We start from the raw sequence: 71163 nt of genomic DNA, 5'->3' as shown, positions 1-71163 counted from the left end.
GAATGGATGGACGAAAGGCAGAGAGCAGGCCACAGCATGGCCCCCAACCTCGACCTCATGTCCACTTCCTCAACCTTCCTCCCACGGTAAGCACCCCGGTCTCCCACTGCTCTCTCCTCTGTCTCCATGGCCTTGGACTTCCCTTCGGTGCTCTCCACAAGCCTTTCCCTTTCTTCCCCAGGGTTTCCGTGCCACTGCGGACACTGGTGCGACCTTGCTCAGCACACATGCCTGTGTAGTCCACAAGCTCAGGAAACCAATGCCCTCGGAGGCAACACTCAAGCAACGGGATGGAGGAGCCAGTGGATAAACACACGCTCTCAGGTGGATGGTCGTGAGATGAAGCCCATGTTCTCCCCGGCCGGCCTCGGTGAGACCCAGCCCCATTTCCCTGAAGCAGTGTCCTCCATAATGACCATTCTCCTGGATTTTCCTCCTTCCCTCACTTTCATCGGGGCCTCCCAGATATACTACCTATCATGAGACCCCTCCAAGAGCTCTCAGGATCCCCGGCCCTCTGCTGTTTTCTCGGCTCCTGTCCACAGAATAGGTAGCCTATTTCGACCTCCCTGAGGGAAATCCTGCACGCCACAGTCTCCAGAGGGCAGATTAACAATACAGCTGGCCTGGCTAGAGCACCCTGCTCCGTGCATGGACTAGGCTGTGCTCTCTGAGGCAGGTGTTACTATTCCCATTTTATAGACACACATATCAAGGTTCAGAATATGACACAAGTCACAAAAGACACAAGTAATTGGCAGAGCTGCAAATTGGCCCCAGGGCCAGCTGGGGTCCCACCTCAGTGTTTCACAGGATGGTAGGCCTGGCCCCCAAACAGCAGAGTGACCCCCAGGACCAGCCTGGAGACACACATAGCCCTGAGATTAGTTCCCCATCACCCCTGAGAGAGGGACAATAGAACAAGGCTAGAAGGTGGGAGAGAGCATGGGGTTGGGAATAGTGAGACCAGACTGGACTAGAGCACGGGAGCAGGCTGAGGGGCCGGGAAAGGGTGCAGTAAGGTCTGGAGGGCCGGCATGTTGGAATAAGGAAGGTGGATTCCTCCCTGAGGGAAATCTGGAGACTGGGAAGGCCCTGAAACAAGGGAGTGGCAGGGTCAAGTTTCTGTTTTAGAGAGACTCCTTAGGCTGGACCCACTGTCCAGGAAGGAGATGATGAAGGCCTGAAGCAGGACAAGTGACATAAACAGTGCAGGGCGAGGAGGGGCTAAACGCAAAAGATGTGGAAGGCAAGGAAAAAGGTCGAGTTGAAGACAGCCTCCAGGGCTGGATCCAGAGCTGCTGCATGCCCTGCAGCTTCTCCTCAGGACCTGTCTGGAGTGGGGGTGTGGGTCCACGGTGGGGGCGTGCCCCAGCACCACTTCTGCACCAGCCACAGCACTGCCAGCCTGGGCAGTAACTCTGGGCAGCCTCTCCATCCCCCCAAGTCTGGGGCTGGGCTCCTCTCCTGCTTGGGGCGTGGTCGGGAGCCTCTGGGAAAGGGTGAGGCTTCCTCAAGCCCCATCCCGGGAGTCTCTGCTGGGCAATCTCTGCCTTCTGAAACGCGTGAAATATTTACAGGCAGCCAAGCACGGGAAGGGAGGGGGAACTAGGACATGAATTATTGACAGCTCACTTTCATCCTGGCCCGGGCTGCTGGGCCGAGCAGAGACCCAGGGGACCCCCAAGGCAATCTATGGGCATTAAGCAGAGCTCTTGAGGAAGCCAGGGGTAGAGGCCCCTGACTGTCAAGGGAACCAGAGGTGGCCTGAGCAGTGTAGCTCCTATTCTGGCCCCTTGGGGTGTGCAGTGTCAGGGATGGGGTAGTGAGCAGGTGCTTGGTACGGAGCCCAGCGGCCCAGACCCTCAAGTCCGGCCAAGCCACCCCCTCCCTTGCTGGCTGCCTGTCAACACCAGGGATGTGGCCTACAAGGGCTGCACCAAGTCTTCTGCAAGCTGCCTGTCACTACAGAGGTCCACTGCCCCCTCTGAAATGACTGTCGATGTTGTTCCCAGTCTTGCGGGGCACCAAAGCCAGCCCCTGGGGCAGCCCTGAAGGGCAGGCCTCCTTTGCTCACACAGCATCTCTGCACAAACCTCTACAGAACATGCCCTAGGAAAAGGCCTCCGGGTGACTGCTCCCTTCTCCAGCTCCCAGCCTCCAAGGAAAGAGCTGGATCCTGCTGTCAAGGAGCAAGGACTCAGCAAACATGGGTCTGAGTCACAGCACCGCTAGCCAGCCGTGGATCCAAGCCTCGGTTTTGCTATCTGAGAAATGGCTATGAAGACGGAACCTCCCGGCCTACCACCTGGGGCTGGCAGGTGTATCCAGGAGAGCGCGTGAGGATGAACTCTGCAGACAGAGGTGTTGTTCTGACTAAGCCCAGTTCTCCTCGACTGCAGTCAGTGCCTCAACCTTCTCAGGCAGTGAAAACCTGACAGCCAGGGTGGCAGACCCCTCAGCCATGTGATCTGGCCCCAGACCAGAAGCTTTTCATATTTTTACATTTGTCCTTCCAGGACGTGAGGTGTTGGAAGAGCCAGCCTCCTGCCGGGCTCCCTCATTGCCTGCCTGCCTGCACATGACAGCCCAGTCCTCAGATGAGGGAAGAAACCAAGATGGGGATGGGGGTGGCACAGCTCTGGAACCCACAGTGGGACAGGCAGCATCTGGGTCGCTGTCCTCTTTCATCACCGAGCTGGGAGGCTCACCCAGCTCCTGTGGGCCTCTGGTTTTCTGCTGGTAGGCTCTGGAGGCCCTGAGCAGTGTGCACAGGGAAAGGTCCCCACCCGCCCCCGACGTGCCTCCCAGAAGCCCACCCCCTCCAGCCCTGTGGTCCAACCGCCCGCTGCAGGAGCGAGCCAGACCCACAGGCAGATGGTGTTTCTGCTTCTCACTTGCTTGCCACCTCCCTCTTCACAGCTCAGGGCACTCTGCGAACTTTCAAAGTTAGCAGCAGCAGTATCTTCCAGAGGAGAAGAGAGGAAGAGGGAGGGAAGAGGTCAGTAGAGGGCTGGGTGTGTGGAAGGAGCGGCGCTGCTGACAAACCCTGCAAATCATTTGTATACAATGTTCCATTTGGGGGGCTTCCCTGGTGGCGCAGTGGTCGAAAGTCCACCTGCCGATGCAGGGGACACGGGTTCGTGCCCCAGTCCGGGAAGATCCCACATGCCACGGAGCGGCTGGACCCGTGAGCCATGGTCGCTGAGCCTGCACGTCCGGAGCCTGTGCTCTGCAACGGGAGAGGCCACAACAGTGAGAGGCCCGCGTGCCGGAAAAAAAAAAAAAAAAAAAAGGTTCCATTTGACCGGACACAGTAGTTCTCAAAGGAGACCCTACTGGCCTTTGGAGTGAGACCATCCTTGGGTGTGTAGGATCATCCTTCACTGCAGGACACTTGGTCTCCCTGGCCCAGTTCCCTTATGCAGCACCTGCCCCCACAGTTCAGTTACACCCAACCACGAAGCACATTTCCAATGGTCTCTAAGGGCGCAGTGCTGCCCCATTAAGAAGCACCGGTGGAGCCTCCCCAGAGCAGAGACCCAGCCTCTCCCTTCTCTTTCTGCTTGACTCCCTCTGCCCACGGCCCCTAGTACCTATCTCAGCTTGCAAGGTGCACACAGAACACACTCCTACCTGCCCACTCAGTGTCCCCTCCAGGTGACTGTTGGACAGGCTATCTCTGCCTGCCAGACTGACCGACTGCCCAGCTAACTGGATGACCAACTGAACTGACTAACTGCCTGCTTACCTAACCAATAGAAAATGCAAGCCCTTCCAGAACAAGTATTCCCTGAAACCGGGCACAGATCTGCATCAGCCACGCCCTCTAGGGTCACAGACCCTCCACCACCTCTCACAGAGGAGCCTCGCTTGCCTTGATTCCCTTTCTTTGGGAATCTCTGCCACCACCCTTGAGGAACAGAGGCCATTGGCCCTGGCCCTAAGACCCCAGACCTCCTCCAGGTAAGCCCACTCCCCAAGAACCCATCTCCTCCCCTGACTCAGCAACCGGAAGCTCCTGGATTCTGCCAGTCTTTAGACGGACCTCAGGGATGTGTCAGAATGAGTCACGGCTCCCCAGCGCCTTCCCTGCAGGTGCCAACACACAGGAGCAGCACTTCCCCACGCCTCACCTGAGCAAGATCAGATGCCCCCAGCCCGATTCACACCTAGCTGACTTGGCCTGTATGAAATGCAAAAGCCCTCTCCTACCCACCCTTCCTCCCACCTGGACTCTTCCAAATCCTGGCCTTCATCCACACAGGGTAACATCCATCCATCCATCCATCCATCCATCCATCCATCCATCCATCTAGCTCTTCACCATCTATCCATCTACCCATCTGCCTGTCCAGCCCACACTCCAACCATCCGTGTAATATTTCATTCACTCAACATTCAGTATTTATTCAGTATGTAATAATGAGGCCACACCCAGCCAGTGTCAGTTGCGCTCACTCAACTAGCCCCTTATTAAAAAGCTTTAAGGTCGGTTTTCTCAAACTGTATGCCTAGAAGCCTACTTCTTCCACTCATTCCACATGCATTTATTAAGCACCTGTTATGTGCCAGACATTGTACTAGCTGCTGTGGATACAACAATAAAGGATATGGTGCCTGCTTGCCCAGGGCTTGTTTGTCGCTGAGGGCAAACCACTGAAACAAAAAGTGGTCCGTCCTGACGCGGTGATGAGCAGAGCGTGCCAAGGGCGAATGGCGTGACATCAACGCTAGCACTGCTTCAGGGCTCGCCAAGCCTGGCACCGCTCTGAGCCCAGGACATATGTGAGCTCATCTGATCAGAGGGGGGACACCCGTTCCAGGGGCGCGGGGGAATTCCAGACCAAGGGAAGAGCCTGTGCAAAGGCAAGGTCAGAGAGACTGCAGCAGAGGAGACAAATGAAGGAGTGGCAATAGAGGAGGCTGAGAAGGAGGCGGTGTTATAGTCATTCTTCCCCAGACATGCGCTGTGTTGGGACCCAGGGATTCAGCAACTGCAAGACAGAGAGAGCCCCAGCCTCACCAAGCTTATAGTCTAGTCTGAGAGGAGTGAGGGGACCAGTACGCATCAGAATCTAAGGACGACATTTTGAAAAATCCTCTGGATGATTCTGAAATGTACCCTTTACCCAGGCTGAGGATTATTGTATTAAATGGTCTCAAAATTCACTTCTAACGTTAACATTCTGTAAAAGGATAGGGACATCTCTGGTGGCGCAGTGGTTAAGAACCTTCCTGCCAGTTCAGGGGAAACGGGTTTGATCCCTGGTCCGGGAAGATCCCACATGCCGTGGAGCAACTAAGCCCGTGCACCACAACGATTGAGCCTGTGCTCTAGAGCCCACGAGCCACAACTACTGAGCCCGCGTGCCACAACTACTGAAGCTCATGCGCCTAGAGCCCGTGCCCTGCGACAAGAGAAGCCACCGCAATGAGGAGTCTGTGCACCGCAACAAAGAGTAGCCCCCACTCGCCGCAACTAGAGAAAGCCCACATGCAGCAACGAAGACCCAACGCAGCCAAAAATAAATAAATTTATAAAAAAAAGCAAACCAAAACAGAAACATTTTATAAAAGGATAGATTAGAGAAAGGAAAGAAATCATCCCGCCTTAGGTGAATCTGAGGTGCTAACGTTGGTCTTGGAGCCTGGTCAGGGTCATCAAACATTGCTGGGGGCCTCCAATCATGATGGGTGACATGGGTGTGGTGATGCATCACCCAGATCTCCCCTGCAGGATGGAAGTACTCATTCCCACAGCTGCTGACAGCTCAGAGCTGAGTCCTGCTCCAGCACTGCCCTCTGAGGAAGGGCTCCACCTCCCCTAAGCTTATACCCCAGGGCAGCCCACATCCAATGACTGATGGAAGGACATAAAGGCTTTGGCTCCCCGGCCTCAAATAGGAGTCTCTTGGAAGGGTCCAGAGCTCCCCATGGGATCAGCTGAGACCTCTGTGCAAGTGATCACAGTTCAGCCTTCCCCTTTGCCCAATGCTTCTTAAGTGTTGATACTAAGTGCCCTTCCCAGTAATCCTTCTGCATGCAAATCTCTGTCTCAGAGTCTATTTCCTTGGAAAACTGACCTGTGACAGTGGGTCATACTGAGCTGGACCCTAGGAGGGCGCTGCCTTAACAAGCCTACCCATTCATCCACCCTCCCATCTAAACTCCTCTCCTGACTTGAGAGTCCCACCAAGGAGACCTGCTCACCATTCCTTACACATCATTTATTCTTTCTGTATCTCTATATGCCAGGAGCCACTACCAAATCTCTCCTACCTTAAAATGATTATAAATGTGATGGCCCTGGCCTGGAGCTTCATCACCACCACCCACTACCCTTTTCTCTGTACTCCCTTAAAAAACAAAAACAAAAACAAAACCTGTTTACTCCTCCAGGAAGCCTTCCTAAACTTACCGAGTTTGATGAATTTAGAATCCTAGAGCACTTGAACGTTCAGCTGTTGTTAGTTTGGAAACTTTTGTGTGTTTATAGATGGACTTTTAAAACCATGTTTTGGGGTCCTTTGAAGTCTATATTTGTGCATTCTCTGCCCTCAGGAATGTGTGTCCTGCTTCTCCAATAAAGGAGGGGGCAGAGATCCCCCAAGATCAATGAGGTCCTTCATCTATGTCTCCCTCCACCTCTGCTTGGCAACCACTTGGCTGCCCACAGAAGTGACCAGTGTCTGATGACAGCCCAATAACTCAACAGGAACTAGTAGTAGGAGCACAACCTACTTGTAGCCCTTTATTCCCATCAAAGACTGCGTGAACAGTCTCTCCAGAACCTCTGGGGGGGGGCAGGCAGGATGGCTGTCGTTATCTCCATTGATAAATGAAGATCCTAAGGCCAGAGGGGTGAAGTGATTTGCCCAAGGGCACCAGTCAGCGAGCAGCAGTGTTCTAGGCCAGAACCCAGGCCTCCCTCCTGCCAGCCCAGGGCTCCTCCTGTCACACTCTGTAGGGAGGCGGCAGCCCAGTGCTGGTGAGACTGGCAGTGTGTGGGAGCTTGGGAATCTGGTCTGCGGCACAGCAGTGTGCTCCTGGTAGGCGAGGTGGCCCACACCCACCCGGGGGCTGGGAGATGCTGGCAGACGCTTGCTGGGGCATCCCAACTGCCACCCTTTTCCCAAATGGCCGTGTGCAAAGAGCCTTTTCAGGAGACACAGTCACCAGGGAGGCCTGGGGAGCCACAGCCATAGGAGGAAACTGCAGAGTCCTCCAAGGACATGGCCAGAGGCTGAGACCATCTGCAGAAAACAGGGATGTATCAAGCACACAGGACTCCACTGCGCCACTCTGCCTAGGCTCCCAGCCCTCCTGACCTCGTCCAGACCCTGGGGAGTACACTGAGGGGCACCGAGGGCTCACAGGGGTCACAGCATCATTGGAAGTGAGACCCCTGAACCTTACTGAGCTATAAAGAGGGGCGAGAGAATGCTCCATCAGGACTGTTCTCTGGCAGGAGGCCTAGGAATGGGTGGGCATCAGCACTGGCTTGTGAGGAGCCCTCAGAGCAGCCTCTGAGAGCTCACGTCCCCCCAGCCTGCTGCAGTGAGGACCACCGACGGCTCTGTGGCCAAGCCTGAGCTTGACAAAGGGAGCCTCGCCTCATCCTAGAGGGGCAGACCCTGAGGCTAATAATAATAATATTATTATATTGTTATAATATAATGTTAGGGCAGAGCCCGTGCCAGGCTCTGCCCTAACATTTTACATAGAGTAGTAACACACACGCGCGCGCGCGCGCGCATGCACGCTTTGGGACGGGGTTCGGAGGGCGGTGACCATGCCAGAGTACCAGGCAGCAGCGGAAGCCCCTGGCTGGAGGCCTCTGGCCAGGGCTGGACCGGCGGGCTGCTGCGCAGTGGGGAACCTGGAGAGGAAAACCCCAGACCGCCTTCTGCAGAGCCCGCAGTGCGGCGCGCAGCAGCCACGGCGCAGCCCCCGGCTCCGTCAACGCCCGCAGCTGCCCAGCCTACGGAACCTGGCCTCCCTTTAGTACAAGAATGAGAACCAGACCTTCTCCAGCCGCCCAGCCTTCCAGACTGGGCCTGCAGCAGGCAGACATCTGCGCCAGGTTGCGGGGGCGGCCGCCCACCGGTTCTGCCCGGCGTCTGCGCTGCATCCTTACCCAGCAGCGCCCTCTGCTGGTCGGGCCGGCTCTGTGCGGCTGGGAAGGCGACTCCAGGCCGGGACAGCCCGGCAGAAGCCAGCACCTTCTCCCTCCCAGGGCTGTCCCAGGAGAGCACAGAGGCTGGGGCAGCCACTTCAGCCTGGCCTGCCAGTCGGGGAAAGCGCTGGCCTCGATTTATCTCTGAAGGGCGGCTGAGAAGAAGAGCCAAAGGAGAGACTAAGATGCACAGGCTTCGGAGCAGAGAAGCCCCAGTTCTGCTTATCCAAACCTGATGGAAACCACTTGGACCATCGTTTTACTGATCTCTGCAATGGGCATGACCACTCCTTGGCCCCAGGGTTACTGGAAGGGCTGCATGTGGTGAGGATACGGTTCAGGCTAACAGGAAGTGGCCATCGTTACGTGTTCCCCACCCCCAGCCCAGCAGAAGCAAAGAGGTGTCCCACCCTGCTGGAATAGTGACACAGGGCTTTGGCACTGCTGCCCTGTGTAGCTCCCTTCCACTAACCATAAGGGTGCCCAAAAGCTATGCGCTCTGGGGAAGGGCATCTCCAGGCAGAGGTCAACCAACTCTCCATGTGAACTTGGGCAAATTAAGTCCCTTCTCTGGGCTTCACCATTATATGGGGGGACTGGACAAGATTTGTGGTTCCCAGATACTAGACTATCACATCCGTAACACCTAGCGAGCTCTCTAATAATGCAGATTCCTAGGCCTCCACTTCCTGGGGTTCTGATTTATGAGATCACTGTGGAGTCTGGGAATTTGTATTTAAACACCCTCCTCAGTTTACTTGGATGTCCAACAGGATTTAAGAACCACTACTTTGGGCTTCCCTGGTGGCGCAGTGGTTGAGAGCCCGCCTGCCGATGCGGGGAACGCGGGTTCGTGCCCTGGTCCGGGAGCATCCCACATGCCACGGAGCAACTGGGCCCGTGAGCCATGGCCGCTGAGCCTGCGCGTCCGGAGCCTGTGCTCCGCAGCGGGAGAGGCCACAGCAGTGAGAGGCCCGTGTACCACAAAATAAATAAATAAATAAAATAACCACTACTTTAGGTGTTCATCTGGTCTTCTCCAGCTCCAAGATTCAGTAACCTTAGACAAGTTGAAGAAAAGGCCTGGATTGATCTCTGAGCCTTGGTCTCCAGCCTGGAGCGGCCCACCTTCCTCTCAGAAGACAGCTCCAAGGGGTTTCTCCCTGTCTCTGTTTCTCCTTGGAAGAATGTTGGGAATTGGCTCCTGGGTAGCAGATACTTCTGGTTGCCTCCCTAAAAATCATGCCTCTTGATTCCTTGGTAAGAGAGCCCCAGTTTTGTTAAACGGTCCTTTAATCAGACAATGATAGTAATCTTGATTCTTCTCAGCCAGTTCTGATAATCTCATTTTCTTGGCAGGTATTTATTCAAGAAGCATCATATGAACCAGTTTTGGCCAAGGAAACATGAAGGGAGGTTTGTGGAGGTAGGGAGGGGTTGGGAAAGGTTACTTGAAAAGAGATACAAGAACAGACTCTCCCTCTTCTTTCCTGGATATAGTCACGACTGGAAGTGATATCCAGAACTTCAGCAGTCATCTCTCAACTGTGAGGGGATAGTTTGAGGGAAAAACCCCTCAGCCTGGAATTCTGTCTTCCATCTGACTCATTCTCCAACCTGACTCTTCCTTGCCCTTCAATCCCCCTCTCGAACATCACTCCCTCAAGAAAAGAACCTGCACACTAGCCCGGTGGGTCCCCTATTCTCCTTGCTCACGCTTCTCAAGGCTCCTAAGCTTTGCCTTTGAAACACACATCACAGTTTGAAACTATACACGTGTAAGATTATTTGGCCAAACCTGTCCCTCTGACTAGACTATAAACTGCATAAGGTCAAGAACCCTGTTTTTCTGGCTCATCATTTAACCCCAGCACCTCATACAATGCCTGATAAATCAGATGCTCCGTACATTGTTGTCAAATGAATAAATAAACAAACTCTCACCTTCCCAAACAAGGATCATGCTCATTTTCAAACTCCACCCCCAGAGCTTTAGGCAAATAGACTCCCCTTCTGAACAACTCTCTTCCGTGAAATCAGAGAATGCCGATGCTAGATGAGACCCAAAGATTTTTTCAGATAAGCAGACCGAAGCCTCAGGCATTCACTGGATCATCAACAGTCCCTGTACATCTTCTCTCTGCCCGCTGCTGTGCTGGGTGTTGAGGACTCAGAGTTAACTAGGGCAGGGTCCCTGCCCTCCCAGAGCTCCATCTGGTTGATTTTCCCGATGTTTTCCTCCCTTCTGCCTTCCCCTGACCCAGTTCTCCATCTGTCCTGTGAGGCACTAAAGCCAAGGCAAGTGTGACAGCAAGACACATGGGGCCCTACTCCCTCCTGGGGGTGACCTAGGGACTTCTTGAAGCTCTTGTCTGGAAGGACAGAGAGGTGTCCCATCAGTGCTGACCAGAGGCTGAAATGGAAGACTTCTGGCCAGTTCTTCTTGCCCACCGGCCAAAGGAATCAGTTATCATGGAGTTTCCGGGGTACAACGGATAATTCGTAGTTGCCTCAGTTTCCCCAGGGTGACTTTCTCCCTCAGAAGCAGGGATTTCTGGGCAACAGCAGGGGGAGATTCAAGCTTCATCTCAGAAGCAGATAGAGGTCCTACAGAATGCCCCTCAGCTCCCACCTTCGGTGCCTCTTCATTCCTCTCTTAGAGGAGATCAGTCTCACTGACCAGGGGAGCTGTGCCAAACCCATGAGGCTTGAAGTCAGGACTGACAAGGAGACCGGGGCGGGGGGTCAGCTCAGGCTCTGGGTGGGGTAAGGAGAGACGCTCAGGTTGCAAAGTTGTCATGACAGGGTACTGGGAAGGAGCTGAAGATGAGCTGAGAGAGGTCTGCGGGCAGGCATCTCTCAACAATGCACTTTCCAACTGGGCACAATTACCCACGTCGGGCACCACAGTCCAAGCTCCTGAGTCCACCAGTGCCTCTCTTTGCCTTACTCGCTCCCCTCAGATGAGGTGCCTCATGGAACGTGCCCCATCACCCAAGAAGCCCCTGACAGATCGGCAGGCTTGGAGGGCTGGAATCAGACGAACATGACCCTGGGGAGAAAGAATTCCTTTCCCGGAGACCTCAAGGGGTTCATCTTGGAGAGGTGGGCTGGGGTAGCAGCACAATGGGAGAGAAGAGAGTGGGAGAGGACATTCTTTCAAGGAAAGAGCTGCTCTGTAATTCCTTAAAGACATTCTCTCACTGCCTTCCTCCTCCTCCCCCGACTTCCCTCTCCTCCTTCTCTTCTCCCAGCTCCTTCACTCCCACGCCGTTTCCTCCCTCCCTCCCCCTCCCTCCCCCCTCCCCGCTCTCCTCCATCTCTCATTTCCCTTTCCCTTCTCATCTCATTCTCTTTCTCTCTCTCTTCTCCTCCCCCTCTCTCTCACTCTCTCATTCTCTCTCTTCCACATTTCCCTTCCAGCACTGACAGTCTTTATACAATTAAAGTAGGGCAAGAATGTTTTCCAAGGCTTTAAAATATCCCTGTTAAGGAAATTCACTGGGAGGGAGAAACTCTGCTTAATTTCTTGGAAAATACAAAGCATATGGTGAGAACTGCTGTTGTTCCCCCTGTCCTCCAGATCCCCTCTTGAGGAGATCACATCTCGGCTCACCTGTCAGGCAGGTGGGGCCTGGATGGTGATGGCCAGATCCAGATTTGCCACCTCCCATCTGGCTCCTGTCCTGCATTCTGTTTGACAGGTGAGTTTAGGGACCAGACAAAATGCCTTTGAACATCTGCTCACTAGAGAAAGAAAGCAGCAGCTCCTCCCATCTCCCTCAGGTGGTCCTTCTCCCCACACCCCAAGCCAGAAGAGCTTCAGTAAACTCATGGGCCCCAACCACTCCCCAGAACAGTCACTGCAAAGGCTCACTGTGTAGGCAGAGGCCAGCTGAGAGGTGGAGAGATGGGGAGAGGAAACACACCTAGAGATGAGGCAGCCTCTGTATCCTTGAAAGACATGGAAATGACCCAGAAAGGACCAATTTTGTCCATGAGAGTACACAGAGCGGTTATAGTAGTGGTACTTAACTTTTCTGGACCACCTTGGGGATCTGATGAAAGCTAAAGCTACTCCCCAAAAATGTACATGCACAGAACAACAAGATTTTGTATATAAGTTCAGTAAGTCCATTGAACCCAGGTTAATAATCCCTGCATCAGGGCTTCCCTTGTGGCGCAGTGGTTGAGAGTCCGCCTGCCGATGCAGGGGACACGGGTTTGTGCCCCGGTCCGGGAGGATCCCACATGCCGTGGAGCGGCTGGGCCCGTGAGCCATGGCCGCTGAGCCTGCGCGTCCGGAGCCTGTGCTCTGCAACGGGAGAGGCCACAACAGTGAGAGGCCCGCGTACCGCAAAAAAAAAAAAAAAAAAAAAAAATAATAATAATAATCCCTGCATCAGAGGATAGCATCACCCTTAGACCCAGTCAAGAGGGGACCCTACCCTGTGTCTCAAGCTTTAAAGGGCCTCATATCAAGCATAATGTAATTCTCATTCTGTACTGATACTCATATATACTGAGAGATAATTGTTCTTTCCATCTTCCTAGTAGCCATGATTGCCTGCAGCCTTCACGTCTCCTTCCTCCTGGCCCCAACACATATCACGGCCAAGTCCTGGTGTTCCTGAGCTCTCTGCCACTCCTTCCCAATCCTCCAGCCCTTCCATCTCTCTGTCCCACACAAGTCTGCCTGATCCCACTCTCCCTCTCACACCTGGTGGTCTGGCTTCTAGAAAATAGGAGGTAGCATGAACACTGAGCCCACCTAGGGGTCCCAGAACAGCAGCAGCAAGGTAAGGACAGTGGTGAGAGGTGGAGCCACTCCCAGACGCTGCCTTCTCCCTTCTGCTCCGTCTTCCTCTTGGTGGGTTCCTTCCCTCCCCAGTGCCTTTCAGGTTCTCTATGGCTTTCTGTTCTTTGCATTAAAACTGGCATCAGCTAGCATGTGTTGAGCATTTCCTATATGTCAAGTGGCCTGTACGTGCATTATATCTTTCACCCTTTACAGTGAAGCCTATGAAAAGGGTCTTCTTATGTCCACTCAATAGGTGAGGAAGGGCACAGGCTTGGGGAGGTTACACTCTTCCCCACCAGCTTATCAATTGCTGTCAGATTCCTATTCAGAGCTTCTTCCTTCTAGTCCACTCGGCTCCCTGCTACTTATTAACTGACCAAAGACTGATAATGAAATTTCAGGCTACAATTTGCCAGATGGATAAAGCATTCCAGGGTCAGAAAGATCTTGGAGTCCCACTGCAAAGTTGGCCTGCTTCCTCTGCTCTGAAAGAACTTAGCATGGTCAAGGTAGTTCGCACTGAAGCCTCCTGCCCGGACTGTCCAAGAGAAGCAGACCCACGAGAGCCAGTGTTAGGGCCCAGGTAGCACTATCAGATCTCACTAATCAAAATGCAGGGCATCCAGCTCAGTCTGCATTTCAAATAAACAAAGAATCATTTTTTAGTATAAGTATTGCACGGGGCGTATTTAATCTGTACTATACTAAAAAATCATTCACTGTTTATCTCGAATCCAAATTGAACTGAGTACCTTATATTTTACCTGGCAAACCTGGGCCCAGGCCCCTCCGGTGTGGGCTTCAGCCGGGCAAGTGGAGAGGAAGGGCCGCTGCAGTTCCCTGCACCCACCACAGGTGAGCAAAGAAGGCTGGAAAGGCCAGTCCAGCCAGGGCTGCAGGAGGAGGGAACCGGAGGCCCTTTTACTCTGAGCTGCCCTTTTCGCCTTCCAGTTCCTTTGCCCAGGGGAGAACATACAAGTTTCTCAGCTTTAAGCCACTCCTTCCTTTGCCCGGCTTTCTGCTTGCCGCCCCCACACCATGCCCCACCTCAAGGCAGCAGAACCTATGAGAGCGCCCTCCCCCTCCTTCACACACTCCCACACTGGGAAGTTCCCCCAAGCACACACAGCTTCAGAAAGACCCTGACAGCCCCATATGGCTCCAGGGACTTCGGGGACTTGGGGCACAGAGTGGGACGAGACCTCAGAGGTCAGCTCTTCTAGGCCCTTCATTTCCTCATGGGAGGGTGGAGGTCCGGGTGTGTGTGTGTGTCTGTGACTAGTGCAAGGTCACACTAGAGCCATAGAGAGACCACCCAGCTCTTAACTGGTAAGCTCTTTCTGCTATGTTACCCTGACTTTCTCCTAATTTTTGGTAAACTTTTAGCAAACGTTACATTTCAGAGAAAAACAAATTTAAAGTCCAGTAATCCTGACCCAATTCGCTTTCATAACTAATAAATGCAGACGATAAACTGACAAATAAGAAATTGCTTTTTAAAGAAAAGATGTGTTTTATTTAAGGCAGATATTACAACAAAAAAATGTACTTGAAAAGTAACTGCAGTCTTGTAACTTACTTCACTTAATTTATTTTCCAAAATAAACAAGTCTTAAAGTAGAGAACGTTGACTTTGGAGTCAGATCCGGGTCCACAGCCTGGTTCTGCCACTTACCAGCTGTGTGACCTGGGGCAGGGAACTTAACTTCTCTGAGCCTCAGTTTCCCCACTCATAAAATGGGTATAAGAGCAAGATATGCTTGTTGAGATGATTAAAGGAAATAGTGTGGGGAAAGCAGTTAGCCCAGGCCTGGCACACTTCAAACCATAGAAACGAGCCAGTATCCACTGAGACGTCTTCATGCTGTCCCCAATCAGTTCTGAGGGTAATAGGAGCCTCCCACTAATTATTGTCATGAAACCACATGAAACAGAACAGTCACGGCCTGACTATAAGAAACCTCTTTCCTGGACGTCCGGCTGCTCAGTCCGGAGAATGACTGTTATGGACTGAATTGTTTACCCCCAAAATTCATGTTGAAGCCCTAACCTTCATTGTGACTATAGTTGGAGATAGGACTTTTAAGAGTTAATTAAGGTTAAATGAGGTCATAAGAGTGGAGTCCTAATCTGAGGGGATTGGTGGCTTTATAAGAAGAGGAAGAGAGAGGATCCCTTTCTCTCTCCATGTGCTTGCACTGGGGAAAGGCCACTTGAGCACCCAGCAAGAAGGTGGTCATTTGCAGGCCACAGAGAGGACTCTCATCAGAACCTGACTATGCTGGCGCCCTGATCTAAGACTCCTAGCCTCCAGAACTTTGAGAGAATAAACTTCTGTTGTTAAAGGCACCCAGTCTATGGTATTCTGTTAACAGCAGCCTGAGCTAAGACAATGACCAACCCATGCTGACTCCCTGGAGCATGACAGCTCCCAGCCACAGGGACAGAAAACCACACACCACACCCTGGCAGTGGAGCCTCGTGGTGAAGTACACGGGCTCTGACTCAGACTGCCTGGAATTAAATCTCAGCTCTGTCACCACCAGCTATGTGATGCGGGGCCATTTACTTAACCTATTTGTGCCTCGATTTCCTCATGTACAAAACAGGGCTCATAGGTTTACTGTGGGAATTAAATGGATTAATGAATACAGTGATCTCAGAGCAGTTCAATCAACAAATATTTACCGAATGCCTACTCTGTGTCAGGCACTGGGGGTGTAGCAGGCAAAACAAAAATATTCCTGCTCTAATGGAATGGAGGAAATGGCTGATGAGAAGATAAATCCAATAGTGATAAGTGCTAAGGAGATAAAAAGAACAGGAGGAGAGGGATAGGGCGGGGATGGGGGCTGCAATTTTGGAGAGGTAACCAGGGATAGCCTGATACAAGTGGCCATGCAGACATCTGGAGGACAAGCATGCCAAAAGACGGAATAGCAAATGCAAAGGCCTTGAGGTGAATGCATGTCATGTCTAAGGAACGGCAAGTAGGCTGATAAGGAACAGAGTGACAAGAGAGAGAGCCCTGAAGAAGAGAGATAACAGATTCCTTAAGGCTCTACAGCCATTGAAAGGACTTTGACCTGTACACTGTCATGGGAGCCATTGGAAGGTTTTGGGAAAGGAGACATGAGTTATGTTTTTACAGGATCACTTTGGCTGCTGTTTGGAGACTGTACTATGGGGAATGGAAAGCAAATATAAAGAGGCCAGTTAGGAAGCTACTGGAATAATCCAAGTGAGAGATGATAATGGCTTGAACTAAGGTGGAACAGTGGAGGTGGTGAGATGAGGTCAGGTTCTGGATATATTTTATCAGTAGAGCAATATGACTTGCTATAGATTAGATGTAGAAAGTGAGAAAATGAAGAATCAAAGAAAGCACCAAGGTTTTGGTCTGGGCAACTAGAAAATGTAGTTGCCATTTACTGAGCTTGGAAAGATGCCAAGAGAAGCTGGTTTGATGGGAAATATCAGATTCGTTTTGGACATGTTTGTTTTAAAATGCCTATTAGCCATCCAAGTGGAGATACAGGGTAAACAGTTAGATATACAAGCTTGGAGTTCAGGAAAGAAGCTAGGCTGGAGATAGTTTTGGAGCCATCAGCATGTAGAAGATACTTAAAGCATGAGACTGGATGAGATCACCAAGGCAACAAAGGTACATAGAAAGAGATCAAGGGCTGAGCCCTGGGTCACTCCCATATTGAGAGCTCAGGGAGCCTGGGAGCAACCAGCAAAGCAGAGTGAGAAGGAGTAGCTAGCATAGTTACCACAATTCAGTATTTGTAACTGTTATTGTTTATTGTTGTCATTCTTGGTTGTTGTTGGCTGCATCACTGCAGCACCAATCCTCAGGTCAGGGTGATGCTATCTAAGGCTGACAGAGGGTATCTGAAGGATCTGAAAATTAGAAATGCTGCCAGATTAATTTTTCATCAGAACAAAAGAGCAGGACAAAAGAAACACATTCTCAGCTGTGTAGTGATAAAAGCTGGTGCAAGGAAGAGGAAAGATCTTGCCAGGGAAAGATAGAAACAGGAAAACATCCCCCATGAATAAAAGGGAAAAACAGAGGGAAAAGGAGGAAGGCACACCACTCCCACCCCCTGCAGCTGCCCCCTTCCACCCATCAGAACGACAGAATAACAGGAGACAATGAGAAGACAGAAACATTTTTTAACTGCTATCTTTATTTTAAAAGGTCAACTATAATCATATAATTAAGATGCTTTGTTTGATGGAAGGATGAAAATTCATGCTTGATTAGGACAGGAAATACGGCTCTTAGACGTTGTTTCATAACTAGTTGGCCCCTTTGACTTACATCCCAAAGACACTTAGGAAATTGTGAATGTTTGGCCAAGGCAGTAGGGGTTGTTCAGGTTCACAGAGGATGGGAGACGTCCATAAGGACCACGATGCGGTGAATACTGAGACATCTTTGAGGACACTGATGGGGTGGATATGGAGATAGCTGTAATACTGAGAGCCCAGCTAACCCTCCAGGTACAAAACCAACAACTCAGTCTGTACCAGGCAAGATGTGGAACAAATATCCAAACAATTCATGTGCAACCACCTGAAAGATGACAAGATGTGACAAGATTGCTAGTGTATCCTTGAGGAAAAGCAGAAAGTGCAGGACCAAATTCAGCACCCTCATAGTCCAAGGAGGCAGGAGCGAGATGACAGCATGTGTCTTAAGTTATTTGGTTATTGTTCCCAAGCAATCCACATGTCATATGTACATCATATACCTCATTATATAATAAAGAGGGCTGCCTTTTATTAGGCTATCATGGGCACAGAACTAAACCCTTTACATAAATTATCCTATTTAATTCCAACAACAACCCTGTGAGGTAGGGGTGCTATTTTTACTGCCCCCTCCCCTCTAACAAATTATTGGGTTTAGGCTTAGGAGTCAATTGACCATTCCAAGGTCACACAGCTATTAAGCAGATAAGTTGGGCCTTGAACCTGAGGCTGACTGGCTCTAGGGTCCAGGCTCATAATCCCATACCACTGCCTCCCTTCCCAAGGTTGCCAGAAACTCACCTTCCTCTTGCCTCCTAGCCCTCCTCCACCACTTTCTTGCTGGGCACTCCTGGTCCCCACAGTCTTCACTGCCAGCAAGCCCTCAGCTTGCACCTACTTCATGGTCAGACACAATGATAAGCACATGTTAAGTGCTCAATAAATACTTCCTGAATTAAATATCTGGTATCAACTTTGAATTGGGTTCTCCAGCATGCAGAGTGAAGAAACTCAATCCCAAGGGAGGCAGAGAAACAAAGCTTTTGATGAATGTAGACTCAAGCTGAGGTGGGACCCTTTTCCACGTGGCTTTGAGAAACCCTCCACATAGGCCCATAGATTGCTCTTGGGCCATCACTGGCCTCCTGCCATTATCCAGCTTCTCCACCATCATCCGGAGACTGATGACTGATTCATTCACTGAGAGACAATCCCCATTCTGTCACCACTATTGTGTCAACACAGTGTCAAAGAAACTGGTCATATAAGTGGGGGCAGAGGAGGACCACTCAGGCCCTCTAGTGCTGTGTAGACACCTAAATATCACTTGTCTTATGTTTTACCCTTGTTAACGCTTATGCAATATTTTGTAGGCAAGGTGCTCACAGAAATGCTTATTCCTTTGCCTTTTTGTCCATAGAATGGAAGCTCATATCATAACCTAGGCATGCCCTCTAATCACAAAAGATTTTTTTAATGAAAAAGAACAATTCTGGCAATTTCTCATCCAGAGGCTTTATAATCTCAACAGAAGAGATAAAGTGAGAAGGTGGGACTGGATTGTCTGGAAGCACACTTCCTGAGTCACCATCACAGGATTGTCTTTCTAGGTGAGACACAGGAGACTAGAAAGATACCTTAGCTAGTACATCTCTGAATCTGTAGGTCAGGTTCAGTGTCTCCCTCTCTCAACTTTTCCTACCAACCAGAAACCTAGACACATTATTGGACAAAATATTATTAAACAACTTCCATAACCAAGAGACACACTGGAGATGTTGTCTAGCTGGCAAAATATTAGAATTTCAGGGACATTGAAATGATTTATGAAAACAATGTGATAGCATATTTGAAAATTGGGACAGTACCAGAAAACCCAGGATATATATTGTCATACCATCAAAATACAGGCTGTTCATTGAAGATATTTTGCCAAACCATTCTGCAGGCCTGGACAATACAAATCAAATTCTGTAACAATCGATTTATGAAAAAAATCTTTGAGCCCCAGGTCTACAGCCTGCTAATTGAAGCAATATTTTAGGATCCAAATCCTAAAAGTTTTCAAAAGTTTCAACAGTGCCTCCATTCTGTGAAGCCAATTTTTCTTTCCTAAAGCTGGCCAACAATGCAGTGCCCCAAATCTCAGCACCAAGGACAGAGCTCACTAAATCAGGGAGTAATGCTCAGTTTCTCAACTCTGCAGACAAGAAATGTTTGTGAGTTCAAGATGAAACCACAGAATATTAGTGCTAGAGGCAATTAAGCAGCTCAACATTTTCATTTTACAGATGAAGAATCTGGGTTCCAAAGAAGTCAAATGATCCGCTTAACATCCTAAAGCCAGGGCACTAGAACTCAGGCCTTCTAAGTCCCATCCCTGTGTCCTTTCCCTGCACCATACTGAGAACTGGAATCACATCCAGATCATTCCCATGCTCCTCTACGGAAAGCTTACCTGATCTGTCAGCGCTCAATTAACATTAGTGCCAAGAGTGAATATTTGGGGTGAGAGAGAAAGGTAGAAAATACAAAGGAAAGAGAAATCTGCATGACTCCTCAACAGGGAAAGCTTTTCTTATTACCTCTGGGAGTGTGACCAGTTGGAGAGGGAATACAGGTAATGAAGCACAAGTAAGTGGATTGCTCCTGCCAAGATCACAGCTTGAAAGAGTGGATGGCAGACGGGCAGCCCCAGCCAGCCAAACTCAGCACTGAGGAACAAGGTTTAGAGACCATTTCCCAACCCCAAATGTCAGCCAGTCAGCAGCACATGTTGAGACCCCAACAGACGTACACAACCCCAGGTTCTTGGAGTCAAACACAGGCATGGCTCCTGCCCTCAGAGATGCACTCAGGCTGGCATGCCAGATCCCTGTGGAACCAGCCATATCACAGCAGAACAAATCCGTGGCTCTCCCAAATGTGGATCCTCCCATGGGGAGGATGCAGGGGGCTGTGTGAATTTGGACAACTTATACTAACTCTCTGAGCCTGAGTATCCATTTCTATAGAGTGAAAGTTTAGACTAGATGGTCTGGAAGCACTCTTCCTGAATCACCATCCCATGATTGTCTTTCTAAGCAAGATATATGGGACTGGGAAGGTACCATTAGGTAGTGGGTCTTTGAATCTGTAGGTTAAGCTCAATGCCTCCCTCCCACAACTTGCCTTACCAGCCAGGAGCAATCACTCCCCTGAACTCACCCTAGGCTTGTAAATGCCAAGATAAAAACATTAGCCATAGAATTGGAAAGAAAGGTGGATATTAATGCAGAGGTTACATGAAGCCAGCTGGCTGGACATCAGAGGCAGCTTTTATTCTGACGAGCTCTCTGCCGACAAGATTCCAGCCCTCATCCTTACAGACTGACAAACTCAAACTCTATCAGGACCCCAAATCAAATTTGATCAGATTTGGGGATACTAATATACACTAACAAACCTTACATGAAGACCAATGAATAAGACCAGAGTACCAATTAAATCACAATGAGAAATATAACTGTCAAGTGGATTGGAAACTTACTCAAGCTGACCACAGTCTCTCTGTGAGAGTCAAATCATAGAAACCTCGAGGAATTGGCCAAGATAAGTTAACTAAGTTATTTGATTGTTTAATGGCATCAAGCTCTCCTATCCTGCCATACCCATCTCTATAATCGGGGTTCACCTGATAGCAGATAAGCTCCTCCCAACAGCTACAGGGTGTTAGATGGACTTTGCTGCTTTTACCTGATTGATTCACCTTCCTTCCGCTTCAGTTTCTAATTTCTCTTCTGACTGGTACTTCCTTCATGTGTGTGTAAATTCATTTACTATCGAGTCCTTTTGGTCTCACTGGCATTCTCTTTTAAGGTTATTTTGTTATCTCTGCTCTGATCTACTTATATTGGTCATGTGTTTGACTATTACTTGTTTGCCAAGTTTAGGAATTAGAGGAGGGACTCTGTATCAGTTAGATATTGTAAGATCACAGACTACCCTCAAACTCAGTGGCTTAAAGCTACAATCATTTATGATTTTTCATGCATCTGTGGGTGAGCTGATCTTGACCAGACCTGCTCCTATATCTGGGGGTCTGCTGGGAATCATCTGACCTGAACGGTGCTCAGCTGAGGCAGCTCTGGTCTTCATGGCTTTCACCCTCCTTGGACTAGCAGTGTAGCTGAGGCATGTCTTCTGAAGGCAATGACTGCTGCATGAAATGAGGCAGAAACCCACATGACCTCCTGAAGCCCAGGCTTGGAATTGGCACACTGTCACTTTCACCTCCCTCTACTGGCCAAAAAGGCACTTGGTTGAACCCAAAATCAAGGGCTAGGAAGAACTACAAAGAAACTTCATAAATTTGGTATGGTCTTCCCCACTTCACAAACAAGGAAACTGAAACTCTGAAGGATTTTGGAAAATTGATTCCAATTCCCCTGTCTCCAGATGCACGCTCTTCCCCCACTTCTGCTCTGCTTCCTCCTGCCCCAGCAGAGCCTTGATGCAGAATCAGGCGTCCTCTGTGCCTCTTGGACCCTGTGGCTGGTCCTCATGTGCCAAACCCCAGATCCCTGCCTGCCCCAGTTCTGAGTCAGCAACCCCCTGACTGACTCTTTAAGATCCTTGTCTGGCATCTCCCCACCCTTCCCCACCTGCTCCTCCACCCACGGCCAGCAGCCAGCACTCATTCTTGATCTGGGGAGAGAAGCAGGCTGCCTGCCTCAATTCACCAGCCCCGTGGGAGGCAGATGTCCTGAGCTGTGGGGCTCTCTGCTCCACCCCTCTTGTTCCTGCTTCATCTAAGAGCAGCCAGAGTTGAAGGGGCTTGGCCTGCAGACCACCGACTGAGTGGCCCAGTGTGAGCTGGGACTGCTGAGACTTTCCTAAAATGCAGAGAATTTAGAACCGGCATCTCAGGTTACACTTTCAGAGGTTGCAAGGATGTAATTCAAACTCAAGGAGAAGAGTTATCAGGCAATAGGAATTTGTGCCTTTCCTAGGATCCTACCAACTGTGTTTGGATCTTTCCTGAAACCTGGAGTCATTTATTCAACAAGAATTGATGGGGTACTTACTGTTTGCCACACACTGTGCTAGTCAGCGATAATGCAAAGAGGAATTAGATACTGTCCTTGGACACAGGAAGAGGGGACACAGGCAATTACAACATGACCACTGCTGTGTAGAGGAATGTACCTGGTGCTATAGGAGCACAGAGGAAGGAGGGCCTGAGTGAGCTTGTATGTATGAACTGGAGAAAGCTCTGAAAAGAAGGTGATGCTCCAGCCAGGACTTGAAAGATACACAGAGTTTGCCAAGTGCACAGGCTTCAGGGGAATGGGCTGAGGGAAACATCCCAGACCAAGGGGACATCATGGGCAGAGTCCAGGGTGCGTGTCGTCCTGGCATTGTTGAAGGACCCACGCAGGAGCAAGATGAGGTGGGGCTGGTCTTGTGGGTTAGGTTGGACTGAAAGGAACAAAAACAAAATAGGCTTAAACAAAATAGAATATTAACTCTCTCTTACATAAAGCCCAGATATGTGGTCCAGGACTGGTTTGGATTCTACCAGCAGGGAGCCAGGCTCCTTCTATCTTGCTGCTTCCCTGTGCATAGACTTGACCTCAGAGTCAAGAAGGGACATCTTATTCCATTCCGTAAGAAAGGAGAGCAGAGTGTGTGAGTGCTGACTCTTAGAACAGGGCTCCTAAGAAGCTACCAGCTAACACCTCACTTACTCCCTCCTCGGTCACTTGACCACACCCAGCTACAAGGAAGCTTGGGAAAAGTGGTCTTTGTTCTTGCAACCTCTCACCCAGCCAAAAATGATGATACTAAGCAAGAAGAGAGTACCAACATTCAGGGGCAACAAGCCACATACGTTATGAAAGGAGTTTCAATTTTGCACCATGGCAGATGGTGAATCATTGAAGAATTTTGAGGAGGTGAGTGATAGATCTGACTTGCATCCTGGAACAACCACTCAGGATGCTGTGTGGAGAAAAGACTGAAAGGGAAAAGGCAGAGGAAGCTGTACAAAGACCACTTCAAAGCATCCACGGCCAGGCAGACAAGGAGGCGGGGCAGAAAGGAGAGATGCCAGGGAGGTGAAAATGATGGGAGTGGAGTGGGTGATTACTTAGAATAGGGAATGGGGCATGGGAGGGAGTCAAGAATGACCCCAAGTGTCTAACTTAAGACAATAGTAATGCTCAATAAATATTTGTTCAACAGTTAAATTTTTAAAAATGAAGAGTTGTTATGTGGGATTAAATAAATTAACATTTGTAAAGTGCTTAGAACAGTGTCAAGCACATAGTAAGCACTCAGAAAGTGATGATTAAACCTCTGGTCTCAGAAAAGGCCCTAGGTTAACAGTCTTTCTTACAGGGCAGGAAGAATGACCTTCTAGGTAGCCAGGTTTCCCCTCTCTTCCACTCCTCTCCTCCACACTCCAGGTTGACTGAAGAACCGTCAGCATCCTGGCCCTGAATAGGTAGGACACTGACAGTGCTGGGTCGCCAAACAAAGGTAAAGAGAATGACCCAAGGGGACCCGGGTTCTTCAGCCCGTTTACAAAGACCTTGCTGAGCCCACCCAGAACAGGCAAGCAGTTCTAATTTTAAATCAGAGTAGTGGGAAATACCTGGTCAAGGGGTTTGCTCTGTGAGCCAAGGGATGGGCAGGTAGGTGCAGAGTCTGTGAGCACATGCTCACAGAATTGGAGACGGAATGTGCTTCCCAGCCCCTACCTCAGCCAAGTGAACCATATTTAGAATTAAAATGTTTTTTAAGAAACGACCACTAGTTGAGAACATCATAGCTGTTTTCTTTATACTCTTCTATTTTCTTTTCTATTGTAAATGTGTATTTTTAAAGAGGAGGAAAATAAAATTTAAGACACACACACACACACACACACACACACCAGCCCAAAATGCTGGCCTGCTGTAGCTCTGATGAAAGGTGGGACCCCTAGCGAAAGAGGAAGCTTACTGATTCTTGTCAACCATCACGGAGGGGAACATCCCTCTCCCCAGTAAACCTCTCAGTCCAGGAGCTAACTGACTTTGCTATTGGCCTCTGGATGTTCCTTTCATCCTATTGGTCAGCCCTGGGCCCTGCCCCGCCCCACTCGGAGACAATTTCATCAAACATTTTTCAGGTGCCTCCTGTGTGCCAGCAGCTGAGGACACAAAGATGACTAAGCCTTGGCCCACGGCCTGGAGGCTCTCACACGGAGAGACCTATTAGGGCTGGCCTGCTCTGGCGGTCGGAATCTGGCTGGAGCTGAATGTTCGCGCTCCTTTGGCAGATGGCGATGGAGGGGTCTGGACCAGAAGGCAGTGCCTGCGGAGACAGAGCTGAGAAGGGAGCTCAGACTTTCTGTTACCACCCCGCCTTCTGGGAGAAGCCAAACTAGAAATAAACAGAGCCCTGGCCCCGCCTCGAGGACCGAGACCCAAAATGCTGTGCCTGTGCCTAAAGCACCCTCCCCTTTCCACCTTAGGATTCAGGGTGGGGTGGGGAGGTGGCCTCCAGCCTTGCTCACTACTGAATTGTTAGGAGAGGGACCTGTGAATTATGGGCGCCGGGGCTGCTCTGCGAGACCTTAGTTGGACTGTGTGGGCATTTGTCTTCATTAATGTGCCCCCTACAGGATGCTGATGAGAATGCATCCCCTCAATTTCACCTTGGCATCCTCGAGCTTCCTCAGGGCTGGGACACCCCGCCCTCCCCACCCTGTCAATCTTGAAAGAGAGCCAGTTGGTGAGTGGGGTTGTTTTGTGAGGGTCAGGGAGGGAGGCTGGAGCCTGCTGAGGGACTGAGCTCCCATCTGCCTTCACCAGACTAGAAACTGAGCCACTCAGAACCTGATCCGTGTTTTTTTCCAACCCAGTTTGATTACAGCCGTGGTCACCTGAAACCCTAGCCTAATGGATGACCACAAGGACTCACAGGTGGCCCTCTCGGCCGGGCACTCTCCTCCCTGCAGCCCCTTGGAACCAACCTCAACAGGCAGGAGGCGCCGTTACCACGGGGGCCAGGAGCTGGGCCTTGTCTGAGAGAGTCGGAAATGCCACTCTGGAAAGTCTCAGGGCATCAATATTTCATGCCACTGGAGCTGTCTTTGTTTTTATGCCAACGCTCAGGCTGCCAGATGGGCAAGGGCTGGCAACATCATCCATCACCAAGCTATTCCCTCCCCACAGCCTTGCTCACTGCCAGGGCCCCGCAGGCTGGCCCCAGCTGTGGCCCACCATCTCACTCACTCTGCACAGCGGGCCACGGCCCTGTCCTGAATGCTGAGGGATGCAGAGGAAGCCAGAGGCACGGCGGATGCACTGAGGGACTCACAGATGGAAGGACTTCATTGATGAGATGGGAGGCAGCTCGTCACTTCAGTCCAGTGAGGCGGGCATCACAGGGCTTATCATCCCCAGTTCGCAGATGAAAAACTGAAGTTCAAGGCAGCTAAAGGGGTTGCCCAAGATCATCCAGCAAGTTGAGTAGCAGAGCTGGTCCAGTTTGCCCTCCCGTCCTCCAGCCACACCTCTAATCTGATACCACTGTGAGCTGTGATCTGGAGGCTCTGCCTTCCTGTCCTTGCCTGCCCATGGTCTGCACAGTTCCAGTTTACACAGCGTCCCTCCCCACAGCTGGGCCACCTGACCCCACCAGCAACCTCAGCCAGGCCATGACTAATGCTTGCCTGGTTCCCAGGACCTGAGCCCACGTCCAGGAACCTAGCCAGTGGCCGCTTCCCCGAGCTGGGGCTCTTGCCTGTTCTTGCCCCCTCAGGATGGGGAATGAAAGATAACCTAATGCCTACTCCCACCTGGTGGCTCCACCTATGCCAGGATGCCATGGGGTCTCTGGGCTCTGCCCTGTGGGGATACATAGCCCCCTGTGCCCAGCCTCCAACACCAACTTCTAAGCTGGAGTTGCACGCCCTTGGGATTCCTCAGCATGACATCCTAACGCTGCTGCCAGCCTATCCCACCCCAGTCAGTGGGTTCAGTCCCATCAGCCTGCCCCTTCTCCCCAGTGTCCCTGACCATGCAGGCATAAGGCCCCAGTCACAGCTTTCAGTCCTGCCTGGTCCATCCCACACTTCCAGGGTTCCAAGACAGTAAAGGTGATGCGAGTGACCCTCAGTGTGGGACCCTCTAGATCCCAGGGGCAGAGCATGCAGGGGTGGGTCAATTCTCTGTGATGTCACTAGGCTGCAGCCAGCCCAGCCAAAGCCTGCTGTAGAATAGCTCTGCCCAGGGAAACTGGGGGACCTGTGGCTAACTCACTGGGGGACCATGAGTAAGTCACAGGTTTCTGTGTCTGGATAACTCAGAAGTTGGGATCAGTGACTTCCAAGGTGCCCTCTAAGTCTCTGCATCTATGAACCAGTGCTCACTACTCCTAACTGCTCTCTTCTCCTTTTTACCTCTCCTCTAGGACAGGGTCAGCATGAGATGCTATAAGGGATCACAGTAAATGGTTACAGCCAGCATTGTGCTGGGCCAGTGACCTTTGCACAAGCCCAGAAGTGTCATGCAGTCTTGTTGACACCCAGCAGTGCTGCTGTGGCAGGGCTTCCCGCATTGAGAAGAGGCTAGAGCAGACCATTCCTGACACCTCCCGACTCCAGAATTCCAAGTGTCAGTTTCTGCATCTCGTAGAAAAGGTACAAAATCCCATGGGCCACGTCCTGTGACTGCATGCTTTCATTTCATCCTTGCATCACAACAGCCTAGCAAAGTAAACCGCACACTCCTTTTTCCAATTGAAGAACTGAGACTCAGAAAGGTTAAGAAATGCCCCAAGGCCACAGCCCAAGAGCTTGAACCCAGGTGTGTCTGAGTCCAGAGCACCTCTCCACTACACAGCGCTGCATGGACGGGACCCTGACGCCATGTAGGCGGGACATTCCCGAGCTTGGAGTTTGCCAGGTAAACCAGGCCTTCACATGCATCAGTGCCTTCCTCTGCACATGCTATGTTGCACTTGCGTGGAATGCCCTTCTCCCTGTCCCTGCTTCCACTCCACAAACCAAACCTCTTCTCTGCTTTGGGAGATCCCATTGAGTTTACAAGACTCAGATCAGGCCGCTCCTGAGAGAAGAGATCTTCCCCTCCTCCCTTTGCTTGTCACCCTCCTCCACCCCAACCTAAGTGCTCCCTCCTCTGTGATCCCCTAGCAAAGACTCCCCTTTTATTTCCCCAGGCAGCAGGCCCAGAGCTGGGTACTGGCTCATGCAGCAGCCATCCAGTCCTCTCTGCATCCTGTGAAGCAGCTCTTGTTATTTCCATTTTACAGTCTGCACCATTTTATAGATCTGCACCTTTTTGCTCTTCCCCCCGCTTCCCCCCACCACATCACTGTCTCCGACACTGAGCACAGAGCCAGGCTGTGCATTAGGTGCTGAGCAATCCTGTGCTCCGATGACAAGAACCTATTTGCACCCCTAACGTCTTCAGGGGCTGAGATGGAGCAGGTCTACGCTATGGAACCATGAGCCTGAGCCATTCAGACCTGATGGCGGTTTGTTCTCTGACCTGTAGAAAACAGCTCCCTTTTCACTTGCAGCCTTGACTCCCTCTCCTCCTGCCCAGGCTGCCCCTTTCTCCCCCAGCCAAGTCTACTCCCCGAGTGCAGAGTTGGGTGATGGAGGCTCCCTTGAGGTGTGTGCAGCCCTGCTCATCCTTTTTCCCCAGAAACTGGAGCACAGGGGTTTAGGTCAGAAGTGCGGGTGCAGACTGAAGCCTGAGAGGCCCCCAGGATCTGATAGGGGGGTTCGCTTTTCATGGCTCGGTGTCCAATTGGTCAGATGAGGGGGCCCGGGCCCCTGGCCTTGCTCCTGGCAAGCGGTGGTAATAGAGCCAGAGGTCAGAGTGGAGAGCAGGAAGATCAGGTTCTTGGGCAAAGAACAAACTGGACTGCGTCACTGGGCCTGCATGCTGGGGAGACGGGGGATCACAGGACACATCCAGGTGAGGGGGCCAGGGTGACTGGGGAGGTCAGACCTCAACTGGGCAGCATCGGAAACAGTAAGGACTTTACCCGTGGGTGTCACATTGTGTTCCAGGGAGCTGGAGAAGTTCCAAGGACCAGGGTAGAAAGGGGCCCAGCAGGCAAGGTTCAGGACCCCACCCCATCTGAGCCTGCTGCCTGGGGAAATAAAAGGGGAGTCTTTGCTAGGGGATCACAGAGGAGGGAGCACTTAGGTTGGGGTGGAGGAGGGAGACAAGCAAAGGGAGGAAGGGAAGATCTCTTCTCTCAGGAGCGGCCTGATCTGAGTCTTGTAAACTCAATGGGATCTCCCAAAGCAGAGAAGAGGTTTGGTTTGTGGAGTGGAAGCAGGGACAGGGAGAAGGGCATTCCACTCAAATGCAATATAGCATGTGCAGAGGAAGGCACTGATGCATGTGAAGGCCTGGTTTACTTGGCAAACTCCAAGCTCGGGAATGTCCCGCCTACATGACGTCAGGGTCCCTTCCATGCAGCACTGTGTAGTGGAGAGCTGCTCTGGACTCAGATACACCTGGGTTCAAGCAGAGCAGCTTCTCTTTTATCTGTTTTCTATATCGGACTTGCACACAGAATTTCCTTTGAAGAAAGAAAGGGTTGTGCTGTGATGGCAATGAGGAGGAGGACTCACCCTGCCCTGGATGGTAAACGCCCCGGGTCTTGGTCCTCAGGTCTTTCTTCCTCCCTGTCACCCAGTCTCAGGCTCAGCAGAATGTGGAAACTACCAGCAGGGGCCCCAGTTGGTGGACACCATCACTCTACAGCCTGGGTGGCCCGACCCGCATGCCAGTCTTCAGATAATCACTCTTCTGGACCTTCCCGCCATGACACCGCCAGGTCCCCTCTCCACGCGATGACTTCATCAGCTGCATGTCTCTGCTCGGCCTGGAGCATGTTTCCTTTAGCTCAGATGCTACCCCCCGCCAACCAGGAGCCCTCACAGACTTCCTCAGGCAGCGTTAGTCCCAGGCACCCCACCTCCACCTTCTGCGCTGCACGCCATACACAGCCTTCCGCCCAGAGGTCGTCGGGACGTGTAGATCCACACTTCAGCTCTGCCATCTCAGGAGCTATGTGAGCTGAGTTTCCCTAGAGATAATATTTAATGGCACCTGCTGCTATTGCTGGGGGTTGGAGGAGGGGTGTTCAAATGAGATAATATACCTAAACACTAGGCCCTGTACCTGGCACAGAGTATGTGCTCAGTAAAAGGTAACTGCTGTAAATATTCTCATTGTCCAGTGAATCTTTGTGAGCCGTTCCAAGCTCCGTGTCCTGCATCTTCTCCCCACCGTGATTTTTGCACACGCAGCTGAAATGCATTTGCATTTTCCTTTCAAGTAACTCTTTTGACAAGAATGACAGGTTCCCATGCCAATGAGAATAGAGCAGAAAGGCAATGCCAGGAAGAGAAAAGAAATGAGAAGGTGATTTTTTAAATAGTTTTATAGCAATCAGGAGAGTCTCCTTTTTTCTGCCCATAGAAAATCCTACTTCTTACCCAACATTTATGGCACTGTATTCTTTAGCTGTGACCCCCATCGCCCCACTGGGGCCTAACCTCTTTGCTGGCCTGGCAGGTGGAGAGGTGGGGAGCTTGCTGGGCAGCGGCCATCTGCCCACACACAGCAGGATGCAGGGCTGCCGGGGGTGGAAAGGCCATCCTTGACTCATACACTCACTGGGTCCTGACACGTGCACCCCCCCCTCTTCCCCTGTCAAGACCCCTCCCACTGCTCAGAGGATTCACACCCTCAGGGATGGCTAGGTCCCCCACGGCCTGGAGCTTGTCTGCAAAGTAGCTCTCTTCTGCTTGGAGTGAAGCTGTTTTTGCCGTCTTGTTGGGCTGCCCTCTGGACCTTAGAAGGTGTTCACATTTGTTCTCCCATAACCCAAGCACCCAGCACAGTTTCTGTGCCCAGTAACTTGTTGTTAAGTAAATGAACAAGGTAACCAATTGATAAGTCACTGGAGGTACGGAGAAGCTGTGCCCCCCTCCAACTCCCCATCCCTCTAAGACAGGATTCGGGTGCCCAGAAGCCACTTCTCAGAGCCCTCAGGATAAGGGATGCTGAGCCCCAGCCAGGTTGAGCCCAGCTACCCAGATGGAAGGGGTATCCCAGTACCCCCAGGCAAGCTGCTCCTGTGCAGACTCAGAGCTGAGAGAAAGGAAGGGTTAGTTGAAACCAGATAGAATTACATGCAAAGTGTGGTGTGAGGTCTGGATTAGAGGGGCAAGGAGAAAACAGCCCAGAGCTGACACCAGGGCCCACCATCCCTCAACTGCCCTGGCTTCTAGAGCCATTGCTTAGCATCTCTCCCAGGTCCATGTAAGACACTTGGTGCCCAGGAGGCTGAACCAGGCCTCTCCTCTGTCCGCAGCTGTGCCCAGGATGGCAGCCTCAAGGTCAAAGCCAATGACTAGCTGCTAAGCCCTTGTAGTGACACTGTAAAGGACCATATCCTGCTGTCTCAAAGGAAAATGCTTTTTAGCTGTGATCACTTACAAAGCTTCCCCTCTGCCCCCAACCTCTTCCATTTGTCCTCAAGGTACCTGTGCATATTTACCTGCTTTCTCTTTAAGGAAAAGATTATAGAAGATTCAGGCAATCTGGGATTGCTTGCAGACACTGGGCATTTAAATCTATCAAACTGGTAGGAACTCCTATATATCTGCCCAAAGGAAATGAAAGTGTAAGTTCGTACAGAGACTAGGGTCTGAATGCTCATAACAGCTTTGTTTGTAAAAGCCAAAAAAATTGGAAACAACTCAAATGTCTACCAACAAGTGAAGGGATGACCATTGTGTCTTACATCCACACAGTGGAATACTCTACAGTAATAAAAAAGGAATGAGCTATTGATACATGTAACAACATGGATGAATCTTAAAATAATTCTGCTGAGTGAAAAGAACCAGACAAAAAAAAGAATGCATACTGTATTATTCCACTTATATAAAATTCTAGAAAATGCCAACTAATCTATAGTGACAGAAGACAGACCTGCAGTTCATTGAGAACTGGCAGGAGAGGGGTGCGGGCAGGATGGAAGAATTACAAAGGAACTCAAGGAAACTTTTGGGGGTGATGGAGATGTTCACTATCTTGATTGCTTGTGATGGTTTCATGGGTATATGCTTGCGTCCAAACTTATCAAATTGTGCACTTTTAACATGTGCAATTCATTGTATGTCCATTATATCAAAATAAAGCTATTTTTAAAAAAAAACACGTGGGAGGTCACCTGGTGCAAAGTTATGTCCAGGGCACAGCCTCAGCCATGCCAAGGGGCTCCACCCCATATCCCAGCCCCCAGCACAGTGCCAGACACATAGGGGCACAACAAATGTTGCTGGACTTAAAATGAATAAATAAATGTTGGCCTATTTGACTCATTTGGACCAGGAGAAACCTTTTCTCCTGGTGCTGGCTTAGTCACATCTGAGAAGACATTTAACAACACTCATAGCTTAAGGATGATTAATCTGATCAATATTAACTACTAAGCAGAACTGAGAGCTGAGGATACCTCAACCCACCCCCTGAGCCTGCCTCCATTTCCTGCTCCCGTCAGAGGACTCACTCCTGGGCTTCCCCGGTGGCACAGTGGTTGAGAGTCCGCCTGCCGATGCGGGGGACACGGGTTCGTGCCCCGGTCTGGGAAGATCCCACATGCCGCGGAGAGGCTGGGCCCGTGAGCCATGGCCGCTGAGCCTGCGTGTCCGGAGCCTGTGTTCTGCAACCGGAGAGGCCACAACAGTGGGAGGTCCGCATACCGCAAAAATAAAATAAAATAAAATAAAAAAGAGGACTCACTCCTCAGAGGCTGCTCAGAGCCCCCACCCAGGTCCGGAGAGAAGGGGACGACCTGGAGCAGACCTAGAGGCGCCTCACCTTCCCCCACCCCTGCCAGCACATCTGCATCCCTGTTGGGAGGGGCCTCCCTGGGATGGGGAAGGCAGGCACAGCCCTGGGCAGCAGGGTAAGTGCCAGGCACTCTGAGTCCCTTACCCTATGGGATTCTACTCTCTTATCCACTCCTCACAAGACAAGGCCACCTGGGTAACACTGAGGGGGAAGCAACAACAGGAAGAGAGAGGCTGAGGGAGCGAGGAGGGCATCCTTTATTGACGGACTCATTAGCTAATTGAGGAGAAAGGCCTTGGTGTTGGCCATGTGCCTGTGCCAGGGAGCTGAGCTGCAGTGGGGCCAGGGCATTCCTGGTGGGTCACAAACACTTGCTGAGCCAGAACTCAGACCTTGATTCAAGGAATTGGTAAGGTGGTCACCAGGCTCTGTAGGGCACCAACTCTCCTCGGAGATGGGCGCCCAGAAGGCACTAGGCTGCCCTGCACATGGGAAAATGAGCCAGCCCCCCGTGAGGAAGAACAAAATATCTATCATCCTAAGATCACCCAGAATACCCACGAGCAGAGCCTCTGGTGCAGCAAAGGCACTGTACATCCTCAGATCCCTGAAAGCAAAAGGTGTAATTTCCATAGGCTATGTCACTATGCCAGACATTATTTTATACATATTAATTTAGCTAAATCTCACAGCAAGGCTGTGACAGATGAACTATTATTTTCATCCCCATTTTACAGTTGATGAAATGGAGGCTCAGAGAGGTTAGGTAGTTTGCCCAAGGCCACACAGCTAGAAGCTGAGCCTGGATTTGAACCCTGGCAGTGGGCTCCAGGGACTGTGTGCTGAATCACTGTGCTGTGTTCCCTCAGAAAGATTAAGGGATAGGCTCAAAATGACGAGCTGGTAAATGTAAAACTTGACACCAAGTCTTCTAACACCAGTGCAGGCTTATTCTACCTCTCTGCCTCTTCTTCTTACTGTTACCCCAATAGAGCACCTATTTGGATGATGAGGGCAGAGAGCCAGGGCACTTCCCTCTCCCTGCCTGGGCCCTTTGGGGTAAGTCATCCTCTCTCCTCCAGGAAAGGGCCCTCCCAGGAAGCCTGCAACTCTGCTTGGAGTTGGAGAAAGGACCCTTCCCCATTTGGTCAGGTCAAGGTCCTATCCCCCAAGCCCAATGGGACCGAAGCAACGCCCAGCTGTACCCCTATCCTGGCCGATCTCGCAGGTGGGTGGGGGGAAGCCCAGATGGAGTCCAGGGCCCTTTCGTAAGAACCTCAATGCCAGGGATCAGCCACTGAGCAAAACCATGCCTGACTCATCACCCATTTATGGGCAAAGTGTCCTACAAGCTGGGAGTAAAGATGGGGAGACACAGACTCACCACCACCACCCTCTGCACCTACATGTTATCACTGGCTCTTAAGAAATTGGGTCATACTAATTCAGCCTCTGGATCAGTATCTGATCTGTGCACCATCAGCCATGAAGGTGGAGGGCCATCCTTTCCTGAGTTCATTTTGCCAGGTTTGCCTCTGGGGCCCTGCACTTCACACCCTGCCCACTGACCCTCACTGGATCCTCTCTCTCTCAAGCTTCCTCCAGAGACAGAGACAGCCAGCGCGATCCTGTTTCATAGGATAGGATTTCTGAATCCCAGGCATCAGCTGGGCAAGCTCCTCCTGCCACTCTGCCCGTCTGCCCTGAGACCAGCAGGTCCCTTTGGCCATGGAGAGCTGCGCTAGGGGAGCATCCGAGGCTCACACAGCCTGAACCTGAAACACCTTCTCATCCACTGCTCCTGCTGGTGAGTTCTTGGCCACATTTTTCCCTTTGACCCACACTTCAATTTCTGCAACTAGATCTTACCCGCCATATCAAAGGGCCCCGAGTGTCTTTCTCCTACAGTTCCTGAAGCTTTCCGGGGAAATTCAGCTGCATGCAGGGCAACAAGCATGAGCTACCCAGATGGGTTCGTTTCCCAGCCTGCTCTTAGAGAGACACATTATTCTGATGGTCCACATTCCTAGGTCATCTAGCTCAGAGCCTTCCAAGAATACCAGTTTCAATCCCTCACCTAAAACTGAGCCTTGTCTTTGCACCGGAAGAAAGCATAGCTGTCCTGGGATCCCCACCATTTCTGCTCCAGAAATTCCAGAGCTTTCTTGGGGCTTAAGGAGGCCCCAGAGCCCCACTGCTCAATGTCCCACGTAAGAGCCAATAGAAGAACAGGCCCAGAAGCCAGAAACAGAAGAACTTTAGTCAGGAGAATAGACAATGGCCTCTGTGGTATTTTGTCAGGCACATAGGCAGCTTCCTCTGCCCACTCCACCCCACACAGGCAGATGGCTGCAATTCCACCATAAGCGCTTTGTTCCACTAGCTCACGCCTTTGTGTACCAATCAATGAATTATTCAACAAAGATTTACAGAGGTTCTTCTATGTGCAAGGCAACATACTAGGTACTGGAGTGATCCAAGGATATGAATCCTTCCCCCAGATCTCTCTAATAACAATAATGTGTGTTATTATTATCCCTGCTTTACAGATAAGGCAATTAAGGCACAGAGATGTTAAGTAACTTGCCCAAGGTCACACAGCTTAATACATCCTGGAACACAGCTATGGGGTGGTTCTTTTGGGAGGTGATCCCAAGAAAATAACTCAAGGTTGAGGATTCTTGCAAAAAGGAGAGGCTGGCATTTGGCATTTTGTTGTTCAGTGTCAACTCTTAGCCCCAGGACCTACTTCCCTGGCCCTGGGCAACCCGGACAAGGAGAGGAAGGTGAGAAGAAGAAGGGGTGTTGGGTGACTGCCAGGTGGAGCGGGGCCAAGCTGGTCCCTCCCCTTCAGTTCCCTGGAGGGTACCACATGTGTCCACAGACCCCGAAATTGGCTTCAGAGACTAGAGGAGGGCGGAGTTCCACCACAGCGTGGGAGAAAAAAGGCCCAGGACTCGTGTCAGGCTGAGGAAGGTGGAGGCTTTGATCTGGGGTGGAGGAATCCACTGGAGCCCTTGGACAGGGGTGACTGGGTCCATCTGCCTGTGAAGAAACCACATGGGGAGGACATGGTAGCAACCAGGCGAGAGATGAGGTCTGAACAGGCTAACAGGGGTGTGGCAACAGGGAGATGGGGCCTCAAGGAGGCAGATCCACAGGGTTTGGAAGCTGATGGGGTGTGAAGGTCAGGGAAAAGAAAGCCTTTACTTGAACAGAGAACCAGACTGGGGCACAGCCTGGGGGAAGGAGAAAACAATGAGATCTCAGACAATGACAGGAGCGCTGAAGGAAGGCCCCAGTTATGCTCTCAAAACCAGGCCAAGGCAAGGCAGCTATTTCGTGGGGCAGCCAGACCCAGGCTCCTAAACACGGTATGACCGATCTTTACGTAGCATTCACCATGTGGCCGGTGCTGTTCTAAGTGTTTTACAAACATTCATTCCTTTAATCAGTTTGACAGCCCTAAGATATTGGTAGTCTCCCCATTTTACAGATGAAGAAACTGAGGCACAGAGACTAAGTGACTTGTGTAGGGCTAGTTGGTCACAGTTGGAAACCTAGTCCTGCTGGCTCCAGAGTCCATGCTTGTAACCACTCTGCAAGCTGCCTTCTGGGATGATGCGGAAGGGGATGAGGCAGTTTTAAGTAAATTTATAATGATGAATCGTAACATGTTATTGAGAAAATCAGGGAAGAAAATCAGTGCATCCCTAACCTTGAATAAGGCTGCAAAAGTATTTCCCCCAATGTGGGGGGGAGCTGTTCCAGTCTCATGGTCAATAGCAGTTACCTTGTTAAGCCCTTATATTCCTGCTGGAAGGAATTATCCTGTGGTCATTCTCTTCAGCATCGCTGCTGCTGCTCAGGTTTTCAGTGAAAGAGCTCTTGCCCATATCGTTCTGTCTCTTTCAGAAGACAGTTCTGTCCTTGAGCAGTCCCTGCAGGGAGAGAGATGCTCTGCCCACGCAGGGCCCCCCCACCCGCCCTAGCAAGGAAGAGAGCCACATGACAGCTCCCTGAGCCCTTCCAGCCCTCCTTGTCTTCTTACGATCGCTCCAAGTAACAGAACCTCCTTCTGTTCTAAGAGGCAGACAGACTAGATGGGGGGGGGGGCGGTGTCGGGGCACACCTGGGACAGAAACGTCTTGTGAACATAGGTGGTTTCTGCGGCTGCAAGTTTGTACGTGGAAGCCCACTTGTGTGTCTCTGCATATTTGTACATGAGCACGTCTATCTATGTGCACAGGTGTCTTGGTAATTTTCTGTGTAGCAAGTGTGTGTCTGTGACTATTAGGATGAGAAGTCACACACAGCCATATTAATGTGTGTGTCTGAGTGTGTCTACATGGGTCTGTGGCTGTGTGTGACTGTGCACGTGTGGCTGTGTGTATATCCATGTCTCTGTCTGCGTCTCGGGCACCATCCCTGGCTGAATGATACTAGGTCACATACAGTAGTGGATTGCTCTTGTTGGACTATAGGATAGAGGGAAGAATGTTGGCTTTGGAGCTAGAAAACTTGAGTTTGAGTCACAGCTCCATAACTTAGTGACCAAACTACCTTTGCACAGTCATCCGCTTTTCTATTTGTTAAATGGGAATAATAATCCCTACTTGCCTTAGGGGCCATTGTGGTGCTCAAATCCTGTGTGGAAACGCTTGGCCAGCAGGAGTGTAGGTGACGGGAGTGGACAGGAATAAGCAGCTTCACCTCGGGTGAGAGGCTTACAATACGGGCCATACAAGTCCTGTCATCCGCCTTGGATGGCCCCAGAGACGCCTGCCCCCAGGCCGCCCCCTCCCCGATGAGCATGCTTGTGCCTGCAGACTCAGCCTGAGCAGGGACAGCCTCCTAAAGGGCCCAGCTGCTGCAGCAGTGGGGCTGTGACCCACACATTTTAATAGTGCCCAAGAGGGAACAGAGAAGGGTCATCCCACCCCCATCCCTGACCCGTGGTCTCACTGACCCAAGCTACCACTGAGCACCTGTCACACGCAGTGTGCTTTCTATGCGGCATCACTTCCTCATCACACACTTACGAGGCGGGTGCTGGTGAGGCGACTTGTCCTCCATCACACAGACAGTAAATGGTCAAGCCAGGCTTGAGAGGGGGCTGTCCCGTCTGCCCCAGAGCCTGAGTTCTTAACTAGGACGGAAAGCCTGTCTCTCACTCCCCAGGGAGCCGACCCCTTGCAGACCCCCACCCCAGCCTGCTGACTGCCTCCACCTACCCCACTGGGTTCAGGTCTCCCAGCAGGATGCTGGTCTCAGCTTCAAGCTCTACCCCTCTGATGCCTCCCAGGCTCCCATTTCCACCTGCTGCCTTCTGCTAGGACGGCTGGGAGAGCGGAGGACTTGGGTTACCTCCCAACAGGGACAGGAGGGCTCGGGAGGGCAGCTGAGCCAGCACGTCTTACCCAAGACTCCATCTTACTATTCCCCACGTGGGGAAACTGAGGCCCTTGGAAGGTGGGGTAACAATCCTGACCGCTAGGAGGCAGAGAGGACCAGAGCCTATGCTCTTCAGGCTCCTAACTGAGGGGGGGCCAGTGGTTCAGGATGAGACGAAGAGATGGGGCTTGGACCGAGGTCGGGGCTGAGACGGGGAAAAGGCAGCGTGAGAGCCACCTGGAGAGACAGTCAGCTGACCGGAGGCCTGGCTGGAGCCGAGAGAGGAAGAGAAGCAGCTCACAGATGGAAGGAAGGGGCACTGTGGAGCCATCTATGCTGAGTGGACCAAGGATTGCTTCCAGCAGCACAACAGCGCCCTCTTCTGTCTGGACACAAGCAGCGCCAGCGTCTGTCTTCAAGCCACTCCTTCCTCTCGTTCACTGGACAACCTGCAGTGGAAACCCACCCTGTGCCAGGCCCACCTGCCCATTGCCTCGTCCCCCATCTGCTGCCAGCCCTATGACCTCTGAGCTTGCCTTCTACTCAGTTCTGCATCCCCCGTCCCTGGGGCTCTCGGGGACCCATGTTGCGGTGCTCACAGCTGTCGGCACGATGACTTCTTTCAGCCATTCTCTGACTCAGGGATGGCTGCGGCCTCACCAGAAGGTAGAGGAAGTGTTGGGGTAGCTAGGCAACCCAGGGCAACTGACTGCTCCATATCACTCTGCAAACCTGATGGCCAGACCCACAGACATCTGTGGAACATCTCTCTGGGAGAGGCATAGGGCCGGCCCCCGCACAAGGCCCTGCCTGCAGGAAATGCCCAGTCTAGTCCAGGAAGAGATCACCAGAGCAACAAAGCCACATCCGCAGACTGGGTGCAAAAGTGACGTGCTACAGAGGGCGGGGAGGCAGCTGGGGTCACTGTGGTCCACACCAGGCAGCCTCGAAGGCTTCCCAGGACAGACAGGGTGTAAACAATAGCAGCTCCCATCTAGGGATGCCTGCTATGTGTCCTGCATGCTATTCACAACATACATTATCTCTTCTTCCCCCAAGAACCCTGAGGAAACCTATGATTAGACCCATTTGGAGAGGAAGAAAGCGTTGTTTATGGAGGTGGTGATTTGCCCAAGGCCATGTACCTACTGAGCGCACAGCTAAGATTCAAACCCAAGCCCATCTGGCTCTGGGGGAGGGAAAGGAGCAAAGGTCAGAAGAGGGGGAGGTGTAAGATGCACTGGGGACAGTGAGTGGACCAGCCTTCCCCCCTGTATGAAGATGCCGAGGGACCAGAAGAAGACAGGGCTCTGAGGAGATGAGACGTGGTTCAAATAATGTGCCAAAACCTTGTACGGGGATTCTCAGGAGAGCAAGAGTACCTCTACCTGACTCCTGAGGGAAAGCTGTATCTTCAGGTGAAGTCAGAAGGAAGGGATGCAAATGGCAGGACCTGCACAAATAGTGGCCTGGAGGGAGGAAAACACGGGTATGTTCAGAGGGGAAAAGAGGTTGTTTCAACCCGCCACATTGTCTCAGCACTGTGCCAGGCAAGGCGGACATTATGAATGGAATCAGATGTCGTAGAAGACTCTTGAATACTCCGATCACTTCAGCTGTGGGTGACAGTTCAGCCTTGAGTACTGGTAATTCTATCAAAGCCCTAGAATGCTGGGCAGATGAAAAGATGCAAGACTCAGGGAAAGCTATCGAGAACGGCAAGCAAGGGAGGCTCCAGGATGCTGCCCAGCGCGATGGGAGCTGGCCCCCAAGTATCCCAGCCCTGCAGCCCACCCTCACTGGGGTGCCCCACCCCACCCAGAGTGTCCATCTCCTCCCAGGGGGCCAGTATGGGGGGAGGAGGGTGACCCAAGGTCAAAACCAACTTCCATCTTGGCTCCCCTGAATGGTAATTGCAAAGGCCTATTTATGGTAGAATGAAACTTCTCCAGAGGAGTGGATATTTCCCGGTGCAGACAGTGGCTTGTCTCCTGCCACTGAACAGACGAAATGCCAAGCACTAAGCTGAGGGGAGCCGGCCTGCCGGGGCCAGGGGCTGCCTTGACGTGTGCACACTTCCCACTGCCCGCTCTGCAGAAGTGCAGCCTGCTGGGTGTCCCTGGGGGTCTCACTCACCCCTGGCTCCAGGATGCGTTCACTTTCTAAATTATTTGCTGAGCCCTTGCAGCATGAGGGCATGGCACTGGCATTGAGGTGGGTTCTACGTTAGAGTGACCCCCTCCTTCCAAGTGACCCATGCAGTTTACAAAGCATCCCCGTATCCCCTTTAGTCCTTACAAAAACTTTGAAGACTCACCAGTGGACCATACACATTTATTCCCTGTTTTTGTTTGCTGTTTGCCTTTTTTTTTTTTACAGCTGTACTGAGATAAAATGATGCATACTACATTTAAAGTGTGCAACTTGACGAGTTTAGACATATGTATACTTCTGTGAAACCATCACCACAATCAAGATAAACATAAACATCATCCCTAAAAGAGTTCCCTTGGCCCCTTGGTAATCCCTTCTTCTCCCTCCCCACCCCCATCCCCAGGCAACTGCTGATCCGCTTTTTGTCATTCTAGGTTAGTTTGCTGTTGCTAGAATTTTGTATAAATGGAACTACTCTATATGTACCCTTTTTAATCTGCCTTCTTTGACTCAGTGTATTTTCTTATTACAGATTTTAAAAATGGAGTCTTGATGAGGAAATACAAGTTGTCAGGGATCATAAAGCAGGAGAAGCATTGCAAGTCCAGGATGCTATCTGCCTCACTTCGTTCATTCCTCCCTCATTCATTCATTCACCAGAGGTTAATTGGGCTCAGCCCTGGGCTAGGTCCTGGAATCATAATGGTGCGCGAAACAGATATGATCCCCGTTCCTGTGAGCATGAGCTTCTCACTACTCTTTTCACTGATGCATTCACCCGCTTAACAGGTATTTACTGCACATCCACAGAAAACCCTGTTTGAACTTGGCACTGCCCACCACCTCCTACACCACCCTGACCCTCATCAGCCACACTGAGCTGGGCACTGGGCTGATGCAGGTGGGGATCATCAGAGGTGAATTTTGTCCCCCAAGACTGTGCAGGGCAGAAGGAAAAACCATAAGACACTCCTGCACTCTCAAAGCTCACAAGAGAGCAGAAGCGCTGAGGCTGACCCTGTGGACGTGGGGGCTTCAAACTGAGTGCAAACGTGAGCGATCTGGGCAGGGAGGCGGGGACTCAGGGCAGGCAGAGGACTCTCCAGGCCGGACTGGCCAGGCCAGTCTCGTCAGACAAGCAGGACCTGAGCAGTCCCCAGATGGGCAGGGAGGAAGAAGAGAGACAGAGGAAGGGAACGTGGATGTCAGGCAGAAGCAAACAGGCACAAAGTCAAGGGGGCAGGATCGGGAGAGCGGATCAGAGGACAGTGAGCTGAGAATTCCTCCTGGGGTCATTTGAGGCCACATAGAATGTGCCTTCTGCCCACAAATATGTTGTATTGCCTTTATGTATGAAACAGAGGGGAGGGGACTAGGCAGGGTAATTCCTTTCATTTTTGCAATAACTTACTAAGTGTTCTCACTGTCATTACCTCATTTAGGCTTAGTACGATCTTTGAGGTGCGAATTATCATTATTTTCCCCATTTTACAGATCAGAAAACTGAGGCTCATAAAATCCAGTGATTTGCTCAAATATATACAACTCCTAAGTGCTGGGGCAGAGCCTCAAGCCAGGTCTCTTGTTCCCATGACCAGTTCTCTCTTCCCTCTGTCTATAATGACCAAGATTTGCTAATCTAAATGTAACACGTGGAGCAACCGTACAGCACACCTCTGTAGATCGCAGAGTACGCCGTTTGAACTTGGCACTGTTCCACCCCCGCCTACACCACCTGACCATCTTCAGCCACCCCCGTATCTGTCACTTTGAGCTGGGGGTGGAAGCAGCAAAGAGGAGAGGGGGAGTGGGAAAGGGAAGTGGCCTGGCTCCCAGGAGAGGAAGTTACTTTGGCCAAAGAAGCTCTCCCTCATCCCCACATGCCTTCTGCCCCCTGAAGAGACGGAGAAGGCTCCTGATACGGGCCCACTCTAGCCACTTGGAAGTGGTTCCAAGTCCCTGCCCCAGAGCCCCCAGATGTACCTCTTCCTCTCAGTCTGGATAAAATGGAGTGGGATTCACCCCAAGAAGGAAGTACCCCAAAGCTTCACCCAGGGCCAGAATTCCAAAGAAGAAAGTGCTGCTCTGAAGTCACAAGGTGGACACAGAGCTGGAGTCCTGGTCCCACCTCTGCCCGGCAGCCAAGTGGCCCAGGATGGGACCCTCTAAATTATCACATGGATCACTGTGAAGGAATAGCAAATATTTCTCCAGGGCTTACTGTGTACAGAGCCAGGATTCCAGCTCACAGCAACTGGCTCAGGTCTCAGCATTCTTAACCGCTGCTCCATCCTGCCTTCCAACTCCCCTGTTCCTCGCATGATACCTGACATGCTCAGCAGTGGGCACATCCTCCCTATTCCACAGCCAGGAAGCTGCAGCTCAGTGAAATTAGGCAGCTTGCAAAGGCTGCACACTCCCAAGAGGCAGGGCAGGCCACTCTAACCTGAGCTCTTCACCCCACGTATTGCCCTGAACTGAGAAAGGAGGATGTGGGACCGAAAGAGCTCCAAGCTCCCACACTTCTGAGGCCCTGGCCTGCATCTCCCCACGAGGCTTCAGCTTCCATGCAGGGCACCCATGGTCTAGTGGGTCTCCCGGGCCGGGAGGCAGGTTCATGTTGGGTCTCTGTGCCACTAGTTGTGTGACCTTGGGAAGGTCACTTGGCTCCTGTGACTCAGTTTCCCCATCTGTAAAATGGAAATAACATTTTCCAACCTCACATGATTATTGTCATTTAAGTGAATGTGAATAAGTGAATGTGGAGTCACTTTGAAAAGACTACAGCACTGTACCCTACAGGATACCCTTGTCATCTGTAAATGAAACTACTTCAAGGCTATGACCACTACAGATTTTACCTCTCCCACCCTGACCCCTAGCCTGCCTGGTTTCAGTGTTCTTTTGTTGAAATCAAAGGTTGAATTGATCTAAGGAAGGACTTTCTTTTAGTCTAGGTTTGTAGATACCCAAGCTCACTGGGCATGCTCTCCTTAACCCCATCCCCAACACACACACACACACACACACACACACACCACTCACACACAATTACTTACTTCCCACTGCCTGAATGATTTTTAATGAAATCATTCCCCATAAGCATCTTGGACTTAGGCCATAAAAATACGAGTGGCTATTGGCTTCTAAAGTCTCTGTTACATGGGGAAGTTCACAAAAACAATGGCTATAAATTTAATGATCTTTCCACCAGGCATTTTACATATGCTATCTCAGTTAATGTACCCTCAAAACAACCCTAGGAGTTACTTACAGAGGAGGGGTTAAGGCACAGATGGCTTATTGCTGGGGAGGACAGTGGTTGCCCACCTAGCCTCCATCTTCTTGTTCACCCTTTCCCACAGAATCCCAGCTGGCTCCAAGAGGTAGTGGTGGAGGTGTTAAGAAATGGTTGAACTCTTGGGCTTCCCTGGTGGCGCAGTGGTTGAGAGTCCGTCTGCCGATGCAGGGGACACGGGTTCGTGCCCCGGTCCAGGAAGATCCCACATGCCGTGGAGCGGCTAGGCCTGTGAGCCATGGCCGCTGAGCCTGCGCATCCGGAGCCTGTGCTCCGCAACGGGAGAGGCCACAACAGTGAGAGGCCCGCATACCGCAAAAAAAAAAAAAAAAAAAAAAAAAAAAAGAAATGGTTGAACTCTAGATATATTTTGAAGATATAATACCCAACAGAATATGTGAGGGACTGGCCATTAAGTGTGAGAAAAAGAAAAAAGTTAAGGATGAGATTGGGCATGAAAAGTGTTGGGTAAACTGGAGGACTTCATACAAGTACAAAATTATACATTTTATTAAGAAACGTGAACTTCTCCATTATGGCCTCTCTCCGCCATGGTGTACAGAGATGCTTTTTGGCTGGAGGAAGTTTTCCCCTCTCAGCCAGGCTCCGTCTTTGCAATTTCTTCTAATTATTAGTGTGTGTAGACTCAGAGGGAGCAAATGGATTTCAAGAAGAATGTTGCCAAAATAAGCACAAGGTTCCATCCCAAGCTAAAAATAAACTATTTTTTAATCCATTGGAAAACTTACCTCAATGATCAAGAGCCAGCTGTACCCTATCCTAGCTCCTACATGATGCCCTTCTTCCTCTCCACAGCTCACAGCAGGCAGGGAAGACTGAGGGTCTTCAGGCTGCTTCTCTGACTCCCCTAGGATGGATGAGAGTGACTGGAAAGAAATGGAGGTTGCCCTGGTCAATTTTGATAACTCAGATGAAATCCAGGAAGAGCCAGGCTACACTACAGACTTTGACCTAACCACCCCGAAAGGCCAGCCTGGGAGCAGCTCCTTCTCCAACTGGAATATCCTCATCAACGACAGCACCGACCATGAGACGGCATTCTCCAAGCTCCCAGGAGACTACATCGATCCCCCAGGGCCTGAGGCAGTGGTCTTGCATGAAGGAAACCAGCGGGTGGTCATCAACATTGCTGGGCTAAGGTTCGAGACCCAGCTCAGAACACTCAATCAGTTCCCAGAGACCCTCCTGGGAGACCGGGAGAAAAGGATGCAGTTCTTTGACTCCATGAGAAATGAGTATTTCTTTGACAGGAACCGGCCCAGTTTTGATGGAATCCTATATTATTACCAGTCTGGTGGGAAAATCCGGCGCCCGGCCAGTGTCCCTATCGACGTCTTTGCTGATGACATCTCCTTCTATGAACTGGGCAGTGAGGCCATGGACCAGTTCCGAGAGGATGAAGGCTTCATCAAAGATCCCGAAACATTGCTCCCCACCAACGACATCCACCGGCAGTTCTGGCTGCTCTTCGAGTACCCTGAGAGCTCCAGCGCTGCCCGTGGTGTGGCCGTGGTCTCTGTCTTGGTCGTGGTCATCTCCATCGCCATCTTCTGCCTGGAGACACTTCCCGAGTTCCGAGACGATAGGGAACTGAAGGTGGTGAGAGACCCCAACCTCAACATGAGCAAGACAGTCCTCTCCCACACCTTGTTCACCGACCCTTTCTTCATGGTGGAGTCCACCTGCATCGTGTGGTTCACCTTCGAACTGGTGCTCCGCTTCGTGGTCTGCCCCAGCAAGACCGACTTCTTCAGGAGCATCATAAACATCATCGATATCATCTCCATCATCCCCTACTTTGCAACGCTCATCACGGAGCTGGTCCAGGAGACAGAGCCGATCGCCCAGCAGAACATATGCCTGACCATCCTGAGGATCATCCGCCTGGTGCGGGTCTTCCGCATCTTCAAGCTCTCCCGCCACTCCAAGGGGCTGCAGATCCTGGGGTGGACGCTGAAGGCTTCCATGAAGGAGTTGGGGCTGCTCATCTTCTTCCTCTTCGTTGGCGTCATCCTCTTCTCCAGTGCAGTCTACTTTGCTGAGGTGGACGAGCCAGAGTCCCATTTCTCTAGCATTCCTGATGGCTTCTGGTGGGCGGTGGTCACCATGACAACTGTGGGCTATGGGGACATGTACCCAACCACCCCAGGGGGGAAAATTGTGGGTATTCTGTGCGCCATCGCAGGGGTCCTCACCCTTGCCCTCCCTGTGCCTGTCATTGTCTCCAACTTTAACTACTTTTACCATCGGGAGACTAAGAATGAGGAGAAGCAGAACATCCCAGGAAAAACTGACAAACTCCTCAACAGTGTGGGCTCAAGAATGGGCAGCACAGACTCTCTTAGTAAGACCAACAGTGGCTGCTCTGCAGAGAAGTCCAGGAAGTGATGTGTCCAGGGCTTCTTGGCCCCCTGAGTCTCCCGGGTCTCTCTGTGTCTCTCTCCCCCGCCCTCCTCTTGCTCTCTGTCTTTTCGGAAACCAAAATGTATCATTTGTGACCAACAGGCCATCTTTGATTGGAAGCTATTTTAATAAACTGATACTTCTGCTGTATTTTCTGAGCTGTGTCTTTTCAATTGACTGTAGAAAGGTCCTTTCCTATGAGGGGGTAGTTCAGGTCCTTGCTACTCACCTGTAGTCCCCAAGACCAACAGTATCAGCATCACCTGGAAGCAAGGAAATGCAGAATCAAAGGCCACCTCAGACCTGCTGAATCTTCATTTTTACAAAATCCCAGGTGATTCGTCGTCACATTAAAGAGGAAGAAGCCCTGGCTCTGGTGTCCCTAAGAGGAAGCACATTAAACAGCCAGGGATGGCTATGAGCAATGAGTAAGTGCTCAGAGTTGTTTGATAATAATACCATACACTTGTGTAGCATTGTGTACATTTTCCAAAGCTCTTTAACCTACATTATCTCACTGCATCTAAAAATAACCAGTAGAACAGATTTGATTATTATTTCCCCTTTGCAGATGAACAAACCAGGAGACAGCAACTTACCTAAGATCACCCATAAACAGTGACACAGTCAATGCTGGAGCCTGAGTCTCCTACCTACTGGTCTGCTGATCTTTCTACTAATGAAGAGAATGTGATAGAATTGGGTGCAGGAGGAGAGGAACTTGAGGGGTCGGTCTTTCAGAGGATCCAGGAGGCAAACTTCTGGGCAAGCACACTCTTCCCGCGGGGTCCCCCTTCTCCATGCAGCCTGGGAGGCAATGCCGGCCTGGTCCCCTTGCTCCTCAGTCCCTCCCTTGGACAGTGGACAAGCAGAAACATTCCCAGATGTTTTCCTCTTGGCCCATCTCCATGAATTTGTGCAAAGACTGGGATCCTGAGTTTGGGAAGTATATACACCAGGGCCTCGGAGAGCTGCTCCAGGAAAGTCCACCTGCCTTGGGGTTCAGCTCCCACTGAGTCATCAGGAATTGACCAGTAGCCTCTGGGGCAGCTGGGGCAGGAACAGCAGGACCCTAAGACATGTATGCACAGGCCAGGCAAGCTGGACTCCTGTCCCAGGCCTGAGCCTCAGAGTTCTGGGTTGTGGAATGTCTTCCTCACAATTTTCTAAGGTCCCTTTCAATTCTTCCTCTTCAGGTCATTCTCCAATTCTTTACCCACACTTCACTTCCAAGCATGTGGGGTTGACCAGATGTCTTGGACTTCCACCTGTGGGATTGCCCTGAACCCCTGTGCCAGGCTCCAGTGCCAAGATGGTGGTCTAGTGAACAGATTGCTCCCACTGTCTTTTGTGGCATTTCTTTTACAGGATCACACAAGCTCAGATGTTGGATGGTGATTGCACTCTGATTTGGGGTGATGTAAATTTTTATATACACCAGGCCCTTACAAAAACTATTTGCCCAGAATCCAAAGCATATTTGACAAAAGAGCCCACATGCCCACATTCTGCCTTCTGGAAGCCACGTCATCATAATCTTTTACACCAAAACTTCTCCCCACAGAGAAACCCTTTGCCCTCTCACATCAGCTCTCCAATTCTGCAACGTAAGGAAACTGGTTCAGAGAGGTTCAAGGACACATGGCCAGGAAGCAGTACAGAGGGATGTGAATTTAGGTCTCTTTGATGCCAAAGTGTATCCCACCAGGCTGCCTGCCCAGAGCACCCTAACCCGGAGAACGGCTTCTGTTGGGGCAAGGAAGTGGAGCTGTGTCATGCAGACAGGCTTGGTGCCTTCCTGGGAGCAGGGAGGCTCTTCTCCTAAGGCCCCTGCTTTCTTATTCTCTCTGATTCCATGCTCAGTGGCTGAGCCACATGCTGGCCTTACACCTTCACATACTGCAAACAGGGCAAGATAATGAGACCCCAGAGCAGGCTGGACCAGTGCCCCCAGAGGCCAAGATAGAGCCCTGGAGCCTGCAGCTCCAGCCGTTTTCTTCCTGGGATCCTGCAGGAAGAGTCCAGTCTAGCAGGACAAAGGGAGCCACTCTTTTTCTCCAGCTAATCCAGTTACCCCACAAGGTTAGGAGGTCTGATCAGAGGCTTCTGAGGCCCAGAAAGCAGGTCCGGGCCTTCAGGCTTGGGTCAGGGAGTGGGGCTGCAGAAGCAAGCCCTCTACCCCTCATGCCGCTGCTCCCAGTAGGGCTGGTGTCACAGTCCTGTGGGCCAGCACTGAGTCATTTATTTCTTCCCCAGCAACCCAGGGGGATGGGCTATGGGAGCCCCTTTCACCATCCATCTGCCCAGCCTCCTGTTTGCAGTGAGATCTGTGGTCCACAGTGGAGCACCCAAGGTGACTCACTGACAGAGAGAAAGGAGAGAGGCAGGGAAGACAGGACAGGGCTGTCGAGGGGGTCAAGTGCGAAACACAGAAGGAAGGATATTCCCACTCTCATCAAGGAGGGAAGGACTGGTCAGCAGCTGGGCTCAGAGAAGCTTGTCTTAATGAGGGCAGAGCAAAGCCTGAGGCTTCATTCAGCCAGTTAATATTTATTGAGCTCCTACTGTGTGGTAGACAATTTATAGCCACTGAATAAGGACACAGAAAGAACGAAAGTGTCCCCTGAAATTTTCATGGTAAAAATATGCACATAATGTAAGAGAAACAACAGAAACATTTTCAGAGAGTGCTACAATTTGCAGAAGGCTTCCAAATCTTGTGTTTTCTTTTCTACCATATCATGCCAGCTATCTTTGCGAAGAACTGTGCAAGTCAGGACTAACAGTTGTGTCTATTCATCATTCTCTTTGAAAAGTGCTTTATAAACCACAAAGAGTTTCCAAAATTTAAGGATTTTTTGAGTAGAAAGCTCCCTAGACTTGGAATCGAAGGATCTGGCTGAATTTTTAACAATTGTATGACTTTGGCCTCAATGAGCCTCAGTTTCCTTACATGGAAAATGGAGATGAAAAAAAGGCCAACCTCACAGCAAACAGGGCAGTTTCCCCCCCTCCCTCCACAGCAGGGAGTAGTCTCAGGGTCCTCCCAGCAACCCTCTCCCACCCAAACTGGCCAACCAGGCTCCTCAGGACCTCTGCAAGCGGCCAAAGTGGCTGCTTAGGACCTGCCCTTTGTTTGAGACATGTCCTTTTGTGACTTCTTACTTCTCTCGTTCTTATACTTGTACTCAACCTCTTTGAACTTACTTCCAAATCTAAAAAAACAGAGTTACACCTGCCTCACCAGGCTGCTGGGAAGAACTTCCCCGCGACTTGCTCAGCACTCCCTGACGGGGCACAAGCTACTGCAGGAATGTGATGGACAGGATGCTTCCGGTTGCAGGTGGCAGAAACCCAATCAAATGGAACCAAAAGAGAGGGCTTTATTGGCTCACGTGACTGAGAATGCAGGAGAGCTGATGGTAGGCCTACTGGGCCTGGAGACTCACATGCCACCTTCGGAGCTCTCATCACTTCTGTCCATCGCCCTTGTCTGCTGGTCTCTGTTGGACAAGCAAGCATTCTCCATGGGGAGGGAGCACGGCAGTCCCCAGGCCCCAGCCTTATCACCATCTAACCAAAAATACATAAATACGTATAATCATCTTTGTATCTAATTACTATCTTTAAGTCCTCACATGTTAGATCAAAAAGATAGGCATTTTTGGGCTTCCCTGGTGGTGCAGTGGTTGAGAGTCCGCCTGCAGATGCAGGGGACACGAGTTCGTGCCCCGGTCCGGGAAGATCCCACATGCCGCGGAGCGGCTGTGCCTGTGAGCCGTGGCCACTGAGCCTGCGCGTCCGGAGCCTGTGCTCCTCAACGGGAGACGCCACAGCAGTGAGAGGCTCGTGTACCACAAAAAAAAAAAAAAAAAGATAGGCATTTTTGTCTGTCTGGTCCACCGCTATAGTCCCAGGGCCTATCTCAGCACAGAGCAGGTGTTCAATAAGTGTTTTTCTGAATTAATGAATTGTCCCTTTAAGCTCTCCCTCCCAATTACCCTAAAGAGACCAAACCAAGCCACTCTAGGCCTGTTAAGATTTTGTTCTACTCCCACTCCCATTCTCCCCCAAATCCTAGACCTTCAGGCTGAAGCCAGATATTCCATAATGAAGAGTATGATGGGAAGGTGCCCCTTGAAGGCATTATGGGGGTTGGCTCTGGGACCTGGGTGTAGCCAGGGAGGGGCCCAGGGGAGGCCTGGCCTAGAGCATGCTCCAGCCATCTTTAAGGAAATCTTCCTGTCCCCTCCCTCTGGGGCTGCTCGGCCTGGTGCACAGGATAGATGATGGCAAAAAGCCCCACTCTGCAGGTCTCCCTGTCTCGGATCCCTTCACAAGATTCCCGGTGGAATAGCTGAGCTGTCAAAAGTTTGCTCGGCTCAAGCATCCCGGATATCCAGCCTCCCCAGTCAGTTTGGACTGCTCCCCCTCATGCCCTGGCTGCCCAGCCCTCGCCCACCTCAGCAGGCCCTCCTCCTATGGAGTCCTCCAGGCGCACCTCCACAGCAGCTTCTGGGGAAGGAGTGCGCCCCCTACTGGTGCCAAGGCACCAAACAGCCCTCTCGCCAGCCCCTCCCTTCAGGTCCTGGGATGGAAAGGAAAGAGACACCCAAAGTGCTCCTGCCCAGAAGCTGATTCCAGCCCCCTAAAAAATAAAATGCATTCACCCTGCGGAGTGCAGCGCTCCAAAGTCCCTTTGAAGTGAGAGGAAGGAAGCCACCCAGTCTCCCCAGAGACCACTGAGTCTGCCCGGCCGGCACATCCTAGAGACAGGAGAACGTTTGCCCTCAGACGCAGGGATGAAAAGGAACTGGAGGTGCAGGGAGCCAGGGAGATGCGGGAAAGGAAGATCAGACGAATCTTTGTTATTGCATCTCAGGGGAAGCACAGGTAAGAAGCTGCTTGAGAAATGTCACCGGATAATGAATGCTATTTCACTCCAGCGCTGAGGTGTCAGTCAGATGCACGCAGAGGGATAACAGCCATCCTCCTTAGGGACTCTGGGTGGATCTTCTGCTCTTTTGAGCCCCCTCCTTCCCATCTGACCCTATTGTTCTATTGTCAACAGGAAGAATAAATATAAGTACAACAGGAAAAGATAAATATAGCAGAAAAATAAATAATACAAAACTCCCAAGGTTATTGTGAGAATTAAATAAGATAATATATGAAATTCCTTACCAAAAGGTAAAACATGCTACAAAGTAGGAGGAGATGGCTGAAGCCTAAGATAAAAAACTCCCCCGCAGGTGGTAAACCCTTCAAGGGCCTGTGCCTTTTTGTGAGCATCCCAACACAGTGTCTGGTGCATAATAGATGCTCAACAAATCAAGGGAGGAAAGGAGGAAGAGAAAGAAAGGAACAATCCAAGGCAGAACTGAGGCCACAGGAGGGCGGACTGAGAGGCCCCTGACTCCCCCAAATGATAATAATCATGACCCATTTACCTGGAGAGTTTGGGTTGAAGTAATTTCTTGACACAGAATCTTCTGTTCAGGCCCTGAATTCTCTGGTTTCTGAGATTCCAAGCAGGAGAAGATAATGAACACCCACCATGTTCCCAGTTCACTTTCTTAGGCATGTAGACAGCATGCTCTCTCTCTCCTCCAACATTCACCCCATCCCTGCTATGAACCAGACTCCAAAAAAGGCTCTGGGGTTACAGAGACTGAGAGGGGTCTCTGCCCTCAGGGAGTGGAAACAGCCTTCTCAGAAGAGCCAGAAATCCACACCCTCCCTGAGGATGGGTCTGAGGCCTGTGCCTCCTGATAAAACATCATCTTTCTGAGCTCTCCCTGTGAGTGAAAAGCCAGCCACCCCTCTCAGTCCCTGGCCCCTGCAGACTCAAGGGGCACCAAGCTCTCATGAGCCCACCCCCTAACCAGTCCTGGGATGGAGCCCACAAAGGGGAGCCTATAACCGTAGCTCAGTCTCCCCCTAGGCGTTCCACTCCATTAGAAGTGTCGGCACATTCAAGTGGGAAAGAATCTGAAGCCCAGGAGGGCAGTCCTGCCAGCACTGACACAAATTCTAGTCCTGGAGAATTCTCTTGCCAGAGAGAGCAAAGGGAGAGTGACGTTCCCTTCCGGTTCTGAAGGATCAAGTACCAGATGCTTCCCTTTGAGTGGAGAGAGGGGAAAACAGGGTTTTGCATTTTCCAAGAGAGGCTCACCTGGCCTTGTCTTAGAGAGAGTGAGGACCTCACTGCAGGAGGTGGAGAGAGAGGCCAGGCGTGTGGCTCTCTTTCTCTTCTTTGGGGTGACAGAGAGGCACTGAGGGGAAGGGAAGGTTTTTGGCCGGGGCCGGAAGTCTAGCATGTTGGTAATGGAAGAGGTATTTTTTAATTTTTTTTTTTTTTTTTTTTTTTTTTGCAGTACGTGGGCCTCTCACTGCTGTGGCCTCTCCCGTTGCGGAGCACAGGCTCTGGACGCGCAGGCTCAGCAGCCATGGCTCACGGGCCCAGCCGCTCCGCAGCATGTGGGATCTTCCCGGACCGGGGCACGAACCTGTGTCCCCTGCATTGGCAGGCAGACTCTCAACCACTGCGCCACCAGGGAAGCCCTAAAAAGCTTAAATAAGTGAGTAGAAAGAACAAAGAGCTGCAACTCTTTGAAACTGGATAAAGGGGCAAAAAAAGGGTGGGGGGAAGCTAAGACTAAAAATAGTTCCTTGTAAAGGAAAGAGGCGTTCAGATATCTTGAGGTTTGTTATAATTTTCTCAAAAACATCATCTGTAAATGAAATGCTCAAGTTCAAATGTTTAATGACAGATGGGTGCTTTTTTTAAGTTAAGTAGGCTTGGAGCACTACTTGCTAGGGAACCACAAGCAGAAATGGCCGTGTTGGATCTGGAAAGTCAGGATGTGTAAGGAGCCCAGGCTTGACAGTCCTTACATTACAAGTCCAAGTTGCTCAAACTCCCTGAGACTCAATCCTTTCAACTATAAATGGGGGTTATTAGGGGTAATTCTTCAAGAGAATTAAGTGAGATGTCAACTACAAAGCCCCCTTCATAGAACTGGCATTAAATAATTAGTAGATTTCTGCCCCACACCCCTCCCCTCCATGAGATCTCAAAAAAAGTTTCAAAACATAGGCAGGATTCCTGTTGCTTCTTGGTGGCAGGATACCTGAACTCAGGGTGGCACAGTACTCGGAACACTCCTGAGCAAGCCTCTGGCTTCTGCCTCTGTGGGATCCTTAGGAGAGTATCACATTTTCCCACAAAGCAGGGATGCCTCCTTCCATGCTCCCCTATGACACCTTGCTGTGTCTTCAGAATTCCTTCTTATGCCAGGAATAAACCACAGTAGTAATGAATGCTGAGGGGGGTTATAAAATGATTACATACACATCATTATCTCACTTGAACCTCACAATTACCCTTCAAAATAGTCGAGGAGGTTTGGGTATTTACCTCACTTTAGAGTTGATAAAACTGAGCTTCCGAAAAGTTCAATGACTTGTCCCAGGTGTCACCGTCTACTCTTTGGTGGGCGGGGACCTGAGCCTGTGGCCTCCCCTTGACACCACAGCTGCCTCCCCCGAGCAGGGTCTCACAGAGCACAGCTTGTCAGACAAGGAACATTTGCTCTGGAAGAAAATGGGGGCAGGAATGGAGAAGGAGCCCCTTCCTTCTACCCCAGTGGGGATTAGTCTTTCCTGTAGGCCAAATGGTTTTTTGTTTTGTTTTGTTTTGTTTTGTTTTGTTTTGCGGTACGCAGGCCTCTCACTGTTGTGGCCTCTCCCATTGCGGAGCACAGGCTTTGGACGTGCAGGCTCAGCGGCCATGGCTCACAGGCCCAGCCCCTCCGCGGCATGTGGGATCTTCCCGGACCGGGGCACGAACCCGTGTCCCCTGCATCGGCAGGTGGACTCTCAACCACTGCGCCACCAGGGAAGCCCTAGGCCAAATGTTTGTTCTGCATCTTCTGGTGAGTATGACTGTATCAGTTTACTAGGGCTGCCATAACAAAGTACCTCAAACTGGGTGGCTTACATATCAGAAACTTATGGTCTCACAGTTCTGGAGGCTAGATTAGGGCCCACCTAATGACCCGTTTTAACTTGATGACCTCTGTAAAGACCTATCTCCAAATAAGGTCACATTCTGAGATCCTGGGGGTTAGGACTCCAACATATCCTTTGGGAGGGGGGGCGCAACACCCCATAATAATTTTGATCTCCCCTCCCAGTTTCCTTTACAAATGAGGAAACTGGTTCAGAGAGGTTAAGTCACATGCCCAAAGTCACACAGCGAGGAAAAGCAGCAGCCACTAGCCCTGATACCAGAGTCTGTGTGGGCCCTACAACACCATGCGCCCTCCCTCCATGGAGCCCACTACCTGCCATGGGAACAGAGGCCACCCCACTGCAGAGTTGCCCCTCAGACTGTGTCAGGGATTAAAGTGAAGAGTAGGAGAAACGTTCCCAGCCAGCAACCTTGACCTTCCCCCTCCGTCCCTGCCGCTGCCTCCTCAGGCTGAGCAGTGGGGTTCAGGAGCAGTGAAGGTGGGACAGGTGAGGAGTGGGTGGGAAGGAGAGCAGCGGAAGGCAGTCAGGCGAGGGGTGCTGGGAGTGCTTGGCAAGTCCCCTGAGGGTGGGCGCCTACCCCCTCCCGAGTTCCTCAAGCCAGTAGATTTGCAATCAGCAGAGTGCCTGAGTAGGTTCTGGAAACAGCTCCCACTAGTCACTTGTAAAATGAAGCTTTTTCCTAAACCATTTGAGTCATGTTTTGGAGTTTCTCAATGGCTTGGTTCCTGCCTCGCAGGACCCCTTCGATCAAGAATTACTACACACGCACACACCCTGCAGACCTGAGTCTGCCTCCGACACAATATCCCTGAGCCCTTTTCCAGGGAACGAGAAGCATCCTGGGCTGGGGGGAGGGAAGGAGGAGGGAGGCAGGAACACCCCGGGGGCCCTGGAAAGGGCACAGGACAGAGGTGAAGGCAACGAGGGGCAACCTAACATAAACGACATTTCTGGCGGGATGACTTACACACCCTTGCTTTGCCTCTGTTGTCGCACCTGGAGGGGGGGACCCAAGCTCTGTCAACGTCCCACTCTTCCCACAACCATACCCTGCAATTCTGCCCCACTCCCCCAGGAAACAAAACTCTGCAAGAGCGGTTATTGTTTTCTTCAGCATCACCTTGTCCCTTTGCTGGGTTGTGTTGCATTTGCCCAGAAAATGTGGGGAGACCCATGCTCTGTGCTGCCTGTGCAGCCCAGCGGATCTGTGTGAATTAGCTGTGTGACTTGAGGCCACTCACCCTCTCTGGGTCTAGCTTTACCTTCTATCATTTCAGGCCACTCCAAACACCCCTCCCTCCAGGCAGCTTGTTCTGATGTCTCCCCTGCCTCGCCCCCACCCCCTCCTTGCCCATTCCATGCCTATTGCCTCCTCTGCTGTGAGCTCCTGGGGAGCGGGGTCTTGCCTGGCTCATCTCCATAGCCTGAGAAGCCCCAGTACTATGTTCCGGGCACAGAGGCAATGTTCAGTTGTATTTACTAAACTAGAAGTGTAATGACATTGTGATTCTTTAGTGTTGAATGACGCTTTACATGGCTATCTACAGCCACATAACAAATTACCCCAAAATTTGGCAGTTTAAAACAATATGCATTCATTATTTCATGGTTTCTGTGGGTCAGGAACCCAGGCTCAGCTTAGCTGGGCCCACTGGCTCAGGGTCTCTCATGAGGCTGCAACCAGGTGCCAGCGAATGCGGCAGAGTCACCTTAAGGCTCAAATGGGGGAAGGGATCTGCTTCCAAGCTCACTCATGTGCTCGTTGGCAAGACTTGGTTTCTCCAGGACTGCTGGACTGGGGGGGACATTTCCTCTCCGGCTGTTGGCCGCAGGTCGCCCTCGGTTCCTTGACTTGTGCACCTCTTCATAGGGCAGCTGACAAAAAGGCAATCTGCTTCCTCAGAGTGAGCAGGTGAGAGGCAGGAGAGGGCGCAAGCAAGGCGTGATCCACAGTCTTTGCAATTCTGCCTCGGAACTGATACCCCGTCACTTTCAGGTATTTGTTACAAGCAATTCACTAAATCCAGCCCACACTCAAGAGGAGAGATTACACAAGAGTGTGAATACATGGAAGCAGAATTTATTGGAGACGATTTTGGAAGGCTGTCAGTCACACAGGGTAAAGCATTTCATAGGATATTTTCTCATGTGCCAAAGTGGAGCTAGACCAGGGGAGGGATGATTAGAATGAGAGGAGCATAAGGGAATAGAAACCACATGAAAATATAAGGTCTCCCACATCCAGATGACTCTTGGGCCAGTCAGCCCAGTTCTCTGCCACCAAGGTACTGGCTGTCTAAAGGTATAACTGTCTTCCTGGCCCCCAAACTCCCAAGTGTTAAATGCTTCCCAGCATGCTTACATTCCTTTAATAATAACATTCTTCATGGTATATCCCTTTGTACAAGGCACTTTCACATTCACTATCTTACTTTTTCCTTATTACTGACCTTGGTGGGTAGTTCTTTCTTTTTTTAATTAATTAATTAAGTTTTTTTTTCCTTTGGCTGCGTTTGGGTCTTCGTCGCTGAGCATGGGCTTTCTTTAGTTGTGGTGAGTGGAGGGCTACACTTCGTTGCTGTGCGCGGGCTTCTCACTGCAGTGGCTTCTCTTGTTACGGAGCATGGGCTCTAGGTGCTCAGGCTTCCGTAGTTGTGGCACATGGGCTCAGTAGTTGTGGCTTGCAGGCTTATTTGCTCCGCAGCATGTGGGATCTTCCTGGACCAGGGCTTGAACCCATGTCCCCTGCATTGGCAGGCAGATTCATAACCACTGTGCCACCAGGGAAGCCCCTCAGTGAGTAGTTCTTATGTGTTCCCATTTTACAGCTGAGAAAACTGAGGCCCAGAAATGTCATGATCACATGGCCTAATGAATGGCAAGGATGGAGCTGAACCCAGTCTGACATCCTCAAATTTATCTAAACTTTTAAAAACTTGTTTCTTGGGCTTCCCTGGTAGCACAGTGGTTGAGTGTCTGCCTGCCGATGCAGGGGACACGAGTTCATGCCCCGGTCTAGGAAGATCCCACATGCCGCGGAGCGGCTGGGCCCGTGAGCCATGGCCGCTGAGCCTGCACGTCCAGAGCCTGTGCTCCGCAACGGGAGAGGCCACAGAAGTGAGAGGCCCACGTACCACAAAAAAAAAAAAAACTTGTTTCTCTATCAAGACAGTACCACTTCAAGTGAAAGAAGTTCCATACAATTACAATGTACAGTGAGAAGAAAGCATTTCTATTTATTTCTCTAAAATATAATGTCAAGGCAGCTCCATCTTCCCCAGTCTCTTGACTTTGGTGACCAGATACTCCCTGAGGACTTGGAATCAAGTCTAAGCCCCAGCTGGACTCAGGTACCAGCCCTGGGACCTCAGGAGGACACCTTGGCACTGGCAGTTCGAGGTTCTGGAGGTAGTTCCTTCCCTTCCCCTACAGTGGTACCCTCTCCCCAACTTAGATATCTATATGCCAATATTCTCCTTCCCTTCATAGAAACAATTCCTAGTAAAGAAAACAGTAGGCTTGGTGGATGGGGCATGGGATTTTGAGGAACAAGTGTCCAGCTGCGACATCTTAGCTTCAGTCCTTGGCTCTCTGAGTTTTTGGAAGGAGATTATCCTGATATAATTTGGGGGGCAGGGGTGCTGATGTTGGGAGTACTTGATGGTATTCTAAAGAACTGGTCCTGCAGCAGCCATAGAGAAACGTCACCCAGTGAGGAAGAGGGCAAGGTATTCTCTGAAGGAACTGGATTCTCGTCGTCAGTCTTCCAAGGAGGAGGGTCCTGGGCAGGTAGAAGGTGCCCCTGCCTCTACTACAACCTCCCTTTCTTGGATCTAGACCTCAAGGAGGGAAACTATCTGGACATGAGCTTCAGGGCAGACGGCAATAAGATGACATGGAGGCAGAATAATGGTCCCCAAAGATGTCCGCATCTTATTTCCTGAAACCTTTGAATATGTTACTTTAATATGGCAATAGGGGGACTTCCCTGGTGACACAGTGGTTAAGAATCTGCCGGCCAATGCAGGGGACATGGGTTCGAGCCCTGGTCCGGGAAGATCCCATATGTCGCGGAGCAACTAAGCCCGTGTGCCACAACTACTGAGCCCGCGCCCTAAAGCCTGCGAGCCACAACTACTGAGTCTGCACGCCACAACTAGTGAACCTGTGTGCCTAGAACCCGTGCTCCACAACAAGAGAATCCACCACAATGAGAAGCCCATGCACTGCAACAAAGAGTGACCCCCGCTCGCCGCAACTAGAGAAAGCCCACGTGCAGGAACAAAGACCCAACGCAGCCAAAAATAAATAAAATTAAAGAACAAAACAAAACATGGCAATAGGGGTTTTGCAGATGTGACTAAGTTAAGGATCTTGAGGTGGGGGAGGGTGATCCTGGGTTAGGTGGGACCCACAAGGGTCCTTATAAGAGGGAGGCAGGAGGTCAGAGTCAGGAGATGTGACAACAGAAGCAGAGGTCGAAGTGTCGAGGCCATGAGCCAAGGAATTCAGGCAGCCTAGTAACTGGAAAAGGCGATGAAATCAATTCTCCTAGAGCTCCCTGAAAGAAGGCAGCTCTCCTGACACCTTAATTTTAGCCCACTGAGACCAATTTTGGATTTCTAACCTCCAGAACTATGAGATAATACATTTGTATTGTTTCAAGCCACTAAATTTCTGCTAATTTGTAGCAACAGCAATAGACAACTAACACAGTTGGTATCTGTTATAAAGAAATCAGCCAGGAGATAGAGTGGGTCAACACACATCTCTTAAACCTGACCACCTGGGGATATGTCACTCTTGTTTACACCACTTTGTGTCATCCAGAGCCTGTGCACTAGAGCCGTGTACCCCTACCTGAGCCAGAGAGTTAAAGGGAGCAGCACCTTTAACTGGGTGACACGTGGTGATGGCAGCAGTGATTATCGGAGACCCCTGAAGAAGAGGTGACTTGCCAGCAAGGTCCAACCTCTGCTGTCCAGTGAGAGAGCCTCTGAACCAGGCCCACCCTGGAGGATCAGGTCTTATTTCATCAAAGACTGAAGTCACAGCCTTTAGGGCTGCCCACCAATGGATCTAAGGAGACAGTCAAAGCTGAGAAAAGCTTCAAGGCAAATCCTAGAGGCGGTGCCTCTTACCCAGCCTGCCAGGTCCAGTTTGGGCCCCAGAGCCCTGCGGAGCCTCTGCTGGAGCAGCCTGCAGCAACTCCCCCTTCCCAGATGTCCCCATCACATCACAGCTCTCGGCTGCCCTCTGGCTTTAGCTCTCAGATCCTCCCTCAAAACCTGTCGGGACTATAAAAATGACAGCTCATCTGGGGCCCTTTCCAGAGGCTGGTGAAGTCCAGGTGGCCCATCAGGAGTAGCAGAGCGGAGGGAGCTGGTCCTAGGCTGCCCCAGGGAGGGAAGGGCTTCCATGAGGTTGCAAGAGCCACTGAGTGGGTGAGGTTTCAAGGTGCCAGGCCTGCTCCCCTTTCCTCCATGCAAAGACGTGCTCCACCTCAGGGGCTCTGAAGCACAGGCTGAATGGGGACCATACCTTCTAGACTAAGCACTGGGACACTCATTGGCCTAAGAAACAGACTGGCAGATGGAGTTTGATTTGGGAATTACCAGGTTTTTGAGGACACTGCAATCAATTGAAAGAACAATGGGACAGAGTATTTAAATTCTAAAACACAGTCCCTCCCAATCAATCTCACCATGATAAAGCTCCTGATACGTGGCACGCCTACAGGGCTCTAAGAGGGTGAAGGTTGTGTTTTGCTCACCACCGTGGCTTTAGCACCTAGTCCTAGGTATGTTACATAAATATTTAATGAGAGAGTAAGAGAGCGTTCACTTTGACAAGGCCCAGGCAAATTCCCAGAATATTTGTCCCAGACCTCAGGCCAGGGCCGCCAGCTGCGTGGGAAAGGCCACAGTCCCCTGTGTCACCCTCTTTCACCTCTCTAGATCAGGAACCTCCAGTGGGGCAAGGGATGTTTCAGTGTCCTTCTGCCCCTGGTGGGGGAGACATGCTGAATCTCACGTAGTACTTGTACCCCCTCAAGGCCTGACCAGTCCCAGAAGGAGCTGCGGTGCTTCCAAGCAGGCAAGGTAGCTTTAGCCTCCCCGCCGCCCAGGGAGGGGGTCGGTATTTACTTTTCAAGGCTGGATGGGGAAGGACAGATGAGCAGCTGTGTGATGCCGGGCTGACAGACACAGTGGGGAAGGGAGGACACCCCTTCAGGATGCCACGTGTTATGGACTGAACTGTGTTGCTCCAAAATCTATATGTTGAAGCCCTAACCCCCATTGTGACTGTATTTAGAGACAGGGCTTTTAAAGAGGCAATTAAGGTTAAATGAGGTCCTAAGAGTGCGGTCCTAATCCAATATGACTGGTGTCCTTACACGAAGAGGAAGAGATACCCAGAAATGTGCAGGCACAGAGGAAAGGCCATGTGAGGACATAGCAAGAAGGTGGCCATTTCATCTGCAAGTCAAGGACAGGGGACCCAGGAGAAACCCACCCTGCTGACAAGTTGACCTTGGACTTCCAGCCTCCAGAACCAAGAGAAATAAATTTCTGTTGTTTAAACCACCCAGTCTGTGGTATTTTGTTACGGCAGCCCTACCGGATTAAGACGCCTCTCAAGGCAAAGAAGACGCAGAGGTCTGAGTGGTCAGAGGAGAAAAAAGAGGCCTGGGAGACACATGCACAAGTGCCCAGCGAACTTGGCAAGGGAGCACACTGTGGGTGGCAGAAAGCCCTTCCTCTTCCTCTTGTGTCTAAATGAATCCTTCAAATACAGTCCAAATCCATAGCCCACCAATGACTAGAATATCCATATGGCACCTTCTGCCCTAGCCTGTCAATAGGTCTCTCATTCCTGAAGCTTCTCAGATCCCAGCTTCTCTCCCTAACTGATCTGTGTCTGGGACTCCCTGGAAATGGACTCAGGAAAGTGCTTCGAGATTCTCTATTCTTTGCATATTTTCCAAACCCACCAGGGCTGCAGGTGCAGGCACTAGAGCTCTGGCCCCAGCATCCCTCCAGCTTAGGCCTGCCTGCCTCTTTGTCTTAGGAGCTGAGGTCAAGAGACTGGCCACCAGGGTGACCCTGGGAGTCCCAGGGGCACAAGCCTAGGTATCGGACAGCCAGTTTGCCTACAGTCCACTCCACTGCTTATGAATGACTCTCCTGATGAGAAATGCCCCCCAGGGAGTTGATTTGGGAAACTTGGCTGAGATCTGGTGCTCCCACAGGAGGGCCTGGCTCACAGGACTTCCCAGGTCACAGTCCAAAGCTGTAGGAGGTGTGGCTGCCCCCCCCCAGGAAGCTCCTTGATGCCTCTCACAGGCCCTAAAAGTAAAGCTTCAAGGACGCAGCTAGTCTGGTCTCAATGCTAGAGGGGGCCCTGGGAAAGAAAAAGACTCTTAGGTTTCGTGGTCTGAGCCAGAGGGGTGGACAAGGACAAAACGGGGGAGGCCCAGCACCTCCGATGGAACTTTATTTTCTCCCAGATGAGGTGCGAATGGCATGAGCAGTCTTCAAAAAAGAGGCACAATTCCACAAGCCAGAATGGGGAGACAACTTTGGTCTGCATCTTACCAGCCCCAGCCCGACTCCAGGGAGTATCTCGTGCAGCGGCTCCCCGCTGCTCACCAAGCTCCCTGGAGCTGGAACTCCTTGGGGTGGAGGGCTGTTCGGCTGACCTGGAAGGGCTAACACCGCCCCCAAGCCCCTCAGGCACAGACTCAGCACATCCTCACCTGCCAGCTGTAGCTCAAAATGTAATTCTGGTATGACAGACGATCCAGAAAGATGGAGATGGAGGATCCCCCCCAAAAAAAAGACTGAGAAGGGAAATGCTAACCAGCGAGAGGTCCTGTGAGCGAGGGGTTTGAGGGCAGTGACCACACCTCCTGTGAGTCAGTGTCTCCTGCAGAAGCTGGCACCGTGCCCTGTACATAGTAGGCACTGAGTGAATTCTATTGTTTGGTTGGCCTGGGGTGATAAGGAGGAATCTTGCCAGATACAAAAGAATGTATACAAAGTTGGCTTTTGAGATTCGGCCACCAGAGGGCGCTCCAGGACAAGTGCTTAGCTGCCTCATGCTCTTAAGCGTTTAGAGGACAGTTTGGAGTGTGTTTATTTGTTCAACAAACATCTTCTGAACAATTACTCTGTGCCAAACACATAAGTCCTATGAAGGATACAAAAGGATTGAGACATGATTATTGCCCTCAAAGACAGGGTCATCTCTTTAGAAACATAAGAGGCATGAGCAAAAAATAATGTATCCTTATTTTTTATTTTTTTTTGCGGTACGCAGACCTCACTGTTGTGGCCTCTCCTGTTGCGGAGCACAGGCTCCCGACGCGCAGGCTCAGCGGCCATGGCTCACGGGCCCAGCCGCTCCGCGGCATGTGGGATCTTCCCGGACCGGGACATGAACCCGTGTCCCCTGAATCGGCAGGCGGACTCTCAACCACTGCACCACCAGGGAAGCCCTAATGTATCCTTATTTATCTACCAGCAACTTCTACTGGTTAAGTGCTGATTAATCTTCATACACTGTTCCTTCTACCTATAATGCTCGTCCCTCTCTCATATCCACATGCCTTCCCACCTCTTGCATGTCTTTGCTCAAACATCACCTTCTCCTGGAGCCTACCCTTCTCACCTCGCTTTAGAGCAAGCGTGTTCCCCACAGCACTGCATCATCTCACCCAGCTCTACTTTCTCCCTTGGAGCTTCAAACTGATAGGGATTGAGTAGGATAATCAAATAGTCAGCTTAGAAACCCCATTAGGGGATTGTAGATAGAGAAGGATCTTTAAGGGGCTTTGGGAGACCACAGTAAGATTAATGGTCACTCCAGAAAGTCATGGGAAAACCCTGAAACGATGCAGGCTTGCTCAACTCATAAAGCAGAACTGGTCACTTAACATCAGAGCCAGATTGGCTTGCTTAACAACAAAATCAAGCTAATTTGATTAGCACAAAATCATGCAACAGAGGCACGAGACATGCTCCAAAACAATAAAACAACAAAACAATGGTAGCATGAGACCTATATCCCACCCAGTGAGTTCAATAAGTCAATGACCCCCAAAACATGCCCTTTGACCCCTAGGACATGCTCTTTGCACAACACCCTAAAAACAATAAAACAACAGTGGAGAATAAGGCCTACAACCTGCCCAGTGGTGGACACACACACAAAAAAACAATCATTTATGGAAACGTGACAGCTACTCAAGAAAGACAAAGAAGGTCTTCTCCCCCTCCCTTGTCTTCTTCTGATTATAAAAATGTAACCCACTAAGCACTCGGGGCAGCACAATGCTTGCCTGCCCGCTTGCAAGCCTCACAAGCGTCCTATTCTCATAAATCACTTACCTATCACTTTGTCTCTCACTGAATTCTTTCTGCACTGAGACATAAAGGACAGTGCTCCTGGAGCCCCCTGAAACGACACCTATCGGTTTCAAAGCCATCCAACCTGCTACGCAGTTTACACACTTCTTGTTTCCAGAGTCTGTGCCCCCCACAGAGTTCCATGAGGGTGGAGGTTCCATGTGCTCTGCTCACTGAGGGACACGGTGAATAGAGCAGAGCTTCACACCCAGTAGGTACTCAAAATATGTTTTTTAATAAACAAGACAGGTGACAATTCTAATTAACCTCAAGTAAACCGAGTGGCCAGGGCTCAGCCAGCGAGTATTCCTGCCATTTGGAGGGTTTGGGTGATGTGGGCATCATGTGCAGTAAGGGGGCTTCTCAGAGGAGGGCACATTTAAACTGGTCTTAAAGGATGAAGAGCAGCTCACAGGTCAGAGAAAGTGGAATGGGACGTCACATGGCGGGAAGAGCATGAGCAAAGGTCCAGAGGCCAGCCCTGCAGGGTGGTAGGTGTGGCCATGGCCGAAGGCTACACCAGATGTTTCTTCTGGCCTCAGCAGGAAGCTGCTGCCCACCCTGGCCCATCGGGGGCCGTAGCTCCAACCAGAGCTACTGGGCAGTATCCAGGCCATGTTCCTCTGCATGCCTGGGGCTTTCCCACGCCCTACCTTCCCACCACCGGCTTCCTGCTTCTGGTGTGTGTTTCACTTGCATTTCCTGCTGTCTAGGGCTTCCTGACGTGGGTAACCTCCACCATTCCCGGTGCAGAGATATTCTCCCCTTCTGCTGCTGCAAGCAAGAAACAAACTGCACAGCCCAGAAAACAATCCATCATTTTGTCATAACATTTCCATTTCAAAGACTTCCTTTCCAAGCTTCTCCCTGGCCAAAGCTTCCTCTCATTAGCAAGAGAAGAACTGGCAGGAAAATGAGTGACAAGGAGGGAGAGGAACTGGAAATAGAGCTCTAGGCCTGAGGCCTCTGCCTGTGTGTACTCAGGGCCAGGGCCGGGGCAGGGACTGGTATGAGACCTGGAGACTCGTGTGTGTGTGTGTGTGTGTGTGTGTGTCTGTGTGTGTGTGTGTCTGTGTGTGTCTGTGAGAGAGAGAGAGCCCCTGTTTTTCAGCACTTATGATTCATGCCACCGGGTCAGAGACTTGCCCACTCATGTCACAAGGCATAAGCCACCCTTGGGCTCTTTCTCAGCCTCCACAGTGTGCCAGGAAGTTCCCTGGGCACTGAAGACTCAGAGAGTAAAAATGCTGCGCTGTCCATCAGGGACTCTAGCAGAGAGACCAACATGTCAGTGAATAACAAAGGCAAGATAAACACTGTTTTAAAGATCCTGCCGAGCAATTAGGAAGCTGGGAGCCAGCAGTCTGGTGCAGTGTGGGTGTCACCTCAGAGGACACTGAAAGCTGGTCTTGAGGGGTGAGGAGCAGCTCACAGGTCAGAGAGAGTGGAAAGGAGAAAACAGGCAAAGGGAACAGCACGAGCAAAGGCCCAGAGGCCAGCCATTCAGGGTAATGAGTGTGGCCATGGTAGCAGACAGATGGCAGCAACTGCATAGAGGGTGGACGTGAATGGCCACTGAGACTTCCTCAGCTGCCCCGCCAGGCCCTGGTTCTCTCCAGCAGACAGCGCAGGTAGGAGACCTGGTAGTGAGTCAGCCACGTCTCTCCCAGCATCACAGCTCCTCACTGGCCTCCAGGTTGGCTTCCTCACAAGGGAATGGCAGATGTGCCCCTTCCAAGGCTCCTTTATCCCCTTGCAGACTCCCCAGTGATCTGGGCCTGCTTCAGAGCCTGGTGTGGGCCCCTTGGCAGAAACTTAAAACCCTGCAGACAGCTTGGCCCCTCCTCTCCCCTTCAGTGTCCTCCCAGCATGTGCTGAGCCGTTCCCCAGGCTCACAAAGGGAGGGAAAAGGTAGAGAGCAGGCCTGAGTGTGCAGTGAGGGTGGGCGGTTGTGAAGATGGAGAGGAAAGAGGAGACCAGCAGTGAGTAGTCACTCGTCAGGACGAGTGAATCATTTGTCCGTTCATTCACTCATTCATGCAACAATACCTGATGGGGCACTCCATGAGTTAGGCCTCCAAGATATCAAAGAGAGGTACACAGTGTCTGTCCTCAGGGAGCCCACTGTCCGTGAGGGAGACAGACAAGAAAATAAAAATACCAAGTGTACCCTAGGGAAAGGGCTGGGCCCAGCAGGGCCATAGGAGGGCACCAAACCGGGCCTGGTCAGGAGATCTAAAGAGGTCTGGACTGAAGGGAGATTTGAAGGACACTTAAAAGTTGGACAAAGGGTAGGACTGTGGAGAACATTCCAAGCAGACCTTTCTCTGTAGCCAGGAGAAATCCCAGGAGCAGACTGTGAGGTTGCCATGGCCCATGAGACCCAGAAGGTGCTGCCCCTCGGGACAAGGGTCTCTACCCGGGCCAGGTGGGCAGTGGGTGCAGTGGGGGACCATTTGGTCCAAGCTACCCATTTATGAAAGTCATCACATAAATATGATGACTTTCTACATTACCTCCAATTGAGGTCTGGATGTTTAAGATACAATTTGTTAAGGGTAAACCACTGAAATATAACACAATTTTCGTGAGCCTGTTTGGCTTCTTTTTAATCTACAGGAAGCCTAAACATAATGAAAGTGGCCCAGTTCTGTCTCATTCTTGGCAAACAGGCAGTATTGGTCTTAGATTAAAAGAAGTGCCTAATGCCAGGACTTACTCAGCACCACACTCGCCTCCCCAACCCTATAAGGCTGAAGCACCAACGCTGCCCTCTGCCCTTGAAGTCCCAGAACATTCTCCTGTGTCCTCTGCCCAAACCCACCCCAGGCCCCTCCGCTCCCCGGGGCTGCAGCCTGAGCCCTTCCTCTCCCACGTCACCCACCACGGTGCAGGCCTGCTTCTTCCCTACCAGAGGTCCCCAGTTCCCTCCACGGCCAGCACCGGCTGCTCAGCCACAGACGAGAAAGCCACTGACACAGCATCTCCACCACTCTGGGTCCCATCTTGTTTGTCCTTGGGTACAGCTGGGAAAGACCCCAGGAGATGCCCCCAGAGGGTCCCGTCAACAGGACCCCATCCGTAGCTCCTGTGGGAGCCCCCTGCCCCCTTCCTAAAGGACAGCCTCCTTTGTGAAGTGTCACAGCCACACCTGTAGCTTCAGGCTCTCTGAGACATGCCATGTGACTCACCTGCCCCTCAGCTGTTTGCAGGGCACGTGTGGTCAGGATACAGTGAGGGCAGGGACTAGATAATAATGGGTCCCAGCTCCCTTTCCAAGGTCTCTGAGAGTTCAGCTACTATAAAGGTGTGACTTAAAGCCCAGTGACTGTTCTGGGGGCAAGATTGTGATTTAGAAAAGTGAAGCCTGATCAATGGTACTGTCCCCTTTAGGGAAAAGACTGTCAAAAGAAGGGGTGCAGAGAAGGGAAGGAGGGTCGAGGGAGCAAATGTGCACAGCTCCTGCCAAGTGACCGAGCACTGGGATCTCCCCAGGAGGTTGGTCAGCCTGCCCCTCACAGCACCTCAAAGTAGCATGACTGAGAAAAGCCTCTTACCTTTGCCTAGAGGCCCTTGTTCTGACCCCCTGATATTTGTATTTCCTCGGTGGCCTCTCCTTTCCTCAGAAGGCTGCAGGGACCTGTGAGCATGCATGGCCTCTTCACTGACAGCTGTGGTCTTTGCTGACCTTTGACATGTCTGCCTCTGTGAACCAGTGGACACGGGCCCACTCCGGCAATGTAGCTACTTTTCAGGTGCTGGCGAGTCAGGTGTGGAGCCTCTAAGAATGAGGATGGGACTCTGGGCTGTGGTTCTTCCCCACAGCAACCTCAGGACCCTCAGATCTTCCCATAAGCCCTCTGCCTGTCCCATTAATGTCTTCTCCAAATGGCAGTCAAGCCCTTCTCTTAATAGAACTAGAGCCATTCTCTCCCTAGGCCAATATTCTCTACTTGGCCCGACCTCAAGCCCTTGTTCCCCGGGCACAAGTCTCATCCTGCAAAGGTCTCACTTACTGAACTCTTTCCCCAGAAAGACGGGGAGTAGGAGAACAGGAAGGCAAGACTGGTCTTGCTTTTAAAAACCTGACCAGAGCTTGAAATGGCCAATTCCCCTGTGAAAGTCTCCATCCATCAACAGTGTCCACAGTGCTCCCTACCCACGTGGCCCCAGCTCTGTCGAACACACCACGTGACTATCACATCCCACCCCCAGAGCGGTGCAGTGATTCAGCCCCAAAGGAAGCCAGTCTTTGCAGAGATGTAGTGTTTATTGAGAACCGTCTGCTTGAAAACCTCACCTATGTGTGTGCACGTGTGTGTGCATGCGTGCGGGTGCATGTGTGTATGTGCGTGTGTTTGGGGACAGTGAGGCTCTTGGTCAGAGGTGCAATCAGACGGCCTTGGCCAGCCCCACGCGGTTGTTGGCCCTGTCAAAGACGCTGTAATACTGCCGGATGAAGACATCCCCCAGGATCCACTGCTGGGAATTATTTTCACCCTGGAAGCCACTGGTGCAGAAGCCCTGGTCCTGGGAAAGGGAAGGCTGACATGAAGCTGGTCCCAACCCCAGTTGCTGCACCTCTCCGGACCCCACCCCCAATCACTCTCTCATCTATTATTTCCTCTCACCCTTGAAATCACCTTCTGAGCTAAGCAAACAAGTATCAGATTCATCTACTCAACAGATGAAAAAATTGACATTCAGAAATGAAGTGTCAGATCCAAGATCACCTGGTAGGTCCCCTCCCCATTCCCCCTCACTGGTCCTCTCCAACCCCCGGCCCTCCTGTTCTTAGCACCTACGGCCCTGGTGACCAGCCAGAAAAGGCCTGGGGACCCAAGACCTTGACAGTTCGGGGTGCTCAGGATTAGGTCAAAGCTGAAGCCAACAGGGCAGTAGGGATGAGGGTTGGGTCCCCACAAAGCCCAGGTTATCAAGAAAAATCCCAGACAAAGCCCTAGGCCCCAGGGCTTAGAAGCTAGCGCAGTGGACGGAGGTTCCTATGGGTGGCTGTGGTCCCGCCCATCCCACCCTCCCTCAGGCCGCTGGGCCCCGTCCTTCCTGTCTGCACCATTTCTCTCAGGATGAGGCTGCCGCAGCCACAAATGAGGCTCAAGGACAACAGACCCCACTCCGAAAGGCCTGGTGGTCTAAATGCACGTCCTGCTCTCTCCATCTAGCCCATGCCACTTACCACCAATGTGCTGAGTTGCCAGGAGGCAGGAGGGGAGCTGGGTGAGCCCAGGCTTCCTCTCCGGAGACTCATACCTGGTTGGTGTAGGCAGAGGGGGTCAGTGGGTACATTCTGCTGTTGATCTCAAAGACCACCGTGGGCATGCTGCTCAGGCTGCCGCAGTCGATGTCAAACTAAAGACCAGAGGGAGGTCCTCTTAGAAGGGCCATGGGTGTGATCTGACTGCCAGAAGCAGAGAAAGTCCCAGGTGGGACCTCTTCCTCTGCACTGCAGCCAGGAAGTGGGGAGGGGCCTGCTACTCAGAGGACCCCAGGGAGGTCCTTAGACCTCAAAGGAGTCACACTGATGGGGACCAGACCAGGGACAGACACCAGCTCGAGACAAGGAGTTGTTTGCCTCGACATTTCCCCTCCAAGCCCAGCCAGAGCTCCCAAGGACACTGAGAGCACTTAGCTGTCAGGGAGGAAGAGGGGAGACCCATGGGTGGTGGGGGGACAAGAGGGCGCAGCAAAGCTCAGTGAGTCAGGGATGTATGACCCTCCCTGGGGACAGGAAATCAGATTGCAGCCACTGCATGAGTCATGGGACCTCCAACAGCACGTGGGCCAAAGCTAGAAAAGCTAGGCCATCTTGAAGACCTCCCAAGAAATCCCAACCCCTGCAGGAATCCCAAACCCCTCACCATTTCCCTTTGTCATTTCTTCCATGTGCAAAGGGGTTCCCTCTTCAGGGGAGTCTTGGGAGGTGGGGATAAGGGTCTGGCCTCACCTCACCATACCGGTTCTGTGTGGCTCCGATGGCCATCTGGATGTTGAGGATGTCACTGCTGGGCCCAACCAGTAAGGAGGTGCCCGTGTCCAGGATGGCCTGACAGCCACCATCACAGGCCACCACCATACCGCCTATGGTGACCCTGCAGAGGGGAAATAGGATGGTCTCGCAGCACATCCAGCGCCCACCCCTCCCTCCCTGGGTCCCTCCTAGCCTCCCCTGCCAGGATCCTTGGCAGGAAGGAAGTCCAGCCACCCCAGATCCTTTTCTTTGGGCTCCTTCCTGGAGCCCCCATAACTTCCTGAACTCAGACAAAAGACCAGAAACCATTTTCTCCCAACTCAGTGGCTCAATGGAGGCCACCTGACCTTCTATGGGACAGAAACTTCAATGAAACAACAAAGTTACAGGCATTAAGGGGTGGAATGAGTACCACACTGGTTGCCCAAAGATCTGGTTTCAAGCTTTCTCCTGCCATTTATTTGCTGCAAATGCCCCAGTCTTCTTACACTCAGGCTTCTTATCTACAAAATGGGTACATTAACCACCCCATTCTTGATTTCCTCAAGGGATGGTCGTGAGGTTCAAAGTCGATGTTAGTAAATTACAAAATGAGGATAATCACAGCACCACCCCCCACAGGGCTCTAGTGAGGACTAAACCAGGCAGTCATATTCTCACTCAGCACAATGCCTGGCAGGTAGTGGTGCTGGATTAAGCACAGCTAGTCTTATTAATAAAGTGTAAGTGAATGTTTAGCAGTCTCACTGACAAAGACACTTGGCCTTGGAGCATCTGATTCATACGTTAATGTGATGGTCTTATGAGCGACCGGGCTGACACCCAGACCCTCACATCCCCACACCTGGAGACGGCCTCTGGCGGGGCCACAGCTGCCGCTCACCCACCTGTCCACAGTGAACTGCCAGTACTTCTGCAAGGTCACAGGCACCCAGTGCAGGGATCCTATGTAGTAGGACGGGTCAATGGCCCCCAATGTGAGCATGCTCTCCTGGCCATTCCTGAAACCAAGGAAAGTCATAATGTGGGACTCCGACACCCTGGCTCTGTGAGGAGGCAGCCCAGCCCCACACAGGGTTAGATGCGATTCAGACCCTGCCGTACTGTCCTCCCTGCCCCCAACACCCACCTCCACCCCAAAGGCTTCAAATGAGCCCTCCCACCTTCCCAGCACTCCAGGCTTTTCTTTGATATCAGCTACAGCATCCTTTCTCTCTGAATTCTGCAGCACCCACCCAGGCTGAGGCAGCACTAGAGCCCAGAGCGTGGTCATTACTGTGGGAGGGGAGGTCAGGAAGTAGGAGGTCACGTGCCTGCCATGGTCTGCTCAGGCCACTGTGTCCCTGCCCCCCACCCCTCAAGGCTTTCGGCCCCCAGCCCTTTGGCCTCGAGTAGGGGAAGGGGTCTTCAACGAGGTCCCCCATGCTCTGGATGAAAACTGCCACCCCAGCCCAAACCCTCTCTGTTCCTTCTGGGACTCTGCCTCGTGGCCAGGAAACACTGGCACACTGTGGGTCACCTGCTTCCCACTCTGCAGCTCTTGTTCCTTGGCCTCATCAAGCTCTGTCCCACCTCCTGGCTCTGACACATGCCACCCCACTGCTTAAAATGTGCCATTCCTTTGTCTCACCTGTATATCACCCACTACTCAGGCCTCAGCGAAGCTTCCCCTGGCCACTCTCCACACACATATCTCGTCAGACTGGGCTGCCTGTTACTATTAAGCCTTCAGTACATGCAGATCTCCCCTGCAGGGGGTGCTCTTATCACAGCTGTCATCCTAATTGTATACGTAATTATGATGTGTGTGTTGTCCGTTTCCCCTGCTAAAAAGTTGACTCCCAGTTTGTCTTGTTTGCTGATGTACCCCCGTCTCCTGGCACAGCCCCTGCACATAGTAAGGACCCATAAATATCTACTGAGTAAATGAATGAATGAATGCACCTATTTACCCCCTGCCTGGGTTACCCAGCTCCTTCTCCTGGGTGTGGTTCCCTTCTGCCAGTCCTGCCACCCACCCCTGTCTAGCAGAGCTGCCCCATCAGGCGGGTAGAGTGGGGAACGCTGGACCGGGAGTCAGGAGCCCTGGGCCCCAGACATGGCTTCTCCACCAGTTTGAGGGTGACCATCCCGCCCGGGCCTCAGTTCCCTGCATATTGAAAAGAGAAGGTTGGACTCCTTTAGAGCCTGCTCTAAACAGCTGTGAGTCTCAGTGACATCAATAAATGATTACTGAGTCCTGCCGCTTTGGAAGAAAAGAGGTTTAAAACCCCCATACAGAGATGGATCCAGGCTTCCTTTTTCTTTTTAATGATTTTTTTTTTTTTTT

General features: G+C 51.4%; 2 protein-coding genes across 2 annotated transcripts in view; one reads left to right on the top strand and one right to left on the bottom strand.

Moving 5' to 3' along the window:
• Positions 1 to 43847: 43847 nt before the first annotated feature.
• Positions 43848 to 45383, top strand: KCNA10 (potassium voltage-gated channel subfamily A member 10; the record flags this gene model as incomplete). Its single annotated transcript, XM_082614583.1, has 1 exon — positions 43848 to 45383. One exon carries the CDS (start codon positions 43848 to 43850, stop codon positions 45381 to 45383), a length of 1536 nt encoding a protein of 511 aa, XP_082470709.1.
• A 21854-nt stretch (positions 45384 to 67237) lies between these two features.
• LOC309800923 (chymosin) overlaps positions 67238 to 71163 on the bottom strand; it is a gene marked incomplete at both ends in the record, with an annotated part of 13232 nt that continues 9306 nt past the window's right edge. Inside the window, 4 exons of the mRNA XM_082615229.1 lie at positions 67238 to 67375; positions 68117 to 68215; positions 68811 to 68955; positions 69722 to 69835. Of these exons, the coding sequence (XP_082471355.1) occupies positions 67238 to 67375; positions 68117 to 68215; positions 68811 to 68955; positions 69722 to 69835 (496 nt within the window). The remainder of the gene's footprint in view (positions 67376 to 68116; positions 68216 to 68810; positions 68956 to 69721; positions 69836 to 71163) is intronic.

The sequence above is a fragment of the Mesoplodon mirus genome (genome assembly GCF_964341445.2).
Source record: "Mesoplodon mirus genome assembly, chromosome: 3".
In the NCBI taxonomy this organism is placed as follows: domain Eukaryota; kingdom Metazoa; phylum Chordata; class Mammalia; order Artiodactyla; family Ziphiidae; genus Mesoplodon; species Mesoplodon mirus.
Note: the sequence above shows the minus strand (reverse complement) of the source record. Positions and strands in the feature narration are given on the sequence as shown.